General features: G+C 31.8%; 5 protein-coding genes across 6 annotated transcripts; 2 read left to right on the top strand and 3 right to left on the bottom strand.

Moving 5' to 3' along the window:
• Positions 1–6,899: 6,899 nt before the first annotated feature.
• LOC109814136 (protein DETOXIFICATION 53) lies at positions 6,900–16,831 on the top strand. 2 transcript variants are annotated; one of them, XM_083070318.1, is made up of 2 exons: positions 6,900–7,918; positions 15,407–16,831. In XM_083070318.1, exons 1-2 carry the CDS (start codon positions 7,706–7,708, stop codon positions 16,814–16,816), a joined length of 1,623 nt encoding a protein of 540 aa, XP_082926444.1. In that variant the 5' UTR covers positions 6,900–7,705; the 3' UTR covers positions 16,817–16,831. The 2 variants fall into 2 exon arrangements, 1 of the variants encoding a protein (XP_082926444.1); XR_014432118.1 differs by lacking the exon at positions 15,407–16,831 and adding an exon at positions 10,640–11,066 and having other exon boundaries at positions 7,780–7,918.
• A 20,201-nt stretch (positions 16,832–37,032) lies between these two features.
• Positions 37,033–37,434, bottom strand: LOC145956009 (uncharacterized). The gene has a single exon (XM_083071564.1). It carries the CDS (start codon positions 37,432–37,434, stop codon positions 37,033–37,035), a length of 402 nt encoding a protein of 133 aa, XP_082927690.1.
• A 3,570-nt stretch (positions 37,435–41,004) lies between these two features.
• On the top strand, positions 41,005–47,100 carry LOC109814128 (MACPF domain-containing protein CAD1). The gene is made up of 7 exons (XM_020378479.3): positions 41,005–41,757; positions 42,511–42,749; positions 42,832–43,027; positions 43,127–43,204; positions 44,942–45,125; positions 45,242–45,405; positions 46,037–47,100. The coding sequence occupies exons 1-7, from the start codon at positions 41,500–41,502 to the stop codon at positions 46,673–46,675; spliced, it is 1,758 nt and encodes a 585-aa protein (XP_020234068.1). The 5' UTR covers positions 41,005–41,499; the 3' UTR covers positions 46,676–47,100.
• Positions 47,101–50,514: 3,414 nt separating this feature from the next.
• LOC109814129 (expansin-A10) lies at positions 50,515–53,311 on the bottom strand. Its single transcript, XM_020378480.3, has 3 exons — positions 52,634–53,311; positions 51,371–51,686; positions 50,515–50,936 (listed from the first exon to the last, which is right to left on the bottom strand). The coding sequence occupies exons 1-3, from the start codon at positions 52,761–52,763 to the stop codon at positions 50,633–50,635; spliced, it is 750 nt and encodes a 249-aa protein (XP_020234069.2). The 5' UTR covers positions 52,764–53,311; the 3' UTR covers positions 50,515–50,632.
• Positions 53,312–62,163: 8,852 nt separating this feature from the next.
• Positions 62,164–62,882, bottom strand: LOC145956008 (uncharacterized). The gene is made up of 2 exons (XM_083071563.1): positions 62,658–62,882; positions 62,164–62,484 (listed from the first exon to the last, which is right to left on the bottom strand). Exons 1-2 carry the CDS (start codon positions 62,880–62,882, stop codon positions 62,164–62,166), a joined length of 546 nt encoding a protein of 181 aa, XP_082927689.1.
• Between the last annotated feature and the right edge of the window lie 9,207 nt (positions 62,883–72,089).

The raw sequence follows: 72,089 nt of genomic DNA, 5'->3' as shown, positions 1-72,089 counted from the left end.
TGGGTGCTATGCATGCTGGCAGGAGCCACCTATCAGGGTGGGCTACACTCAGTCACTCATACTTTTTATGCTTCTTTTAAGGGTTTCGATACTTTTATTACCTGGTGCTTCTTTTTCTAGCAAAATCCACAATTTTATGAACAAAGATACGTAAATTGAGTTTATATATATTTGGAATTCAGAACAGTTTTTTTCCCGAGGTCAACTTCACATGTAGTTTAATGGCCACGAGGTTTATATAAGAGGAATAAAATGAAATTTTCATGTATTTAAGTAACAAATTGAGTCGTATAAACTAAAAAGTATAAATATTGAACTACTTTTTATTTATTTTCTATAATTACATGGAATACAATGGTTGAAACAGCAAGAAATTATTTGCTAGTTGATGGCCATCGTCGAGTGAATTTATTCCTCGCAAGTCGCTCTTCCAAACGTGGTGCATTGTTTTCATTCAATTATTCATGAAATTGTTTAGTATTTATAGCAAGTGTGTTTTTTATTTATAAAAATCTAAAACATTAACAAAACTACGTACCTTTTTATGGTTTTTGATGAAATTTCTTATTGTTTTTTTTTATATTTAATTTCCTAAATTGGTGTAATGAATCTTCATGAGTTAAAGATTGATCACAACTCCAAACTTAGATATTTGTTTGTTATCTAACAAAAGAAAAAGAAAAAGAAAAAACAATTTTGAGAATTAAATGTTAGTAAGCTCAAAATACAAGAGACTATACATACATTATAGCATGCGGTTGATAAAAATCTAATGGTGATAAATTAGATGTATGACAAGGAATTGGGGACAGAGATGGACTAGGTGAAGATATTTCTTTTAGTAGGAGAAATGTGGGTGTGGAGGGAAGATCCATCTGGTCAACAATATTCAATTTAATTTGCATGTAAGGCTCTCTAATGCATATAAAACATGGCTGATTACAATTTTTTTCTCAAAAATATATATGGATGAAATTCATAATGTAGATATATTTAAAAATAAAAAATAAAAACCTCACTTGATAAGTTACAAATTGTGATTTGAGCAAAAATTCATATCTTATACCTTTTTCTCCAAATCACGATCAATTTGAAAATTCTACCTACAAGCTAAACACTCTGTTAACCTATATTTTACAAAGATATGTCACCAAACTTTTGGGTCTATACTATCAAGTCCATATTCAAATAACGTCTTAGCAGGCATGCTTTTAATTCTGTAACATGGTGGTAGTTTGTTAAGCGAATTCGGTAAGTATACCAACTACGTAGTTAATGATGAATAATTATCATCTTATAAAGGATTTGTATAATATACAACACTAATACATTTAATAGTTAATTTAAACTAAAGAATATTTTATTAAATGATTCTGTTGATAAAAGAAATAAAATTCATGTATAGAAACTTCTTTTCAGCATTTTCACGAACACTTGTATATAATGCGGTTGAGATTAGAAATCAAATAGTATGTTATGTTGAGCTTAAATTTCATTGAATCTGACTCTCATGCCTTTAAATAATCAAATCTTTTTTTGTATTTAATGTTAATGTCAACTCACTAATTTACTAAAACCCTTATTCCTTAGAAGAGGAAGCCTAAGTTTATTAAGCATCAATCCCTTTAATATTTAATTAACAAACTTACATTAATAAAAAGAGTTTAAAATAACTAATAAGTCAAGTTTTATTCCAAGATACAAGTTCCATTAGGTATTTTGTTTCATTTCAAGATTTCAAATGATACTTCCCAACACTTAATAAATCAAGTATCAAGTTATTTTTGTGAGAAAAGGATATTCTCAAGAACCAAAAGTCGTGAAGGAATACAATGTCGGATCCATAAGCAAGTAACTAGAATTAAATATAATCTGGGGGGAAACTCAAAAGTCCTGTAATGTTCCATGGTAAGACTAAGTTTAGCTAAAGAAGCAGTAGATTGATTAACTTCTCTTAAAACATAAATCCAACAAATATGACTAACAGTAGAATGAATAAAATGTATATTAAACACCAGAGAGACATAACTATGAAGAGTGAGACAACCATGATTGAGAAATCTAATTGTAGTAAGAGAGTCAAATTCAACCATTAGGTTATGAAAGCCTCTATTCCCAGCTATGGTAAGATCATGCCAAATGAATAATAACTCAACCTGCAAAATGGAGCATTGCTCAAGTTTGGTGGAAAAGGCCATCACAAAAGCTCCATAACAGTTAGGAAGGAAGCCACTAACACCAACTTAACCTATCAAGGCATTAATAGAGGCATCACAATTCAACTTCATAAGGCCATTTAGGAACGGGGTGCTCCCATCTGATCCCTACATGATGATGCAACAAAGAAGAGCCCATGTAGTCTCAACTATCTAAAAAAGCTTCTAGACAACATAAGACATTTAAAAGCTCTAGCCATTCTCGCTACAACAATGGTAGAGTAGTATTATCTTTAATTATGGAATCATTTTTTAAATGCCATATGGCATCCATGGTGATCCCAAAGATCAACTCCAAATCAGCAGAATGATTATTGGGTCCCAAATTATTAGAGATGAATGATCTTAAGTTATTATCATAGGCAAGGACTTGGCTAAAGTTTTTCTTAATTCTAAATCATACTTGATAGGCATACCTACAATGTATAAAACTATGGGGAATGGACTCAAACTGATTTAAACATCAGGTGCAAATGTTAGAATTGGCCATATGTTTGCTAAACCAAAACTCATTGGTGGATAAGTCATTCCTCATCAATTCCCGAAAAAATAGTATCACGTGGTTAGGCCTAAGCCAGTTCCAAATGATCCTATAAATAGAATTAGCAATGTTATGGTGAGTACTTGAAACAGGTTGTTGGTAGGTTGATTTTGAAGAGAAATTTCCATTTATTGATAGAGACCAAGCTAATTAATCAGAGTTGTTCATATAGAAAGGAGCAAGAATGGTAAGAATCTTCTTTGCTATGTGGCTTGGAAGCATAAAAGAAATTTTAGGCAAATTCCAAAACCCACTACCATTTGTAAAGTCCTTCACGACCTCATTAACATTAATCTAGTATTGGTTGACATTCAAAATTTGGTTGATTTACCATCCCTCACTCTCCAAATGAAACTATGAGTTGTGTGATTCAACCATTGTAGACCCCATGCCAAAAGTTGGAATTATTTTTCCTTTTAGCAACCACAAGAATAGAAAGGTTACCACACATGTATTTTTTACAAACCATCTGAACCCAAAGCTTGGAATTCTTAGTGCAAATTTCCCAAGTGACTTTCATCATAAAATCAATATTGAAATATTTGTTGTTCTTGATCCCCATGCCACCCTCTTTCTTGGATTTGCTTAACTTAAACCAAGTTATGGTGTGCAATTTTTTACGAGTAATAGCATCACCCTAAATGAAGGATCTACATCTTTGGCCAAAGTTATCAACAATAGATTTAGGTACCCAATTAGATTGCATGACATAAGTTGGAAGGCATTTAATACAACTTTAGAGGGGGTCATCCTACCTACCATAGAAAAATTTTGTCCCTACCACGAATAAACTTTTTGCTCAAATTTAATCAAAATATCCTTGAAAGTTGACCTGGAGACTCTATTGTGTAAAAGAGGAACCCCAAGTTATTTCCCAAGAGTAGTTGACAGGTCAAAATTAAGATGTTGAGCAATTTGGTTATGGTTGGTCCAATTGATATTGTTGGATAAAGGAGCTATTTTTTGGTCCACACTATTATAAAACAACTTAAGGCAAGTTTGAATAATTTTAGTGTCCTACATGTTTGCTTCTACAAAAAGAAACAAATCGTTAACAAAAAAAATGAGAAATGGTAGGGCCATCCCTAGAAAGAGTGATAGGCTTCCAAGCTCCATTGTTAATTGCCAGTTAAATAATGTGAGCAAGTCTCTCGATGCAAATCACAAACATGTAGGGAAACAAAGGATCTTCTTGTTGGATATATACCTCTAGAGGAGGTAAATTTCTCCAAAGCTTCACCATTCCATAGGACTTGAAAGGAAGGAGGGGAGATGTAACACCAAATGAGGAATACTATTTTATGAGGGAGTATAACGTCTAAAAGAGTCTTCAATGAAATTTCAATTAAGTCTATCATAGGCCTTCTCAAGGTCGATTTTGATGGTCATCCAACCTTTTTTATCTCTCTTTCCTCTTCATAAAATGCATGATTTCCTAGGCAATTATGATATTGTCCTTACTCTGTCTGCCAAGAACGAAACTACACTAGCAAGGGCCTATAATCTCAGGCATGATTTGTCTAATATGCTAGGAGATAAGTCTAGTAATGGCTTTATAAGTCACAATACATAAGCTTATCGGACAAAAATGAGTTTTGGCTTGATCAAGCTATGATTGATATTACTCCACAAAAAGCAATAAGCATAGAAAAAAATTACTAACATTAAAATGAAAATATACACTCATACACATATATAAGTTACATGAGAGTTTGGTTGGTCACATCTAACCAACAAGGATGAAATTAGCTCCTCATTTCCATGAAGAGTACCAAAAAAGAAAAAGAAATAGAGTCATGGAAGTTGAAGAGCCAATGAGAGCATTTAATTTGGTGTTGAATAAACACCAATAGACGCTTATTCAATTCCAAATGGTCCTAAATGTTAAATGGTTCCCAATCCCTTGAAGAAAGAGGAATAGAATATCTAAAAAAGTGTTACAACATTAAAATGACGCTCAGTGCAAGCTAACTTGGCCACGTTGAACACAAGGATGCAAGAAGGGAGAAAAATCACTTTGCTAAGATATTACACTAATGGAAATGGCTTGTAGGAGTGATTGTTGTTCTCCTCCAAGCTTCATCTCCTTTGTCCAATCTTCTCTTGAGGTTGAACTTTGAATGCAGAAGTAAGGAACCAAGCTTAGAAAGCTTGAGAAGCAACTCCAATGGCGCGAACTTCTTCTTGAAGGAGAAGAAGATGAGAGGAACCAAGGCATAAAGGAAGGATTGAAGGTTCTTAAGGAGAGAACTTTCTCCACGATTTTGGGACATTTGAGAGAGATAGAAATTCTGAAAATTCAATCTCATATATGTCAAAAGTGATTACAATGCTTAAGGAAAAAAAATATACAGAAGAAGGTAGCTTGTGGAGAAAGATAAGCTTGACCATGGTTCAAGAGAACCATGGTTGTCTTAACTTGACCATCCACAATGGTTTGGGAGGCTTGTGGAGCAAGCTTCTAACTTAGAAGCTTGGGAAGTAAGTTAAGTTAGAAGCTTATAGCACAAGCTTCCCAAGGGTGCAAGGTTTGCTAGCAAATTCGGCCAAGGCAAGCTTATAGAGCAAGCTAGGCTAACCATGGTTCAAGAGAATCAAGGTTAGCTTAGCTTGACCGTCCATCTTGGTTTGGAAGGCTTGTGGAGGAAGTTTCTAATTTAGAAGCTTGGGAAATAAGCTAAGTTAGAAGCTTGTAGCACAAGTTTCCCAAAGAAGCCAAATGAACAAGCCAATCCAGCCAAGGTTGAAGGTGGGCGGCCAATGGACTTTGTTCCATATTAATCCAATCTAGATAAATTGGAATTGGTTTAGTTAGGTTCACCAAATGATGGTGAGGCCTAACTAAATCAATTCCTTGGAAAATATGGAGCAAAACAAGTCTAATATGTAAAATTTGGCTCAGGCCCAACTCTGACCCATTTACTAATTACACTTACACCTTGCTAATTGTCACCCCACTTCTACTACTGAAAAAGTAAAAATGAATAACCTTTAATACAAGGTCAAATGGAGTAAAAGTCTCCAAAAAACTTACTATAAATTCACAATAAAATAGTCTATAAAAAGGAAATAAAGTGTCTCACAAGTACAAAGACAAAATAAACATATACAAGTAACTACTATATTTACAAATATATGAAAGGTCTTCAAAATCATCCAATTTCTCTTAGTTCTTTTAATATATCACTTCTTGGTCTCCTTAGCCTTAGCATGTTTCCATCATACACCGAACGTGAGACTTTCCGAGTTATGTGCAAGGTTGGCTCCAAACATGGATAGGATGATGTCCAACCTTACTTGGACTTTTAAAAGGATTTTTTTTGGTGCTACCTCTTCATTTCCACGAGATCTTCATTGTTTGGTTTGCTCCAAATCTATTTCTTGATTAAATATTAGAGAAAAAATAGAGATTAATGATATAATTAGATAATGATAACCAATTCTAATTAATTACAAAAATTACTAAAAAGATAATTAAACTAGTTAAAAGTTGAAAAAAAATGATATTATTGGAATAAAATAAATATTAATTATAAGTGCAAACGAATATCATCACAGTTCTCGTATTATCCCATGCTAATAACCTCGTATAGTTAATTATTCCACGTGTTTAATTGAAAACATTTTAACCGTTATAAGTATCAGGGTGGGAATCTACAATATGTTCAAGTTAACATGTGATTAGAGTCTGACCAAACATAACCCCTTTTATCTGGCACCAGAACAAGTATGGACATGTTGTATAGTACCATACTTTTTGCCTAGTTGACGTAAAATATAGAAAACAACTCAATTATACACACAGTAATGCCACTCCAAGTACATCTTTTCCATATAAACTTCACATATTGTGTTCATTTGCAACCTTTTTTTTTTGTCACTTTTCATTTGAGGCACGAATTTTAAGGCGCCTTTTGTTTTAAAAAAATAGTGTGTTGAGATTAAAGTTCACAAAGTTTTTGTTATACTCTTTCACTGTACCTATAATGTACAGTTTACATAAAAAAAAAATGTTTATGAAGTAATAAATTTATGTAAAATAAAGAAGTCATGATATTTTATTTAATTTGGTCAGTCTCATCGTTTTACAATCTCTAGTAGTTAGTGAATTTCACGAGTCTCATAAAATCACTTAAACTGATCTAAGTGGATCGAGTCAGACTCATATAAAACTATAAATAAATAAATAAAAAAGTGCTATTGATTTTTTTGGGACCAAACTAACGTTAAAAATGTTGTATTAATCAACCTTAATTTTCATTGTTTAGAAGTGAAAATTGAACAACTAACGTGGTTCATTTAAAATCTCTTGGGGACCAACATGGTGTTTTAAGAGAGAAAAATGTTGGATATGAAGCATGCAATAAAAGTGGAGTTCTGAGTTCTGGTAGTAGCAATGCCCTATTATTTTAATCAAGTACAACATTATGCGCAAGTATAAAGTAAACACAAAGGTTATGTCTGAGATTAATTAAGTTGTAAAGTGTTTCATCTCTACTACTGTTTTCAAGTCCCGAAACACCTCTGTGCAGTACCCATGTTCTTTCACAGTTAAGGAGAGTCGCAAAACTTAAACGACATTCTTCAGTGCCCGTACACATCTTTCTTGAGATACCACGGTCTGCTCATTTTTTTAATTAAGCTCAATTAACTGCATCATGTCTTCCTTATTTTTATGCATTCAATCATTTAAAATCCAACTTGATTATTCTTTTTTATTTTCTCACCACTTTTAAGACCATTATTTCTTTTTTCATTCCTTTGCTCTCTCGGGGGATGGGAAGCATATATATATATATATATATATATATATATATATATATATATATCAATGTCTTTGCCTAGCTTTGAAGTGTTAATTTATATTTATACACATTGGTTTTCTTTTGTACTTTTTTTTTTCTTCTTCTAAGGATCTTTGTATTCCGTTTTGCAAAAGTAGATAAACATGTGCACCGGTGCTGAATCTCGAGGAAATATAAATGGTGAGGTTGTGATTTCGAAGGCGGGGGGAGACTATGAAGATAGAATGAGAACCAGTACTACAGAAGGTGGTGGAGAAAGTGGTTGCAATAACTGTGGCACATTCGTTCAAGGTCTTCTTCAACGCCTGCATCCTCATCTCACTGCTCTTAATCTCCCTAGCTTTTCTGCTTCTGAGGTTGGTGACCCTTTCTCTCTCTCTCTCTCACTGTGTTTAATTTGCTTCTGCAAACTTTTTCTTTCTTGCTGTTTTTCTAGCTTCTTTTTTGTATAAAAGTTGAATGTGTTTCAAATAATAATCAGAAAATAAAGAGTTGTTATTGTGTGAGTTAATATGCATTATAAGATATTGAGCATATATTTAAAGAGTTACTGTTATTAATTACATCAATTTAGTGTGTTAATAAAAGATAATGTAATAATTAAAGTTTAATCTACTTTAATTGTAATTATAAGTTGACTAGAGTATTAATTCATGTAGCTGAACTGAGAAACCCAATATAATCTCTTCGGTTTCTTTTCATATATAGTCTCTCTAATTTTTCCAATAGTAAGGTGGTATAACTATATGAAAACCTCAGTAGGATTTAAGAATGAAAATGATGCATGCATAAATACTTCATGCAGTGCATATTAAAAAAGGGGGGGGGGGGGAATATAAATATGCTACGTGATATAATGTAATATATATATATATATATATATATATATATGTGTGTGAAAAAGAAATTATACAATGTTGTCAGTCATGCATTTATTACACGTTGAAGAGCTTATATCATAATGAATTTAACTCACCATCGATTCAAATACATACAGTATAGATATTTTACATTGTATCGTGAAGTAAACTTAATTCTTTATGCTGCAAAATGTTAAGATTATATTCACGTGTAGAGGAGGAAAATGCAGAGACTTCTATGGAGACAATTTTCTTGGACCAAGTATTTGTTTTATTGGTTTAAGCTTTTTGGCTTTTAATAGTGACAGGGCGCAGTTTCAATGAGGTAATCGAAACTGTGCATGTTGTAAAATTAATAATGTGTGTAGGTTTACTTTTTATTTTGGAAAGAACAGTTTTTTTAGAAGAAATCAGAAAGTTTGTAGCACAACCTTTTGAACAGCTGAAAATAAGTTAACTAATCACAAACTTTTTTAATTTAATTTTAATCATTTTTATCCTTTTAGTTTACAAATCAAAATGATTATTAGGTTGCTTTGGGATTTTTTTGAAAAAGCTGATTATGGATTATACCTAAAAGATATTTAAATATAGACTTATAATAAGATATTTAAATTTCTTATGTAAAAAAATTATACTGTATTAAAATAAAATTTGGCAACTTAACAAAAGGAAATTTTAGACCATATTTTAAGTGAACTTTCTTCTGTAAGGTAATTTAAGCTTTACTATTCCATTATGAACGGATTTTTTCTATTATTCTATATACTGATATATCTTTTATCAATAATAATAGATAGATTTGATTAATTTATTGATCAACTCGTCTATATCCTTTATCTACCGACATAATTGAGGATTGTTGAAATAATTGAGGCATGTACACGTGGAACAACTCTCCTGTCTTTTTCTTTACTTAATCAATGATTTTTCTTCAAGTCAAAGTCGAATTTGGATCTATATTGCTAAAATACGTATTTATTTAATATTTTATAAAATAAATACATAAGTTAAATTATGAAATTATTAAAAGTAAATTTAAACTCGACGAATATAGATGAATGAGGTTCATAAATCCTTGTAAAAATATTATAAATTTAAATAAACTATTTCAAACATCATCTAGATCAAAATCAAAGACTTAAGAAAAACATTGCCATTAAAAAATTATATTGCTAATATATATATTTTTAGTCTAAAACTGGAATGAAATAAAAATGTAGGATTCCTCTCTATTGGAAGTAATAAAATTATATTACTTAGTAACTTATACCCTAAAAAATAAATAGTTCATTTAAACCCTAAATTTCAATTCGTAAATGCTTATATTGTCATTCACTCACCATTGTCACATGTGATAACTTTTTCAACTTTTATCATAATCTCCTTACGTCACACTTATCATAATTTAATTTTTACTAGTTGGTAATGTAAAACTTTACATTCATAATCCATAGATATTAAATTCTAGTATAAATTGCGCAATCTCTCTATCCATAACCTTTATACCGACTATGAGAAAATTATAAAAATACAAATATATATATATATATATATATATATAAAAGACAAATAATTTTCATTAAATATTTTTAAAATTTCAAATTAAATAGTGACGCACTTAATATCTTTTAAATTTCTAAACATACTTTTAATACAATTTGTTTATTTTAAAAAAATAACATGTCATTATTTAATTCAAGAATTTGATGGTAAAAAGACAATCAGTATAATATATATGAATTTCATCTAGTAAAGAAATACGAGCACTTATCTATTTGCGGCTTTGTCCCTTCTATTCAACATGATAGTGTTCAAGTAGAACTTCGGTCTCTTCGTGTTTCTCACACCGAAAAAAGCTAGTAACACATTTTATATCATACTCTTCTAAACTAACACTTTTTTCTTAAGTTAAAATTTATTGAAAAGTAAAAATATATATATATAATTCAAAGGAAGAACTGTTAGCGATACAACATCTTATTTTAAGCATATTTTTTTATTATAGATTAAAATTTATTAAAAATCGTAATTTTTTTAATTAAAAAGTGTGTTAGAAGAAGTAGGTTAATAAGTGTAATATTAAGAGTGGTGTTTGATGGTAGCTAGTGACATTAACATATGTGTTGGGTTATGACCTCGACCACTTCCTCTCTTTGCTCGTCAGTGTTGGGTCTGTCCTCGTTAATTGAAACTGTATTCTTCTGCTTCATTCAGATGGATCGGGACAGAAAAATATGGAGGCTCTCTCTGTTACAAATCAATGGTGTCTGTTTCACACCATAAATCCTTTTTGCCATATTGCCACTTTTCAGTGTCGTGTCACAATTATTCACTTAATATTATTACTATTATTAATAACCTCCCTCTTAAGTCTTAACCAAATACAACATTTGATAGAACATGCAGTTACTTAAGTTTTGTTGTTCTTAATAATTAGGAATCGAATTCGTCTTCTCTAATGTGTTATACTTTTTTTTGTGAGGGTTTGCATTAGAAATGAGATAAACAATATGTTATTTTAATAGAAAAATTTTAGAAAAATTTTTAAAAAAAATAGTAATTCACCCTGACTTTGTACAAGCGTAACTTACTCTAATCTAATTATTTAAAAAAAAAAAAAAAAAAAAAAAAAAAAAACACACAACAATAACAACAACATTTTGTATTGAGTGATGATTGAAAAAGCATACGTTGTGCTTCTAATCCCTGATACAAAATTCATGGTTATCTTGATTTTGGTGTTAAAAGTAAATTATGAATATGACCTTGATCATGATCAACAATTACGTCTATAATGGTTTGATTGTAACACGTGAAATACCAAGCATGAAATAAGGAGACGACGAAAATACCTAGTTATATGTTTGTTTTAATAATTATGATCGTCGGAATTTGAAAGGAAAGATAAAGAATATGATTAATTAGTTTAAATAATAAGATAATATATATTTTTTTGCATACTTTATTCATTAAAATTACATATGTCCTTTTACATTTATATTTTTTCTTCCTCTTACTTTCTATACACGGTTAAATAAGAAAAAATAAATAAAATTATTCCATTTTCTACTCATTTTCTTCACTTTCTTCCTTAAAGTATATATAAAGCTGATTATTTAAAAAATATTATCTTATTTCAATTTTCAAAACATTAATAAAAATAATTATATTTTTGATAAAAACATAAACTCTATTATGCGCACGTCTGCAAGACATGCTGACAATCTGAATATTATCGCATTTTCTGCTGGCGGCTTGTCCTAAACTGGAGTCTTGAGAGGCTACCGATAGATCTGGGAACATTTTTTTACATTTCTGTCTTAATTTTATTATTTTCTTTTTTCTTTTGCCTTCCTTTTTCCTGCTACATCATTAATATATAAAAACTGCATATTTTATACACCAACATAATTATTACCACCCAACAACTTCACTATGTTTTACTAGTTTTCTTTCTCAGAACCTGGCTAAATTAAACGATTCACAAGCTTCCAACCCTTTTCTTTCTGTACCCTTTATTTTTTTTATTAATTATTTTATACTTGTCTTTACACTTTCTGGAAAAGAAAAATCATTTTTGTCAGGGGATTTGACGTTTTACAGAGAGGTGTCAAACAAAATATATAAAACAAACACTTTCTTTATCGAATAAAAATCAGGGAGAGAGAAGGATCATGTGAACCTTGCTTTGATGAGTGTGTTGATATTTTACAAGTTTTGAAGTGTTTAAGTATATGTATCTATATTAATTTACACTTTTATTTTAGGTTTTATTGGTATTATATAGTGTTCACATTTCAGTGTTCTTTTTGGTAGCTTCTTTTTTTGGTACAGCATTTCAGTTTGAATCCATTCGAGAAAAAATCATTGTATCTGAATCAATTTAATTCAATCTTAGGGTATGGGCATTTTTTATTATTCCAGCTTGTCTTTTCTTTCTTTTTTTCTTTAAAGGGATTTAATTAATAATTAAATAAAAAAGTTATAACTAGAGGAAGAGTAAAGTCTAAAATCAATACTAGGGATGATAACTGGACTCATCAGAGTAAGTAATAGTCTATGTTACTTGCCCTATGTAGTGTAATTATCCATTTAATGAGTGAGTATCAATAAATTTTTTTTATATATTTATGAATATTACAAATATATGTGGATATTAAAAAATAAAAATAAAAAATTAAAACAAAAGATAAGAAACAAAATAAAACTAAAAATAAATCATTCAAATATATATATATATATATTTAAAATAATTTATAACATATTTTTGCACTAAAATAAATAATTATAACACATATTTAATGTAAAAATAAATTAACTAAATTATTTTATGTATACAAATATTAAAAAAAATTAAATACAGGTACGTGTAGGTATAAATAACTTGTTATCAATCGCCACCCATTATTAAGCGAATATTAATTTAATTAAATATTTACAGTTCATTAAAAATTTTACTCGCATTTCCATTTTTCTTTTTTATTATCCCTAATCAATACATGAGTTCTTTCAAAATAACTAGTTTTTCAATTAAAAGATATAACAATTTTAAATTATATTCAAGTCTAATACATATACAAAGAATCTTATTCAAAATATTAAACCTTTATCATTAATCATAACATAACAAATTACGAATCGCTATTCAAAAGAATCTCAAGTTCTTACATGATAGTTAATATGAGTTTAATAGTTTGATTTTAGCATGGAAATCAAGTCTATTAACTTACTAATTATAAGGTCTACTCTAAAATATATGGTCAAATTAGTGGTCTTAAATTCAATTTTTATACATGTTAAAATATGGTTAGTCAAAATTACATTCTACAAGTGTAGATTAGTTTTTAGTTATTAATTTTAGGACACTATGTCTATTAAAAAAAGATTAAAATATATTTTTAATTCTTATATTTTTCACTTAGTTTATCTTTTAGTTTCTATAATTTAAAATAAATATTTTTAGTTTCTATACTTACCTTTTTTTAATCATTTTTAGTCTTTATAATATAAGATTGACCCTTTTAGTTCTTATAATTATTTTTGTAAACTTTTTTCAGTTTATGCCATTAATTTCTTTATAACGACATATCTTTTATGCTAAGGTGACAGAGGTATTCAATTTTGTATTTTTTATGCTGAATTTATTTTTACTAGAATTATCTTAAAATAGTTTCATCAATGCTTCATGTATCTTTTACCTTCACTTGAGATGCTCATTGTTGAAACACACATTATCTAGGTTTTTTTACTAGCAACATTGCCATAATTTAGTGACTCGTACTCATGTTAATTAACTTCGACAATATTCCTTATGAAAAAATTGGACAATGTGTATCTCAGCAATAAGTGTTGTAAGAGTGTAGACATATAAAACATCAAGAGATTAAATTTAGAATAATTTTGACAAAATAAATTTGGCATGAAAAAATAAAGTTAAAGACCCATACTATGTTAACACAAAAGAGATGACGATACAAAATAATTAAATATATAGACTAAAAGTATTTAAAAGGGAAAATATAGGGACTACGAAAGTCTAAAACTATAAGGAATAAAAGTAATTAAAAATAATAAATTTAAAAAATTAAAAAATTATTTTAAACTATAAAAACTAAAGTAAAATTATATGAACAAAAATTGTTTTTTATTTGAAAAATAAAAAATAAATAAAAACATTGTTATTGTCTTCGTGTTATTTCACTCATGCATGGAAATTATACAATCCGAAATTACTCTTGTATTAAAATTTTGTGCACAAAGCCACACAAATAAATGTGAGTCGTTAATGCCAGCTAGGAAAAACTAAAAATTGGAGAGAAGAAAAATAAAATGATTATAAGATTTGTGACACTTCTATTTATTTGAAATATAATCGAATCTCACTATTTAATGTTGTAATCTTTAAAATATTTTTTTATTTAATTAAGATTATATTTTCAATATTTCTTTTTATTTTTTATATCAAGTTTCAAGGAATATAGTTTAAGAAAATAAGTTACTAATATTTTTTAATTTGACAAAATTGAATGATGTAAACAATCTTTCTGGATTAGTGTAAATTGAATTTTTTTTTTACTTAAATTCAAAACAAGGAGTATAATGTATCATTAGTGTAATCTAATTATTCTTCACGAAACTTGGTGTTTGTGTGTGTGTTAAGCTATCACAATGCAAGTTTAATTCATTAAAGAAACTGCTTTGATTTAACGTGCGTCAATTATGTCTAACATGGAATCAAACACACATTTAAACATACATTTGTGAGGCATATAGAAGCTAGTAAAGAGGCAAAAGGAAAAGTATGTTAGAAGAAAAAAAGTTGTTAAAGAATTTTTTTCTTTTTAAACTCAAAAACAAGGTCACTCATGAACCTTGATTTATAATTGTAATATATGCAAACATCATTTTATGCATACGTCCTTGAAAAATTGAAATTGGAGTTCTAAAGTTAGAAGATCTTATACATTCTTGTATGACAATAAAAAAAAATATATATATATATATATAGGAGGGTTCAAACGACATCGGTGTAACTTTTACTAAGTGTTACACTGCTCAATAACTTTATATTAAATGTGAATTTTGTAAATACAACCGTTAGATAAAAAGTTCATATCTCTTAGATCATATATGTCAAATTTTGTTAAAATTGAACAACTTGAAGGTAATCAAAGTGTTCATATTTTAGTATATTTTGAAATGTATATATTACGTCAATTTTGTTTTATGAGAATGAAGTATCAAATCATCTTAGATTAATATAAAATTTGATATATATGATCTAAGAGATATGAACTTTCAATCTAACAGTTGGATTTACAAAATTCACATTTAATATAAATTTATTGAGCGGTGTAACACTTAGTTAAAGTTACACCGGTGTCGTTTGAACCCTCCTCGTATATATATATGTGCATGTTAACTAGTACAAAACAATACACTGTGATTACTAACAAATATGAGAAATGCAATTGTATGCAGTTGAAAGAAGAGTTGGAATCACTTGCAAAGGTTTCATGCCCCATAATAATGACAAGCCTAATGATGTATTCTCGATCTGCTGTGTCCATGTTGTTCTTGGGTCGGCAAGGGAAAGTAGAGTTAGCAGGAGGGTCACTAGCACTTGGATTTGCTAACATCACTGCAAATTCAGTCCTCAAAGGCCTCTCAATGGGAATGGATCCAATTTGTTGCCAAGCTTATGGAGCCAAGAGATGGTCAATTCTTAACCAAACCTTTTTTAGAACTCTATGTCTCCTCCTACTTGTTGCCATCCCCATTTCCGTTTTGTGGCTAAACATGGAACCCATCCTTCAAATGCTCGGTCAAGACCCTCAAGTCACAAAAGTTGCCCAAGTTTACATGGTCTTCTCTATCCCAGAGTTGCTAGCTCAGGCTCATCTTAATCCTCTCAGATCCTTCTTGAGAACCCAAGGCTTAACCACCCCAGTCACCATAGCTGCATCTTGTGCAGCACTCTTGCATCTTCCCATCAACTATTTCTTGGCCACATATTTAAACTTAGGAGTAAAGGGTATTGCACTAGCCACTGGCTTGAACTCAATCAACATGACTCTAGGCTTGTTGCTTTATGTTTTCTTCTCAAAGAAACCACTCAAGCCATGGCAAGGAGCTACAACCACAATTCTCTCAGCCTTTCATGGGTGGAAGCCTTTGCTAAGTTTGGCTTTGCCTAGTTGCCTTTCAGTGTGCTTGGAGTGGTGGTGGTATGAGATCATGCTCTTTCTATGTGGCCTTTTAAGTAATCCACAAACCACAGTTGCCACCATGGGGATCCTTATTCAAACACTAGGGTTCTTGTATGTGTTCCCCTTTTCTCTAAGCATAGCCTTGACAACAAGAATTGGTCACTCATTAGGTGCAGGGCAAGCATCCAAGGCACAACGTACAGCCATAATTGGTTTCATCACTGCATTCACCTTGGGAATCTCTGCCTTCATTTTGCTTTTCTTTGTGAGAAAATCATGGGGGAAACTTTTCACTGATGAGATGCAAATTATTGAGATGGTCACAACTATACTTCCTATTCTTGGGTTGTGTGAGGTTAGCAACTGGCCTCAAACAGTTTCATGTGGGATTTTGTCAGGGACTGCAAGACCTTATTTGGGTGCTAGAATAAACTTATGTGCATTTTACCTTGTTGGGTTGCCAGTTTCTGTTTTTGCTTCCTTCATATACAAATATGAGTTGGTGGGTTTGTGGTCAGGAATGGTGGCTGCACAAGCTTCTTGTCTTTGCATGATGGTTTACACATTGATTCAAACAGATTGGGGGCAACAATGTAAGAGAGCAGTGGAACTGGCTCAGAAAACAACAGAACAGGACAATAAAAATGATGAGGAAAATGGGTTGCTTAACTCTGATCAATGAGATTTTACAATTCAATTTTGTGCAGTGTTAGATAATAATAACCATATATCTATTGTTCATTCAATTACAACCATCTATTGTTAATTCATTAGGATGTACAAAAGAAAAGTTTGCATTGTGAATAACTCATTCCCAATCAAGCTTTAGTAGTATGCCATAGGTGATATGAAAAAAATGATTAATGTTATGACTCAATCAATTTTTTGAGCTACTATCAAATATGCATATATTTAATCTACATAACCCATGACATCATCACTTTATACTATGACTAGCTTCTATCCATACCTGTCTCCTATTTTTTGTAATCTATGAAACATGAATTCCATCACAAAGACATGGATCCAAAACTCTTAAAGCCAATCTAATAATATGCACAAAGTTATAGACCAAATCCTTCTTACTGATAGTAATTTCTATTGATAAAAAAGCAAAGACATAACTTTGATATTATTCTAGATGCACCTAGTATACCACCCACCCTCCGACTCGAGCAGTACACCTTGTACCCTTAGGAATCGTACTCCCTAATGGTCACCCCTCTATCTAAAAAAAGAGGTTGGAGATAAGTCCGATGCTCCTAAGGCCAAAAACATATATATTGAACACTCTTATGATTGAAGACTGGTCTATTACCTTTGCCAACTTATGATAATAACAAGTCAAAATACCATCTCATAAGAACACAATATCAATCCCCTCTCGACCAAAGAAGAGGTCGAACACCCCTTGGATACCCACAAAGTTCATGTTAATGCAGTAAAACTTTTCATTTAGTTTTTACTGCTATAATTAATTATGGTTGCTTGTATTAGTGGGTAAAGTTCTGCAGTAATTATGTTTACTTAGTGCAGTAGATAATATCTTGTTAAGTTTCTGATTTTAGGCAAATCTACACACTTAATGATGATGGGAACATGTGTTTTACTGACAGCATTTATGGGCTCTATGTATGGCTGTCATTTTTCATGTATTTGCCTTATATATGAATGAAAAACAAACAGAATAGTATGGTTGTTCAGCAAATACGAAATTGCTCTGTTCCCTAACCTTTCCTCTTCTCTGTTTCATGGTTTGTATGGTTTTTTATGTTTTATGCTTCCGCTGCCCATTGCTTGTCTTAACAGTGGTATCCAGAGCATTGTTCTTATAGGCTGTGGGTCTGAAAAAAATTGAGAGGAGAGATTAAACACTTGTGAGTGAGTGATAAAATGGCTTCGGGGAATAATGGTGTATTTGCTGTTCCTCAATTTTCTGGGGAAAACTATCACATATGGATTGTCAAAATGAGATCATGTTTGAAGTCTTTTGGCTTATGGGAGTATGTAGATCAAGATAAGGAAGTTCCACCATTGAGGGCTAATCCTACAATAGCTCAAATGAAGCAACATGAGGAGGAGACTTTGAAGAAGGAAAAAGCTGTCTCATGTTTACATTCAGCTTTGACAGATGATGTTTTTACAAGCATTATGCATTTGGAAACAGCAAAACAAATATGGGACGAGTTGAACGAAAGGTATGCCGGTGATGAACGGGTGAGATCCATCAAACTATTGACTCTTAAAAGAGAGTTTGAAATGCTGAAAATGAAGGAAAGTGAATCAGTCAAGGAGTACACTTCAAAGCTGTCTCACTTGGTGAACCAAATGAGATTGTATGGAGAGGTGGTCCATGACCACAAGGTAGTCGAAAAAATGTTGATCAGTCTACCCGTAAAATTTGAAGCCAAAGTTGCTGCCATTGAAGAGTCATGTGATCTTAAGAAACTAACCATTTCCGAAATGGTCAGTAAATTGCAAGCTCATGAGCAAAGATTCTCCATGAGAATGGATGATGTAACTGAAGGTGCATTTCAAGCAAGACACAAGGGAAAGCAAGCTGGTCAGAAAAATCAAAAGAAGCAAAATTATAAAGCAGTTGGTGACCAAAAGGGGAAAACGAAGATGGATGGGAGTAGTGAATCTGCAGCAAACAATCATTTTCCTCCTTGTTCTACATGCAAAAGAACAAATCACTTGTCAAAAGATTGTTGGTATAAGGGGAAGTCTCAAATCCAATGTAACATTTGCAAGAAGTGGGGACATAGAGAAAGGTACTGCAGATCCAGGCAGAACCAATCTCAACCACAACATGCACATCAAGTTAACTTCACCGATCAGCAACTCCAAGATGAAGAACACTTGTTTATGGCTGCTCAAACAAGTAGTTCAGGTTCAAATGATGTATGGTATGTTGATAGTGGGTGCACAAACCACATGGCGAGGGACTCAAGTCTTTTTACTACTTTGGATAGGGCTGTCCAAACCAAAGTTAAGCTTGGAAATGGAGATATTGTACAAGCTGAAGGAAGAGGTACAGTTTCTGTTCACACTAGCAAAGGTCCTAAATTTATTCATGATGTTTTATTTATTCCTGATTTGGATCAGAATTTGCTAAGTGTTGCTCAACTAATGAAGAGAGGATATTCTCTTTCATTTAAAAACAATGGTTGTATCATATTGGATTCAAATGATTCTGAAGTTATTAAGGTTGAAATGTGTGATAATAGCTTTCCAATCAGTTTGAATCAAGTGAATGAATCAGCTCTTGTTTCCAAACATGATGATTCTGTTTTATGGCACAAAAGATATGGTCACTTTAATATGGGTGCTTTGAAATTTTTGCAAACTCATGATATGGTGAGAGACATGCCTATGATGGGTATTATTGATGATTTATGTGATGCTTGTCAATTGGGAAAAATGCATAGAAAGTCTTTTTCATCAACAAATGTCACACGAGCAAAGGAAAAATTGGAGCTTATTCACACTGATTTGTGTGGTCCAATGAGTGTTCCTTCTCTTAGCCAAAACAAATATTTTCTTCTGTTTATTGATGATTTGACAAGAATGACATGGGTGTATTTTTTATCAAGCAAAGCTCAAACTTTTGATGTCTTTAAAAAGTTTAGAGCCATGGTGGAGTCTCAAAGTGGCTGCAAAATTAAAATGTTGAGATCCGACAATGGGAAGGAGTATACATCTAATGAGTTTAATGCATTTTGTGAAGATATGGACATTGTTCATCAATTGACAGTAAGTTATACTCCTGAACAAAATGGAGTTTCTGAGAGAAAAAATAGAACAGTTATGGAGATGGCAAGATGTTTAATTGCTGAAAAGAAATTGCCAAAATGTTTTTGGGCTGAAGCTGTTTATACAGCCGTGTATCTTTTGAATAGGCTGCCAACAAGAGCTGTTCAAGAGAAAACACCAATTGAAGCTTGGAATGGAGTGAAGCCCACTGCCAAACACCTGAAGATTTTTGGATCTATTTGTTATACTCATGTTGCAGCAGCAAAAAGATCCAAATTAGATGACAAAGCTGAAATGGGGATTTTCTTAGGCTATGCTGCAAACTCCAAAGGTTACCGGGTGTACAATATGAGGTCAAAACAGATTGTGATCAGCAGGGATATTCAAATTGATGAGAATGCATACTGGAATTGGGAAAATAATGAAGTTCAAAGGAGCACAAAAACAGAACAGTTGACAACCAATTTCGACCAGGAGCAAACTGCAAATGAGAATAAAAGTCAGATTGCTGAATCTGATTCTCCTGTGCTAAAATCCAAGTCTTTGGCTGAAATTTATGAAAAATGCAATTTTGTTGTAAGTGAGCCTTCTTGTTTTGAAGAGGCTTCAATGCATGAAGAATGGAAAGATGCAATGAAGGAGGAGCTGGCCATGATTAACAAAAATGGCACTTGGGAACTTACTTCAAAGCCCAAGGACAAACATGTGATTGGCGTCAAATGGGTTTATAGAACAAAATTAAATCCGGATGGTTCCATCCACAAGCACAAAGCAAGGCTTGTTGTGAAGGGGTATTCTCAAATGGCTGGAGTCGATTATGGTGATACATTTGCGCCGGTTGCTAGGCATGAAACAATTAGATTAATTGTTGCATTAGCGGCTCAATATGGATGGAAAATCTTTCACTTGGATGTTAAATCTGCTTTTTTAAATGGAGTATTGCAAGAAGAAATATATGTTGAACAGCCTGATGGTTTTATTGTTGCAGGTCATGAAGAAAAAGTTTATAGGCTTCATAAAGCCTTGTATGGGCTGAAACAGGCTCCAAGAGCTTGGTACAGCAGAATTGATTCTCATTTTCTGCAAAATAATTTCAGGAGGAGCCAAAATGAGCCTACTCTTTATGTGAAAGATTGTGGCAATGGAAAGAAAATTGTGGTTTCTCTGTATGTTGATGATTTGTTGATTACAGGTGATGATGTTGATGAAATTGAAAAGTTTAAAATCAGCATGTTGCAGGTTTTTGAAATGACAGATCTTGGAATGATGAGGTATTTTTTGGGGATGGAAGTGCATCAGATTGATGATGGAATTTTTCTCTCACAGAAAAAGTATGCAAATGACTTGCTGAAAAAATTCAAATTGGAAAATTGTAATCCTGTTTCAACTCCACTTGCTGTCAACGAAAAGCTCTCCAAGGCTGATGGTGATGCAAAGGCAGATGTGACTCAATATAGAAGTTTGGTTGGTAGTCTTCTTTATTTGACTGCAACTAGACCAGATTTGATGTTCTGCAGTAGTTTACTTTCAAGGTTCATGCATTCACCAAGTTTAACACACTTTGGTGTAGGCAAAAGAGTGTTGAGATACTTGAAAGGTACTGCTGACTTTGGCATTTGGTATAGCAAAAGTGATGGAAAGGTTGAAGGTTTTGTTGATAGTGATGACTCTAAGAGCACAACAGGATATGTTTTTTCACTTGGTAGTGGAGTATTTTCATGGAACTCTAAGAAGCAAGATGTGGTTGCTCAATCCTCTGCCGAGGCTGAATATGTAGCTGCAGCAGCAGCCTCAAATCAAGCTATATGGGTCAGGAAAGTCTTGACAGATTTGAGTCATATGCAAATGGAACCTACTGTGCTATGGTGTGATAACAAGTCAGCCATTTCAATTGCTAAAAATCCAATTCAACATGGAAGAACCAAGCATATCAATGTCAAATTTCATGCTATAAGGGAAGCTGAGAAGAATGGAGATGTTCAGTTGATGTATTGCAGGTCCGAGGAGCAATTGGCAGACATACTCACTAAGGCCCTTCCAAGTGCTAAGTTTAATGAGCTAAGAAGCAAGTTGGGAGTCCTTAAGAAAAGTTTTAAGGAGGAGTGTTAATGCAGTAAAACTTTTCATTTAGTTTTTACTGCTATAATTAATTATGGTTGCTTGTATTAGTGGGTAAAGTTCTACAGTAATTATGTTGACTTAGTGCAGTAGATAATATCTTGTTAAGTTTCTGATTTTAGGCAAATCTACACACTTAATGATGATGGGAACGTGTGTTTTACTGACAGCATTTATGGGCTCTATGTATGGCTGTCATTTTTCATGTATTTGCCTTATATATGAATGAAAAACAAACAGAATAGTATGGTTGTTCAGCAAATACGAAATTGCTCTGTTCCCTAACCTTTCCTCTTCTCTGTTTCATGGTTTGTATGGTTTTTTATGTTTTATGCTTCCGCTGCCCATTGCTTGTCTTAACAGTTGAAGACTAGTCGACCATGAGAGACAAATTATCACTTCATACTAGTAATTAATAAGAAACAATAAGTAAGATCAACGAGATATTTACACTAAGATAACCCACCCTTAATCAACCTTAACGAATTGGTAATCACATATAACATCCAAAAAGGCCCATAGGCCCAAAAGGTTAATATAAATAGAGAGTAAGTCAAGCTGTAGGTACTATTCATTATTGCACTATTCATATATTAATGCACAATTATTGCTCTATTTCAAACCCTCACTTAAACCTCCATGTGCCTTTGCAAGTAACTTTCTCGAGCGAGAAAAAAAGGTAATAGAAGACCAAGTAAGACTATCAACTCATAAATGTAACCATACAGGTACAAATATGATTAATATCCAAAATATAGAACAACTAATAAGACACAACATGCATACATATAACAACATAACAAGTAAAGTTAAATTGATAATTTTCTATGATAAATATCTTCATAAAAAGATACTGAGAAATATTTTTATTTTTAATGTTTTAAATTTTTCAAGTTGATTATTATGAATATTTACCAAAAAGAAATTATAATAAAATTAGTGTCTTTGAGGTATCTATTTAGATGTAAGAGTTGGTCTAGGAGTTTAAGTTACGAGGAAGTGTTAATTTAGTGTTTGATTTGATAAGAAATTCTATAGTTTTTTAATTAGAAATCTAATGAGAAATAATTAACATGTGTTATAAGTGTCAAAGACATAACAAAATTATAAACATGTATTTGGAATGGTGTTTCAATTAAATTTTATTTGCATTAGAAATCTTTTATTTATGGATTAAAGTATATCTATTATACCATATTACTTAATAAAAAAATTGCTCATATAAAAATAATATTAGAAACCTGTCTAATACATAGAATTAAGATAATGACACACTAAATGTTGACGAATAACAAAACATTAGACTAAATGAATCTAAATAAAACATGAAATGTTCATTAATGTCTTCAAATTGTCTTTGTTTGGTAGCGTCAAATATATCAAACTAAAAAGTTTGATGCCTAAAACATCTTACCAAAGCATAGTATGATGGATCAAGCTAGAGTCCAATAGCTTAGGAGACATTTCAGACCTTTTTTGGTCTTCATTGATATGCCAAAAGAAAAATCAACTTTTATTAAAGAGTGTCTTTTTTTTTTCTTCCAAATAATAGATGTGACGTGAAAAACCTTCAATATACACTAGTACAAAAGAGGTGTACTACGTCGGATATTTTGAGCTTTTTACGCCAGAAAACATACTGACGTAAAAGCGGGAGACGTAAATTTTACGTCGGACCTGCAAAATTGACGTAAATTTACGTCGGACATTACAAAATCCGACGTAAAAAAGTAGTAAAATAACTAAAAAAAACATAAGAATGCAAGCAGAACGGCCCGTTCTCCAAACAGAACAGGCCGTTCTGCTTGGAGAACGGGCCGTTCTGCTTGGAGAACAGGTCGTTCTGCAAATAGAACAAGCCATTCTGTTTCGTAGAACAACCCAAAAGAAAACACCCACTACCTATACAAATAGAACAACAAAAAAATTGAATAAAACAGATAGCCACAGTAGCAATGCGAAGTAGAAAAGTGCTAACGAAACCTTGATTCATACCTGAGGAGCAGCAACAATGTGCGAATGAGTAACAAAGAGTTCATCCCTCTACAAAAGACAAAAAAACGATTCAGTAACAAAGGAGAGGGAGAGGGTTTACAGAGAAAAAAATGAAAAGTGATAAAGAGTGAATGCGCGCGATGTGCCTCGCGCTCTCTTATTCAAATTTGCGTCATTTTTTACGTCGGACCTAGTAGGGTCCAACGTAAAAGTTCAAATCTACGTCGGACACAACATACCTCCGACATAGATTTGACTTTTTATGTCAGACCCTACCAGGTCCGACGTAAAAAAATTCACAAAAATTACAAAAATGCCACTGCATTTTTTTTACGTCAGATTTTCGTATTTCCGACGTAAAAGGGGTGACATAAGATGTTGATTTTCCACTAGTGATATATGAATGTCATCAAAATATATTAATCTCAAAATAGAAAATTTCAACTAAAAAAACTACAAAATAAAGGATTTGGCTATCACACCAAGGTATATAATAGCTTTTATATGTGGAGATTAGATTAAACATACATTTGTATTAATGTATAATTCAAATATTCATGTTTTTTAACCACCTCCATCTCCTACAAAAGAATGTTCTTGTTATTCAATACTTGAAAATGAATAAGTTAATAAGTTTAATTAACGTGTGAATAATACATCCATTTACTCAAACTTATTTTTTTCATTCTTTATACTTTAGGTCATTCCTTCATTTATTAGTTGTTATTAAGCTCACCTTGTAAACCTTAAAGTTAACATTAAAATTATTCTAAGTTATTAGAGAAGAACGACCAAATACATGCAGATGGAAAAGTTATTCAAATTTTGCAACCAAGTGTGAGTGAGGCAAATTCAAGAAGAAAATAACTAGGAAAGGAGCATTTTTCCAAAGGTCAAGAAGGCTAGTCTCAATATCAATTATTTCATGGTCTGACTCTAAGGTACCCAAAATATACTCTCCTCAGCATTAGCAATGTGAGAATACTAGAGCAAACTATGGCAATTGAGATCTTGGTACTATGAAGTGCGGCAACACACCACTTAGGGCAAACTTTTCTAAAACATGCCATTAAATATCACTAAAATAGAGGTCGCTCTACTAAGGTGTGCACAACTCTAAATAATAAGATCGAAGACTTAATAAAGGGCATTTGAAAGACCTTATGGGGCACCACAATCATCTAGACATCAATAGTTTGGCCATAAAGAGGCAGAGAGATCCTATCCAAGAGAGTTATAATCACAACTAAGCACTTGATAAAAGGGTCAAGCATGAAAAAAATTGATCCTAAGAAAGAAGAAATATAAACACTATTGACATTCATGGTTAGTCGAGAAAGGTCATAAACAATATTGTTGAAGGCACATTAATTAGTGGACAAAGAGTTTTTAGTGACAAAAATTTTATGTTATGTGAAATCCACACGACATCGAAAGTGATATTATGACAAAGATATAAATGTAGAAAAACCTTTTATAATAAGTGTAAACTCACTCATCATAGAAAGTTCTTTCTATGTTAGGTGAGTCACCACTTGTCATAATGTGTTGGAGAGAATAGTCACCCAAAAGAAAAGAAAGATGGGGAAGCGAGATGATGATAAGTGCTATGATTTCATTAAGTTTATGGCCTAGTTTGAAACACTTATATCAATTTTCCTTGCTTTAGAATTTGTTTTTAACTCAAAACATATCTAAATTGTTAGGTGATCACATTTTGTTTTTGAATCATGTTTTTAGGTAACTTACAAGTATTTGGTTGTTGTTTTGTAGTTTAGGAGAAAACTAGGAAAGAAGGAAGGAAGTCAAGCACAAAGTGGTGAATTTGAAGTTGAAGGAATTTTTGGTTAAGTTCCCAGGCTAAGCCCCAGATCCACGCTTAGCCTCAGCATGGCAGAGAATCCCTGGAACAGAATTTTGATTCCCACGCTGAGCGTGGAACTGAGGCTTAGCGTGGATTGTGCTGACATGTCATTATTCATATAAGACAAAAGCTTTTATGACCTAAAAGTGGGATTTTCGAAGAGAGAAGGAAGGAGGATCATTCTTGGACTTTGTGTGGCGGCTGGAGAGCTCTGGAACCTTCAAGATCAAGCTTCTTCCTTTCTTCATCATTTGTAGAGTTCTACATGTCTATGTGTAGCTAAACTCACCCTTGTTGGGGTTTGATGTAACTAAACACATTCTCATGTGTAAACTCTAAGCTATCAATCTAAGTTGTTATTCAGTTTTATTGCTCTTTTTCTGTGCATAATGCTTGTTATGGCTTGATCACCCTTAACTTGAACTTAAGGTTTTTAAGAGATTGAGAAATGATTTTAAACCTTTGACTTGAAATAGAGCAACTAATGGTGCTTATTGCTAGAGATAGAGTAAATGTCATTGGTCTTTCTTAAGCTCTTGTTTTTAAAGCTGGTTTCTAGGTTAAACTATGCAAGAGATTGATAGTTTAAGCTAGCAACTTAGATGCCAACTTGTAAGAGATTAGGGTTGGTTACTTTTGAGAGTGATTGATAAATTCTGAATAATAACTATTGTGAACTTAGTGATAAGCATGAGAGGAAGGTTTAGTGAAGTCAAACCCCAACAATTTATTAATATTGCATTAGAATCAAGTTTTGCACTCTAAGTGTTTACCAAAATTCCAAAAAGAATTGTTATTTCTTGTTTACATTATTTACTGTAGCAAATCAAACTCTTATTGCTTTTCGGTAGCTTAGTTAGTATAACAAGTGAAATTGCAAAGTGTTGCGCAAGTCCCTTGGGAGACAATACTCATACTTTCATTGAACTACTTATACGATTTGGTACACTTGCCAAACGACATAACAGATGACAAGCATTAAAAAAGGAAGTAGTAAAATTCATGCAACTCGATTCATTCAAGGGGTACATTATACCACGTGGTTGACTACTGTGGTTATGGTAAAAAAGATTAATGAAAAATGATGAATGTGTACTAATTACAAAGACCTAAAAAAGGCTTATTCAAAAGATGTTTGCCCTTTCCTAAGCATTGACCATAGGTGGATATTTTAGTCAATCACAAAATCTTGAGTTTTCTTGATACATACTCCAAGTATAATTAAATCAAGATGCACCCCCTATATAAAGAGAATACAATGTTCATTGTCAAATTTGCTAATTGTTGGGTACCAATTTATGCCATTTTGCTTAAAGAATGATAGAGCTACATACTAGCATTTGATGGGCCAAATCTTTTGGAAACATAATAATATAAACATGAAGGTTTATATTGATGACATGTGGTTAAGTCCAATGGATTTACCAAACACATCCATGACCTCATAAATATTTACTGAACTCCAAAAACATAATACCGCTACAAAAAAAAAGTACTTATTACCGATAGACTTTTTCCTACGGATAAATATCCGTCTAAAAAATGACATTACTGACGGATATGTGTCTATCTGAAACATAAATAATTCTAACGGATATTACCCACATATTTTTTCTGTCTGAAATTTTAGATGGATATTACCCACGGATTTTTTCCGTGGTAAAATTATGATGTTTCATACAGATATTTCTCACGAATTATCTTTCTAAAATGTTGTTCGTAGAAAATACAAAAAAAATTGTCGGTAACTTTAAAAAATTTAATGATAAAAGATTAACAAATTAACTTCTTAAATACTTAACTAATTTTTTCATGCTAATTAATTTACCATACCAACTATTACATATATATATATATATATATAATTTATAATTAAATAATAGTATAAAATAATAATTTACTATCAATATATTTTAATATTATATAGTTAATTTTATTTAAATTGAGAAATATATAATTAGTGAAATGATATTGATGCATGATAGTCTAAAATTAAAAGATAATTTCTTAACATTTATAATAATTTTACCAATTTTGAACTATATTGTTTTTAATAAAACAAGATTATTATTTAATACAATTTTAAAATGATTTTTTAAAAATATTATCAACAATACCCACGAAATTATCGACGTTATTACCAATCGATGTATTTGTGAATAATTATTTTTTATTAATAATTTATTTTAAAAATAATAAAATTAATTCATAAGTAATTATGATAAATAAAAATTAAATTAGATAATTACTCACGGATAAATCTGTCTGTAATTTTTTTATTAATAATTTATGTTAAAAATAATAAAATTAATTTATAAGTAATTATGATAAATAAAAATTAAGTTAGATAATTACTTAGATAATTACCCATGAAATTACCCACGGATACATCCATGGGTAATTATTTTTTATTAATAATTTATGTTAAAAATAATAAAATTAATTTATAAGTAATAATGATAAATAAAAACTAAATTAGATAAATTTTTTAAAAATATATATATAATTCTTCTAGTTAAAGAAAAGTCTCTAAAAACACTATGGCACAAGAAAGACATTAATTTGTGTTTTATGTATAGAAGTTAATTATTCTTTGATTAATTAGTTATTAATTTTCATTTAATATATATTTATACAAATTTTAAATATGATTTATTGATTTAACTATAATATTTATTTTTTATATATAATGTATTATAATTTTAATTATATATAATAAAAATGTAACTTGTGAAATACAAAGACTAAAATATTAGTATTTTTTAATTTAGATTAAAATTATAGTATTATATTATATTGTAATTTGTGAAATATACTAGAATGAGAGAGATCCAAAGATTGTACAAGTATGAGATTGTATAGTTGAACATGACTTAAAGGAGTTAATTTGTACTATTTATACCAATGAGATGCATCTACTATTTGGTAGCTTATTCTTTAAGAACTTCACAGTTAAACGTGCTTAACATGAAGTAATTTAGGTATGTGTAACCTTCCGAGAATTTTTCTAGAAAAATGTGCAAGTGACGACAAGGCACGCTAAAAAGTCTTGTGTTGATTTGTGAGGTTTGTGAGGTCAATATTTGATCCTAGAAGCGGACGAATATCTTAAAAAGGGTTACCCATGGAGGGTTCTAACTAACGAGGAGTTGCATGAAGTATCGTGGAGTAGAACTGCTAAAAGGTCAGATATGAGGGATATTGCACTAAATAAGGATGTTATTTAATATAATTTTGAAATGATTTTTTAAAAATATTATCAACAATATTCACGGATTTTATCCGTGGGTACACGGATTATAATTTGTGGGTAACTTTCTGACGAAAATACCCACGGATTATAATCCGTCAGTAAATGTTTCAGACGAGCAATTTACTGACAAATTATTGTCCGTCTGTAATTCGTCAGAAATAAAGTGTTACCCACAAATTATTTGGATTATCCACGAATTTTAGTCGTCTATAATTTCAAAATTTCTTGTAGTGTACAAGACATAACCCTAAAAAATGTATATTCGAAGTCGAAGGGAAAAAGTTCGTCGACCTCATTTTATCTGTTAGCTAGATACAAGACGATTGAGACAAATGCTAGGTCGCCTTGGAAATGAGAAGCCCAAAAAAACTTAAAAGAAGTTCAAAGGTTGGCAACACGAATGGCATCCCTATCTCATTATCTCCCATGAATGGCCAAGAGAGCAAGCTCATAATGGATATTTTGAAAAATCTCCAAAAGCTTTTAGTAGACTAAGGTGTATAAACAATGACAAATCTACATGTAACATTGTAGGGATAATTGCCTCCACTAAATTCTAAACATTTGTAATATATAATATACTTATACTTATTTAATAATAAATAACTCGTATTATGTGCAATAAAAAATTTGTTAAAAAAATGGGTATTTGTTCTCAAATTTGTTCCTATTGTTATACTCTTAATGAGACATTTTTAAAAATCCTTTTTATTGTGATTATGAATTCTAGTTTTAGATATTGTTTCCACAATTAAAAAATAAAAATCTTTCTTAACTATTTTAAATTATCTTTATTTATATACTTGGATTTTTTTAACTATTTAATGTTTTTGATCTAGTCTTTTTTATATATATTTTAAATTACATTTTAGTATTTTTTTTAAATAAATTATTGATAGTTAATTAAATTCATCTTATACTAAAATTAAATTATTTATTATATATTCAAAATCTAAACTATACATTTTGATATGTTTATTTTTTTTTTTTGTAGAGACCACAAATGTCTTTCACAAGAAATAATGTTGTTTAAATTGGATAAAATCATTATGAGTAACAAAGTTCTTCCCATAAATATTTAATGTAGTTATATATCAAGAGTTTAAACTTGAAATCAGTAACTAAGGAAAGATTATAAAATAATAATTTATCAATGTACATATTAAAATACTATTTTACACATCAAATAATGCCTCTACACCTTAAAATTTGTAGATCTATCATTGTGTACGAAGAAGTGTTCTAAATGTTAAAACAAATGTTGGCTACACCACCCATTATACCGAAGACTTGATTATCTACCTGTCAGTCTCGAACGAAGTTATTAGTTGCATTATGGTACAAGAAGAGAATGAGGGGTAAGTGCCCATCTTAATTGTAAGTTGAATGATAATGACACTAAAAGTCATTTCCAACTCATAAAGAAGGAAACACTTAGACCGGTAAATGCAACAAGAGTTAAGAAAAATAGATATGTGGAGACTCAAGTGGGTTAACTAGTAAAATACAATCACAATTATGGAGTTCATGAAGAAATACCTAAATTGTCCTCTCAATTCAAATGCAATTAAATTCGAATAAAACGAAGCATTTTGGCACAAGTTCTAGAGTAAACAAACTTAAAGCATAGGAAAGTAAGAGGTATAAATGATGTTACTTTAATTAGGTACAAATATCACAATTTATGGAATTTGTTTAGCGAGCAAAATTTTACCTAAGGTTGTAATAGAATCCATTAATACTCATGCATAGATAGGTATGATTGTTAGCTAATACATAAATATGGGATGCGAAACACTTTTCCCCACACTTATACATGATCATAATCCTTAATGCGATCAAATAAATTAAAAAGAAAACATAAAATGGATAAAGAGAAATAAATAAAAGGTAATAAATAAAATGAAAAGAAAAAAATCTCCAAATCAAACATTGAGATGGATGGGGTAAGTCGCGGAACTAATGAAGCCACTAAATCATGGCCATGATATCTTCATATTGTGCAATTGTTTGCACAGTATAGACATCAAAGTATGAAGATATCTAGTTTAATTAGGCATTCATCCCAACTTTAGTTGGTCCATCCTTTATGCAAGCTAGACATAATTTAGTGGTGTGGTGCCTCTTTAGCTGGATTCTCCACAAAAACATTTACACATTTATCCTTGATAATTATTATATATGATTTATAATTAATTAATAAATATATATAAGAAATTATTCTTTTTTTTTCTTTTTAACTTTGTTTGAAGTTAAATTTCATTAATTTTACATATAAATAGTTTTTACTAAATTTGATAGCTTTATTTAATATTTCTCTACTTTTTTACTTTGTGCAACCTAGACAATATATGGTGGTATCTCCTTAGATGGCTTATCCACTAAAACATTTACATGATTATCCTTGATAATTATTATACATAATCTACAAGTAATTTATAAATATATATTAAAAATTATTCTAATTTTTTCTTTTTAACTTTGTTTGAAGTTAAATTTCATAAATATAGGAACTAAAAAAGATTGAAAGAGATAAGTATAAAAATTTAAAATGTCTATTTCAAATTATAAGAACTAAATAAAATAATTAAAAAAATATTTTAACCTAATTTTAATTTTTCAATTAACTCCTAAAAGGCCAACTAGGAGAGAGAGGTTTCTATAGGCATTTAACTTACCATTGTGCATTAAACGATGTTAACAACAAATGCTAATGTTTGGACTAATTTAATGAACGAAATACAATTTTAATGATGATTTTACAATTATATATATTTTTACCTGCTAACAAAGACTTAATATTTGACACACACACATACATACATATATATATGTTGAGATTTTCAGGCAAGCACACCAAGTCTATGCAATATATGGAAATAAAGATTGTCAAATCTCAAAGACTTGTGAGATAAATATGATTTCCTTTATACTAGTTGATACTTGTTCAAATAAAATTTGTAGTAATTTGAATTATCAAATTTTTTAAATAAAACCAAAGTAATTCAAACGCAGAATAAAATGCAAGTTGGTGAAATAGTAGATTGTCAATATATGAAATCGTTGGGATTAAGTTTCATTGATCTCACTCGTATACATTCCTAATGATTCTTGTGACTAAATTCTATGATTCAATACCATTGAGTTCTATAGGTTCATTCTAAATCAATTCCTTGATATTTAGAAATTCTAAGACGTCTAACTTAAAAGAATGATCCCTCTCTTCATTTAGTTAGATACCTTGCATTATGAATACAAACTATTTCAACTAACAGCTTCAAATCTATTCCTAGCCTTCGAAACTACTAGGTGATTTGATTCATAGTGAGGTTTAGAAAATATTTTCTGACCAAAATCCAAACCCAAAATCAAAGATAAATGATTAGTTTATCCAAGCATTAAGAGCAGAATCAGAATCACTGGTACTGAATAACAGATCATGAAATATATGAATTAAAAGAAATACATAAGAGTTTGATGATTACATTTAATCCTAACTAAAAGAGTTTAACTCCTCGTGGTAGAGGAAAATACTAGAAAACAATAAGAAGAAGTGTAGAAGAAGAAGAAGAAACCCCTAGAACCCAGTTCCCAAGTGTTTTTTGGACTTCCTGCTTTATTTCTTCGCTTCTTTTTGTCTTTGATCCCCTTCTTTTTATTTTTCAACCTTATATATGTGTTGGAATTAAAACAGGGCATGGAGGATAGAGAAGAAATCGCTCAACGCCTGGGAAACGGTTGAGCAGTTTGGAGAATTCTTCACCTTGAAGAAATCCATAGGGTTAAGCCCTTTTGAAGAGTTGAGCGCCTAAGAGGCCGAGACTAATTCTTCTCCATTGGACCAAACCGCTCAACCCTTTGCTCCTAGAGACCTCTACTTTTTCTAATTTCCTGAACCTGCAAAATAAGGGATCAATTAGTTACAAAAAATCATCAACTCTACATACATTGCCTCATTTTAAGATCCTTTTGATTCTATTTATATTTACAATAACTTAACTATTCTTTTTCTAAAAATTTGCTAGATAAGTGTCACAAATTGATGTTTCTTTTAGTTACAATATATATATATATATATATATATATATATATATATATATATATATGAGAACAACCCTTAGATTATAACAAACGACTTTGATTAAAAGATATTACCACAGACTTAGGAGTGTACCACCTCGTTAATAGCACCTACATGTACTTGAAATCGCCACACACGTACTTGGCCAAACCCTTCCACCCATTTCCATACTACCCTTAGTGCCTCCCCCTCTACCTCACCCTCCTCTCCCTCACCCTAGCCATCACCCACCATCTCCTCCTCTCTACCGACATCGACCCCCTCATTAAGGGTGCCACCCATGTCCATCACCTCTCCTTCATCCAAGCCATCGCCTCTCTCTTCCTCATCCTTGCCCTCTCTTTCCTCCTCCCTTTCCCCCAGATCTCTCCTTGTCCTAATCTCCGTTACCATCTGTTGAGATTTCCGTTGACATTAGTTTCTGTCTTGGTTATAAATCATTTTTGTTCTATTAATGAACTCAAACACGACAAGTATACCGACCATTCAAGTAGTAAATTTAAATCGTCTCCATAGGGACTAGTTAGGTAAAACAAGCATGTAATGACTATTTGTGACTAAAGAATAATTCCAATTTTTCATATTGTCATGCAATTCAAATAAAGGTTATGACTATTGGAATTTCAAACCTATGATATAATTAGTGTGTGTTTGGAAGGGATAGAAATGGTATTGTGATTTTGTAAGATTGTGGGGTCAGATATCACCAAACTTCACACTGATGAATCTTTGTTCTCTTGTTACATTCATTTCTTAGTCAACCCATAAGTTTACTCAAACCTAATCCCTTAGAGCAAGAGCCTAGGTGTAGATAGTGGATATCAATTCCTTGAGTACCCAATACCTACACCCGCATTACTGGTCAGGGTTTAAGACTACTAATGAGCCAAGCTCCATTCCTAGATACATTTCCCACTAGGTATTTGTTTCAGAGCTAGTTCAAAAGGTTATTTTCCAATACCCAATGGACTCTATATCAAGCAAAGGAGGATCAATCCAAAGCAAGCATTAATAATAGAAACATAACACAATAATGAATGAAACAACATATATATATATAACATTAATAACATGAAGATTACATAAAAGTTTTGCTGCTTACATCTAACCCCACAAAACAATGGGTAAAATCGCTCAAAACAATGAAGGTGAAACAAAAATAGAGATGAAAGATAAATGAAAGAACCAAAGGAAAGACCCACACACACGATCCCAAACACCAGAAATCCCTTTCTTAGCTCCTATAAGTCGCCCAATGTGTGAATGAGGGAATGAGCCTCGAAGATTTGATCAAATACGAGTTGGGGGAGACAAGATAGGGTTTACACGTCCAGCGCGTTATACTTAGCGCCCGACGCAGGGTATTCTAGAGAGGTAATTACTTTTTGTCTCGAATCACGCCTGGCGCGGATGCACTTACGCCCGACAGAATGTCTTCCAGAGAGTTTTGAATGCTCTCTACTTTGAATTGCGCCCAGCGCGGATGCTCTTGTGCCCGGCGCAATGCTGAAGTGCAGAAGTGATGCTCTTTGTGTTTCTCAGGCCCAGCGTGGGTAGTCTGCGCCAGGCGCAGGTACTCTTCTCCTACTCCTTAGCTCCTTAAATTTCCAATCCTATGGGTCTTCAACCTCAACTCTCTAACTCAATACCTGCTCAAAAAATGAGGTGTATCAAGGTATTGTTAGATAAATTTTGGGTTAGCTATATCTGCACAAAAATTGAATCAAAAAGAGAACAATTATATTGCAAGAGTGCATGGGGTGAGTGGAATTGTTCAATAATTCCTATCTAAACATATGTATAAATGAGACTTAACACCATCATAATTCTCTTTATCATTATTGTTTTCTTCATAATTGCAACCATCACCACCACCTCCACCTTCACTGCATTGCAGCCACATCACCATCATCATTTCCACCACCACCTACATTGCACCGTCACCACATCACGACCATCGTCGTTGCCACCATTTTCATTGTCACCATCATTACCATTTTCTTGTCATTTCCACCACTGACGTCATCACCACATATTAGTTTTTTTTATCAACAAAAAGAGATGTATTAATAAAGGTACAAGGGGGTACCAAAACCCATTTACAAATGATGGAAACAGAAAAATTTTTACCACCCACTTTAGGTTAGATGTAATTTTCCTATGAATAAGTATGAATTACATGTTAACCTAAACTCATATTCACATTTAGACATAAAACAAAAACCTCACATTTCCACCACTCTCATTCCTTTTAAATTCGACAACTATAAGGCATTTGATGTAAGTGTTGATAAACATATGCTAGTAAAAAAATTTGAATAGCAACCCATGAGTAACATTCCCACCACACTAAATCAATATCCTTAAGTGTGGTTGAACTCCCATTTTTTGAAATACCTATACCATGTTGAATTATACCCACATATTAAATGATATCATATCACCTAATTCTGGTTCCTATCTTGAGACTTATAAATGTTGTTGGATTTAATATCCATTGTGAAAATGAACATGTAAATCCTTTTGAATGGTTTTTCAACCAAGTCCAAATTGTGAACTTTAAATCCTGCATAATAACTTGTTGCTCAAAAATTGTATTAGAAAACACGCACTTATTTCTATAGTTCCACACTACCCAAAACACTACACACCACACAATAAACCATCTTTGTTTATCTTTTTTACTACCATCAAGTAGATCATGTTGCAAGAAATGCATATCCGGTGTAAATTTCAAAACAATCTCCAAGTTCAACCAAGAGTAACATAGTTGCCAAATCCAATAAATCTTGTTGCAAGCAAACAAAACATGAGACAAGGATTCTTGATACAATTGACAAAAGGAACAAAGCCTTCCATTTTCACTTAGTTGAATATTTCTACGGTAAGAATTGTCCATTGTTGGCAACCTATTTTGTAATATTCTCCATACAAGAAAGTTGACTTTTGGTGGCACCGTTAATTTCTACACTAAGGATAGTAGCTCGTTGTATGAAGATCCATCTTTTACTAAAAGTAAAGTTAAATATGTAGTTTTAACAGAGAATGCCCCTGACCCACCTTGCAACCAACACGAACTATCATTTGTTCCTTTTTTGAAATTGACACTGTCCAATAGCTCTACCAACTTTTTCACCAAACTACCTTTCCACTCAAACCACTCTCTACGCCACTTAATATCCAAACACCATTTACCCTCCTCCCAATTTCCCATATCAATTATGGCACTTTCTTGTTGACATGAATTTAGAAACACTTTAGGGAATTTATAAGCAAGACTCACCTCACACACCCAACACTCATGCCAAAATCTAGCATTTTTCCCATTCCTAATGCTCCATTGTATAGACTTATCAAACCACTTTAACTCCTCTACGCCCCCACAAGTCTTACATAGATCCCTCCACCAAATCAACATTTTTTTCCCAAATCCTCCTTCATGATCCCTTTCCACCCATCATACTTAGAATCCAAAAGGTTACACCATAATGACCCTCTATGGTTGAATAGAGCCCACCTCCATTTTTCTAAGAGAGCAATATTAAAAAGATTAATATCCTTAATCCCTAGTTCCCTATGACTTCTTAGTTGACACATCCTCTTCCAACTCACCCAACATGTTTTACTTCTCCCTCCCTTGCTTCTCCATAAAAAAAATCTTTGAGTAAACACAATTTTATTTATAACCCCTTTTGGCATTCTATAAAATGATAAAAAGAAAAGAGGAAGTGTTGTTAAGATTGAGTTTATGAGGCATACTCAACCAAAAAAAGACAACACTTTGTCTTTCCATAAAGCTAGCTTTTTAGAGAATTTGTTAATCACTAACTTTCAAGTTTCTACTCTTCTAGGATTTGCTCCAATAGGAATCCCAAGATAGGTGAAAGGTAGAGATAACACTTTGTAGTTCATCAAGGTCACATACTTTTCCTTCAATGAGTCCTCAACACCTATGGCCCTAAGGTAGCTTTTATGGAAGTTTACTTTAAGTCTTGAAACAAGTTCAAAACATCTCAACATGTTTTTCACCAAAATCATGTTACTTAAACAAGCCTCACCAATGAAGATAGTATCATCAACATATTCTAGAAGATTAACTCCCACCTTATCTTTGCCAAAACAAAATCTTGAGAGCATGTTTTTGTCAATTGTTTCTCTCATCTTCCCACTAAGACCTTCAACTATAATAGTGAAAAGAAATGATGCGAAAAGATCTCTTGACGTAGCCCTCATTGTACTTTAAACTCTATAGATGGATTACCATTAACCAATACTGAGATTGTGCTCGAATTTAATCACCTTATCATCCATTTGATCCTCTTGTCACCAAGCCCTAACCTTTGCACCATGTAACACAAAGAGTTCCAGTCTATCGAGTCATATGCTTTTTCATAATCCACTTTGTAAACAAGACATTTTTTCTTTTTCCTCCTTGCTTCATCAATAGCTTCATTGACCACAAGGACAATATGAAAAAGAAACCTTCCTTCTAAGAATGCATTTGCCTTTGGTCAATCACTATATGCAACAATCTCTCAAGTCTAGTAGCTAAAACCTTAGCTAGAATCTTGTACATATAGCCCAACAATGAGATTGGTCTAAAGTCCCCAAGTTCTTGTGGATGATCAACTTTAATAATCAATGTAATGAATAAAGTGTTGCTTCCTCTCGCGAACACACCATGCTCATGAAACTCTTCTAAGAACATATATATCTTCCTTCATATCTTCCCAAAGATGTTTTATAAACTTGAAGTTTATTCCATCTGGTCCTGGACTTTTATAACTCTCACATTCCCACACTGCTTCCTTGATCTCCAATTCCCCAAATCTAGCCATTAGCAATTTGTTGTCCTTTTGAGATATCTGGCCAAACCTCACACCCCCAAAGTTGGTCTTTCCTCACCAATCTCACTAAATCTCTTTGCAAAGAAATTCTTTGCTTCAACCTTAACCTTGTTTGGATCCTCGACCCATGCACCTCCAATGTTGAGTCCTCTAAGCATGCATCTCCTCCTCTTCCAATTCACCATCGCGTGAAAATATTTTGAATTTTGGTCCCCCTTTAACAACCATTTTGATCTTGCTTTTTGTCTTAAAAGAGACTCATTACTCATCAAGATTTTCCAAAATTCCTCTTGAAGCTTCATTCTTCTCATAATCTTTACCTCACTCGGCTCTTGTTCCCCGTATTTCTTCTCAAAAAGATTCATTGCATTCGCCACTTTTTATATTTTTTTTCCAAACTTCCAAATATATTTTTATTCCACCACTTTAAATTCTCTTTCAAAGTATTGATCTTTTCTTTTAGAATAAATGCACTATAACCAACTATCTTTGTACCATCCCACACCTCTTTTATGAACTTCTCAAAATTATTGTCTAGAAACCAACAATCCAACACCTTAAATGATTTATGACCCCAATCAACAATTGTATTCTTTATAACAATCAGGAAATGATTAGATATATTCATATCAAGAACATATTGTGTACAACCCAAGCATAATTCCAACCACTCACTTGATACAACACTATTAATTCTACTTTTCGCTTTTCCATTCGGCCTATACCAAGAGAATTTCCTTCCCGCCAAAGGTATGTCTTTTAATTCTATCTCCTCAATGAATTTATTAAACTCCCTTCTTTCTCTTCTCCTGTGTCTATTCCTTCCTTAACCTACTCTTTCACATGACCATCACAGAATTAAAATCTCCCAACACACACCAACCCTCACAATTGTTGCTTTCTTTTATATGCTTTATCTCGTCCCAAATCCTTATCTTTTTCTCCATGTCACATGGTATATAAACATTAATAATTGTCAGTGTGCAATTTTTCTCCTTCCATATACCTTTAAGGTAATGTAACCCGACCCACAAGAAGCATTTGTGAGCTTAAAACACTCCCTACTTCATAAGCATAATAACCATTTGGCAGCCTTACTAGCAAGAACCTCCAACCAACTAACCTCATGTCCACCCCACAAAGCAAAACACAATGCCTCACTAATTTCTTCTTTTTTGGTTTCTTGTATATAAAGAAGTTGAATTTCTTCTTGAACTACTAGTTGTTTAATAAACTTTCATTTAACCTTCCCATCTAACCTTCACACATTATATGACATGAGCCTCATTGTCTAACTCTTATTTGCCCCACCTCTTGTATGTTATGGGTCATCTCAATTCCTTTTTGATCCCTCCTTTCTAATTCCACTAGCCTTTCCACGATATCTCGCTTTTGACCTTCAAACATCACTCCTATACATTTTCCAAGCTCCAATAGTTTCTTAGCTTCCACAACTTTATCCTTTAACCAAAACAATTTGTTGCAATTTCTTATACAAGTGTCAGACATCATATTATTGAACTCATAATGTAAAGCTCTTTTATCCTTCCTTTTTCAAAAAACTATTATTTTCTTTACTTGATGTCACACTCAAAATCCTAATTAGTCCTATGGTGACTCCACATAGTTGATTTTCATTTAATGCCCCATTGTAGGAAGACCCATTTTCCATCTTAATGGACTTGCACTACATTGGACAAAATGTATCATTCACTATACAATCTGTAGATAAATCTTTACACCATTTGTCATTATTTTGTTCTCCATTGTTGACCTCTGTCTCCCCCAAAACAATCCCAATTTCCAAAATGAGCTCTTTAGTGGGGTTACATGTGTTTCACATGCAAACTGGATCTTGTTATTTACCATAGTCCTTTGTCTAGCTCCACGAGAGATTAGTGATTCCTATTGGGTATTAAAACTTGGCCCCACTAAGGTTTGTGTCCTAGCATAGTCTTTAGTTATAACGTGATCTTCACCCACTCTCTCCTTCGCAAAAACAACCACATATTAGTGAAGGTAGTAGTGGTGATGATGATGGTAACGACAACAATGATAGTAATGGTAATAGTACAAGTAGTTGTGGTGGTAGTAATGGAAATAGTGGTAATGTGGTGGAGGTGTGGTGGTGGTGGAGGTGATAAAGTTAGCAATATAGAAATAATTACGATGACAATAGAATGTGATAACTTTTTATATAAAATTTTAATTTAAATAATTAATTTTAATATAAGAGTTGTTATTAGTTGTTCTTATGTTAGCAAGTGTTCTCACTTAAGTCTTATATATATATAAAAATGTTAGTAACACACTTTTTTCCAATCGGATGAAATTTATTAGAAGACACAAAATGTAGTGAGTCATACACCCTATTTAATAAGCTCTTGATTTTGTAATTTTGAATAATTTCTGACCAATAAGAATGAGTGTATTAAAAAGAATATATATACTCTCTTTATTTTTTATCATAAACAAAAATAATTAATTTTACACATTTTAAGAAAGTTAGTTATTTTATTTTCATAAGATTTTTTTAAATTATCCTTGTTATAAATATAAAAAAATAATATATTTGAATGGTCATATATTATAGAACACATATTTTTGAAATAATATCATTTGTTTACATTTAAGAAAAAAGTATATTTTATTATAATAAAGTTATACTAAACAAGTGATGGAGTATATATTAAGGGTTTAATTAAAGTGAAGTAAGTTCGTATGAACCGATATACCAAGCGGTGGTAACTTAACCCAAGTCTTAATTATTTAAAAAGTTGAAGAAAAATAAAAACAAAAAATGAGAGTCTGAAAACAAGTGCATGACTTGATACTTGGACGCACATGCTACGACCAGGAATGGACGGTCAAGATGTTAGGCAAAATAACACGCAAACGTTTCGATGGAAAGTAAATTATGATTGAAACTGAAGTCAATGCTTCTTTGGACAGACAAAACCACAGAGTCTCCCAAGGTAGAAACTATAAAGAAAACAACTACTACACTGTGCGATAATGTCAATATAGAGAGAGAGGTTTTCGTTTTACAGAGAGAGAGAGAGAGAGAGTCAGTGACAAGCACCAGAAGAAGTAGCTAGCACCCAAACCACGCCAGATTTTGGATAATATATAATCTAATCTCCATCGCTCTTAGATCCATTGAGTTTGTTCTTTCACATCATGATTTTCACCGCGTCAACCGGTTGAGCACACAGAATAACAAAGAGTTATCAAGAAATGGGTTTGATCACGACCCTTCCATGAGTCACATGCCCTCATAGCTCAAGAGTTAAAATCGCCTTCTTTTTTTGTGTGTTTGTGGAATTTGTTCATGTGGGTCATTCTGATTCCCTTCGATTGCGGAGATAATTTACCTTCTAGTTCCTTCAAGAATTGGGTTTTCTTTGAAAGAAAAGTCTTTTTGAGGTGGCTCAGCTAATTTTAATGAGCCATGGGGGAGCATGTAGCAGCGTTGCACACTGCTACCAATGCTTTGCAAGCATTAGGGAGGGGCTTTGATGTGAACTTTGATACGAGGTTGCTTTATTGTAAAGGAGTTTCAGGGTCTAGGGTAGTTGAGATTGATGAAGAACACCGTAGGGAGCTGTGGTTGTACGAGGATTTGGCTGTTCCTGACGTTTCCAGGGACATTGGAAGCTCTCAGGAGCCTATGGTGCGTCAGAGTTCTGGAGTACGGAGTTTCCGAGAGGTGAATTTTATGACTGAAAATTTTCTGTTTAGGATTGATTTTATCTTGTTTCGTGGAAATTGTTTCCTGAATTTATTTCAGCATGTTTGTTGTTCAGTTATGTTTAATTATTTGTGCTGGTAGAGGACATATCTATATTTTGTTTGGTGAATTTGACAATGGTTTTGAGTGCCCTTTGTGATTGTGGAGAAGAGATGGTCCTGGTGTAGTGAAATTTGTGGTGTGGAATGGCTGCTAGCAATGGATCTTTAAAATGCCTCAAAGTGATATTCTTGAGGATGGTTTTGCTTGTCATGTGTAATATGGGATTTAAGGGAGGTGAGGGTTAAGAAATGGTGCTTGAGCATTTTTCAATTATATACGCATGTAGCTTAATCTAAACTAAAATAATCAAGGGAGGTACTATCTTATGATAGGTAGCTTAGCTTTAGCATGGACACTGAGACATTAGCAATGGCAGAGAGTGGTTCCTTTCCACTTTAGAAGATTTTCTTGTTGGGCAGAAATTTCCAAATTATATGTACTACTGAGTACTGACACTTATCTTATATGCATCCATTGTTTTTGTTAATTGTTTTCGTAATACTCTGGTTGATTCCTTGGTATTTTGCATGCATCAAATTTTTGAGACAAACAAACTATTATAACCATTATAATTTCAGATTGCGATGTACTAAAGAACAAGAGTCATACTAGACTGTTGTGCCCCAGCAATGTATTCTCAAATTTATGATAGTTCTGCTGTTACTGCAGATGGTGGAATACTTTAATGATAGGGCAAATATATCAGGGAGCTTTCCTCTTGGGAGCTTTAACTCTGCATTTAGCTTCACTGGTTCTAAACATGTTGATGATGCAGCCACAAAAACTTTGTCTTCAGATGGGTTTTACATTCCTCTGGCAAAGGTTCAGCTTAAAAAATCCCACTTAACGTTGCAAGAAAATGTCAAAAGGGCTGTTCCTGCCAATTGGGACCCACCGTCCTTGGCAAGGTATGCATATATAAGTTATATACATAATTCTGTAACAAAGATATTTTGAGATTGTTCCTGACTTTTAATTACATTTTGACAGTTTTATTGAAAATTTTGGAACTCATGTTATTACGTCAATAACTATTGGTGGTAAAGATGTTATTTATGTTAAACAACACCATACTTCTCCTTTGTCAAAGCTGGAGATGAAAAATTATATTCAGGATATTGGAAATCAGAGGTTTTCTGACATCAATAGCCATACAAGTTCAGGGCAAACAAAATCCAAGGATAAGGCTAGTTCATCTCAATACCCTTTTCTTGCATAAATTTATTTGATTCAGGCTCATGATAACTATAAATAAAATGCTTGATTATTTTTACATTTTTTGCAGGGTGTTGATCCATTTTCATTCAATAGTCAAGGGGTTTACCCTCAACCCACAACTGCAACATATCCTACTGGGAAAGAAGTATGTAATATATGTTTTACTATTATGTTTTTTTTCCAAGCCAACTGGTGTCATGTGATCCATGTAGTCGACCTCACTTAGTGGGATAAGGGCTTTGTTGTTGCTATTATTATGAACTATTTTATTTATAGCATAGTTTATACAATTATATCCAAAATCATGGTAATTTAAATGTTGATGAACCATTTTTCTGAAGTAAACTGTGGTATATTGTCTTATGATAATCTATAATGTCTTTAGGCATAGAAGTATACAAGGTCTTAGGTTCATCCCCATTGTGGGCTTCACCAAGAACCACTAACATGATTATTTCCCCTCCTAACATGTAAAGCCGATTTCAATTTCCTCGTCCATTTCTGAATTCCTTGACCATGTTGATGTGCAAAACCAAAAGCTAAGCTAGTCAATATCTGCATTGCATATACAGGTATTGGTACAATGTTGGAGATGATGCTGGAATTGCACAGGGATATGACATTTCCTAAAAATTTAGGATGTGCTTTTGACGTAATTCAACATGATTTATATATACCATCTCACAAAACATTTTACAAACACACAAGACATCTTAATTTTTTTATAAAAAAAAAAATAGTTGGCCATTCCATTTCCACAGTTGAGGGGAAATTGAAGAAGAGAGCTTATTTTCAACATTTAGACATTAGTGACCCAATAGAATACTATAATTTATCAATGGGATGTTGATTTTGTAAAGTATCATGTGTCACCGGTACAAAGAGATTATAAGTATATTAGTGCTTCCTAGGTAATAGATATTTTGTGTATTTCCTTCCTTCACCCTTTTTTTGAACTACCTTCCCTTTTGTGTCATTAAGGTTTGAGAATGTGTGAGCAAATTTATTGGGATTTGTTGTATCTGAGATGGATTGAAATCAGGTCTGTTGGTCTTGGTCTTCTCTCCAAGGTCTCAAGTAAGGAGGGACTTTATTTGTGGTAGAGACTTTTGTCAATTAGTAGTCCTATTGAGCATAAAGAGAAATGATAGGAAGAAGAGTGAGAACATACCTTTGTAACAGAGTTTTGGTATTTGTAGGTGCCGTATGGGTAACTGAGAGGAATGGTAATCTCTATTTGTGATTGGTATTAGTTGTTTTGAGACTTTATCCTCATTTAGCTTTATGGGCTTTCTTATTAGGCTGCTTGTCTTTACATACTTATCCAATGGGAACATCTTCCTTCATTTAACTTCATCTGATGGATTTAAAATTTAAATCTGACAATCCTTGTTTGCTTTGGTGCACATGGCAATGCTAAAATTAATACAATGGTGATAAAATGTCACTATTTTAGAACCAACCCCACTGGCAATATGGAGCAACTCTTCCTCAGGATCTCCATTCATGACCAATCTTTTTCAGCTATGAATGGGAAATCTGAATGTGTCATCTGTTTTATTTCTTTTGATGTAATTTCTTCAAATCTGGTTCTAGTGTTCTACAGATGCCTGCTAGTTTTTTTTTTCTTCTCCTTGATATTTTGGAATATGACCTGCATCACATAGTGCGTTGAACTCTGGATAGGGAACTATGTGTCAGCATGCAGCTGAATTGGGAAATATTCATACTTGTTAACAAGAAAGATACTTGCTTGTCTATTATGGTTATTGATTGTTAGTAGCTGGCTGGTTTGTTGAATATCTTTGTCAATTCTGTCTAGAAAAAAGTCTTCGTCAAGTCTTCTTTTTTCTCTTAACTTCCTTGAATACTTATTGCTCAGGATGTTACAGTCATTTTTAGAAGAAGAGGAGGAGATGATTTGGAGCAAAACCACAATAAATGGTTAAAAACTGTCAAGTCCTCCCCAGATATCATTGAGATGACTTTCTGTCCTATAATTGATCTCCTTGATGAAATACCTACCAAGGAGCATTTGATTCGTGCCATTGGTCTTTATCTTGAATGTAAGTCAATTTATCCTTTATTTTTTATTGTTTACAATTTTTCATATTGACTTTTAGAGTATAGTCTAATATCAGTTGTGCACTTCTTCTCCCTTTTTCAAAAATTTTGCGTGCAGATAAACCTCCAATTGAAGAACTTAGATATTTCCTAGAGTTTCAGCTTCCTTGTGTATGGGCTCCTTTACAAGACAGGATACCTGGTCAACAAAGGAAGGAACCTGTGTGCCCATCTTTGCAATTCAGCATAATGGGCCAGAAACTTTACGTCAGTCAAGAACAGGTAAAAGGTCATTTTGGCATTTTGCTTCACTCAGAAACTTATTCCATGACAACGATTCTTTTAAAGAAATGTAAAGTAATTACTGTTTGTGGGTACATACGGCAGTTCCCTTCTTTTGTTTTCAAGCTTTTCTTCCTTGAGAATGGGGGCATTAGGTTTATTATTGTGTGTTTCTAAGCAACTTAACCAAGATATGATTCTAAGAATTGATCTGCTAGTGCCTCTAGCTAGTAAATTGTCTTCAAGTCTGGGGAATTTAATAAATTGAACCTTTCATTACGTATTTGTTTATCTGAAAAGAATTTATTTATTTCTTCGGTTAATATCCTTTTCTTTAACATCACATGAAAAGAATGTTTCCTTAAAAGTTGAAACATGATTGCCACCACTATACTTCTGCACAACATTATAAATTTATTATACCTCACGAAATGTATTATTTAAGAAACACAATCAGTGTAACTGGTACACAGATTCAAGAAATTTCCTGTGGCATTGGTATTTGGTGACTAAGTTTCTATACTCATTGGCTACTTGCGTTAGTAAGAAGTCTTCAAACTTTAGTGAAACTGTGAAAAATGGCACACAGCATATCAATTTTACTTTACATTGTGGTTCTCTTTGAATGTAGATTACCGTGGGACGTAGGCCGGTAACCGGCTTACGTCTTTATATAGAAGGAAGCAAGCAGAATCGGCTGAGCGTTCATGTTCAACACTTGGTATCCCTTCCGAAAATCCTTCATCCATATTGGGACAGCCACGTAGCCATTGGCGCGCCCAAGTGGCAGGGACCCGAGGAGCAAGACAGCCGGTGGTTTGAGCCAGTCAAGTGGAAGAATTTTTCTCATGTAAGCACTGCACCAATCGAGAACCCTGAAACCTTCATTGGAGACTTCTCCGGCGTCTTCATAGTCACTGGAGCACAACTTGGAGTGTGGGATTTCGGTTCACGCAATGTGTTGTACATGAAGCTCTTGTATTCAAGGTTACCCGGCTGCACAGTCCGGCGATCACTGTGGGATCATGTCCTGAACAAGTCGCCAAAAACACTGAATAATGCTGGAAACACCTCCAACCCAGATAGTAACTCAGCCCTTAGTTCTAGAGAAAATGCCACAGGGAACAAGTTGGTGAAGTATGTTGACTTGTCTGAGATGATCAAAGGACCCCAAGACCCTCCTGGCCATTGGTTAGTCACTGGTGGAAAGCTTGGTGTTGAGAAAGGGAAAATTGTTTTGAGAGTGAAATATTCATTGCTTAATTACTGATTCCACCTTCCAAGTTTCTGCATGCAGTGGTGGCCTGTGTTAGAAGAAGCAGTGTTTTAGGTGCCTATAATTTGACCTTGTAAAACCATTTTGTGGTTTGATGATCTGAGTTGAATAGGAAGCTTTTACTCTTAGTTGATTATGATCCGTAGATGCATGCTGTGATGTGATGTCCATATCTCATAGGAGTTAGAACCTGTTTCCACCATGCCCCATTTTAAAGTAATGTTTATATCCATATAGCATTGAGAATACAAACTGACAAAATCCTTTGCTTCACCTTTCTCTCTACAACAAAACAAGAGGGTTTCAGAAAGGGGAAAAGAAGGTTAGTGAAGTCTTGAACTCTCTTATCATCTGTCGTTTTCTTTTGTGAGATATTCCTTAACGAGTTATGCATATGCTTGTGCATTAGCAACTAACAATACTATTCTGAAACCTTGTGTGTTGCAAAGTATAACTTGTTTAAATTCAAGAATCCATATACTTTAAAATATTACTTTTTACAAAATGCGTCTTTGTTTACTAACGTAATTAAGTAGTATATTCATATTAATATTCAACATTCTAATTTTATATCAAAGCAAATGAAAGAAATAAAGTAAAAACGCAACTCGATACTTGGACTCATCCTTAAATGTTTGTATTTCGCACTTACATTATTTTATATTATTTTTTTTTTTTGTGTAAATGAGGGCCAAAAGCCCAACACAAAACTAAACATGAATTCTACATGGTATGGATAATGACGATAATGAGCTATACCTTAAATAGCTAGACACGATTATAGACAAGGTTATCTTTTCTTTTTTTTACCAATATTTTTAAGGCTAAAAATAGAATCTAATAAATAAATTTACTATTTTCCTTTCATAAGTTTTTTTTTATTCTTTATCGTAGATCTTAACAAGTTTGTAGTTATATATATATATATATATATATATATATATATATATATATATATATATATATAAAATGATAAAGTTCTAGTATTGTAGAATTTTCTTTTCAATGATAATGAATATAAAGATCTTAACAAGTTGATTTAACCGTTAAATTAAAATACATATAATAAGTATGCAAATCTTTTTTTTAGAAAAAATTAAAATTATTTGATATTTCATTATAAGAATTCAAATTAACGAATAATCATAAAAATAATTTATATATTAATTTAAATATATATAATAAAGTATCATATAATTTTAAAAGTTTTTAAAAATTTGTAGATTGTACATTAAAATTTTTTAGTTTAACAATTAGATTATTAAAATATGATGTACAATATCAGTTATTAAGTAGAGTAAGTTTACTAAGATTTACTCTTAGAGTAAGGGAATTTCTCTCTCACACACACTCAAGCCCACCGATTAAAGTTCATATTAGGTTGTGTGACACGTATGAATTACTCTAATACGTATATAAAATACAACATCGACATGGACAGTTTGACACGATTAAAGTCCAAAAATATAGAACACGGGGACACAACCTCTCTGTACATAAGGGTTTATCAACTTACACCCACTTGCCTTTTTAGAAGAATTAAGTTGACAAGTTGCACCTTTGTACATTTTAAAAAATATTATAGTTATATCTTGTTAATATACTCATTCTAAAAAAGAAATGGGTGTATATTGACAAACTCCATAAATATTTGCTAACTTACATCCACTTGTTTTTTTTAGAAGGAGTAAGTTAGCAAATTATAACTATGATTTTTTTTTAAATGCACAAAGATGTAACTTACTAACTTACTCCTTCTAAAAAAATAAGTGGGTATAAGTTAACAAATGTTTATGAAATTTACTAACACACACCCACTTCTTTTTTAGGAGGGTTTAGGGTTTATTTTAAAAAATATTGTGGTTATATCTTGTTAATATACTTCTAAAAAAAGAAGTGAGTGCATGTTAGCAAATTTCATAAATATTTGTTAACTTACACCCACTTGTTTTTCTAGAAAGAGTAAATTAGCAAGTTATAATTACAATTTTTTTAAATGCACACATGTATAATTTATTAACTTACACTTTCTAAAAAATAAATGGGTGTAAGTTAGCAAATGTTTATGAAATTTGCTAACAAACACTCACTTCTTTTTAAGAATATATTAACAAAGTATAACTACCATATTCTTTCAAATGTATTTAGGTATAACTTGTTATCTTACTTATTCTATAAAAAAAAAAAAACAAGTAGGTATAAATTGACAAACTCCTATATATAAAAAGGTTGTGTCCTTAGACTTTAATTGTGTCAAACTATCTATATTAGTATTATGTTCCATATCAATTTCAAAGTGTTCCATACGGATCATGCAACTTGGTATGAATTTTAATGTGATAAAAATATAACAAAAATAAAGCTATTTGATTGAATGAAACTTGAAGAGATTGGAAGTTAATTTTGAGAGATTTAGTCAAAAAATAATAAATGAAGATATTATTATTATATTATTTATCATTACTATTTTAATATTTAATTAAAAATTATAAATATATAAGAGAGAGATCAAATAACATCGATATAACTTTTATTAACTATTAAATCATTTAATAACTTTTAATAAAATGATTATTTTTGAAAATTTACGGTTAAATTAAGAGTTCTTTACTCCTATATGACACACACACACATATACATATATAAAATTTGATATATATAATCTAAGAGATATGAACTTTCAATCTAATGGTTGGATTTTCAAATTTCACATTTAATATAAAGTTATTGAGCGATGTAACACTTAGTAAAAGTTACACCGGTATCGTTTGAACCATCCTCATATATATATATATATATATATATATATATATATATATATATATTAAAATATAAATACTTTGATTATTTTTAAATTGTTGTTCAATTTTAATAAATTTTGACATAATCATGTAATATGATATGAAGTTATAATTCAACAGTTTGATTAAAAAAATTCACATCTAATTTTAAGTTATTGCGCGGTGTAATAATTAATTAAAGTTACACTATTTTCATTTGACCCCTTTACATATATGAAGAAAGATCAAATAACATCGGTACAACTTTTATTAACCATTACATTGTTCAATAACTTAAAATGATTGTTTTTCAACACTTTATATTGAAAGTATCCTTACCTCTGAATTATGTATACAAAATTTTATATTAATAGAAGATGATTTGATATATCATTCATGTAGATCAAAATTAACATAATATATATATTTTAAAATAATATACTAAAATAAAAATACTTTGATTACTTTTATATTATTGTTCAATTTAATAAAATTTGACATAATAATATAAGTTAATATAAAATTATAATTTAATGATTGAATAATTATCTTATATATGTGTATGTACTACATTCTTGGCATGACTTCATATGTTTGTAAAAACAAAACAAATTCTTAAAATCTTCTTCCTCCTCTTTATAATTCTCTTTTGGTTACATATCAAACTACACTAAAGAGTGACTTTCTCTCACTTTCCTCCTATGTTGCTTTCTTTCTTTTAAATTAAACACAGTGTTAAGTAAGGTTTAGGTAGTAGGTTCAAATATTGTAGATGAAAAAAATTAGTTAAAAAAGAAGACATAAAGAGTAATCAGTCAAATTTGTTATTAATAAATACTTCATTCTAAATAACATGGTTATTAAATAGACAAACAAAATGTTTTTGTCTGTTTGTCAATTGTTAATGCTAAAGAGATTTGTCTTTACTTGTTTATGTCTGTTTGTCATAATATATATATACCAGTATTTATGTGCATTAACTGGAAAGTAAAAACCGCAACAACAAAAAATGTAAAACAAATGCTAGCTAGCTTCGAACTTCACACAATGAGATACTATCAAATATGCATGCACTTCATTTATTATCTATAATCAATCTTACAATCGTGCTCAAAGCACCCACGTCAACTTTTGTCAATGGTTACATACAGACAGAGACAAAGAAGTCAACTCAAAACTGACGACCAACAAAACTCTGTCCAAATTTCCAATTCGCAGGTACAACATTGAAATTGGTCAATGATCGACCATCACTAGTTGTGACTACAAAGGAGAGGCTCTGGCCAACGAAATATGTGTTGCTTTGCCAATTCTGACCCCAGTTTCTTGACATTGGTTGCCACCCAGTTGATGAACCTTTTATTGACACTGCTTTCACATCTCCTGCACCTCCCACATTCGCTACCAACACCATGTTGAAGTATGGATTGCCATTCATGGTGAACCTTATCCCTCCCCTCCTCACACACGTCACCCTCCAACAAACAACTAACCATGTTAGAACAAAAATATTTTGTTCATATTCATTAACTACATGTCTCGAAACTAAACTCCAAGAATAGTTGCATCAATTTTGCCAAAAAATGTGGAAGCTGTAAATGCTAGTTTCCAGTAATAATTAAATGTAGAAAATGCCACGCCAAGGTCGACTTGTGATGAGATTGAGATAGTATCCACCAAATTATAAGTTATAACATCATGGTCGCCATTGCACACAAAAAACATAGACTTTCATTGTATAAAACAATTTTATACTGATGTACATTAAATAAAACATACATATTTGTTAACTTTTATGATAATTAACTTAAAAATGACACTAACATGACCATTAAATAAAAAGTATATATAATATATTAAATCAAACAATTAATTCCTTGAAGCCTTCGTGAAAATGATGATTGATTACCTTCTGTAGAGCACAGGAACAACTCCAGATCTGTATAGAGCAATTTTGGTGAAAGCTGGCTGTGATAGATCAAAATGTTGAAGTGGGGGGTTGCACCAGCCAGGGCCGTTGGATAAGGAGTCATTTGGGGGACAAAAGTTTGTTGCAGTGACGGTGATAGGGGCTGCTCCAGGGATGCACCACTTAGGGTCATTGTGGCAAACTATTTGGAAACATGCACCACAAGTGAAACCATTGTTGAAAAGTGCAGTGCTTAATGCTGTTGTGAGCACTCCATAGTCTTGGAAAACCGAGTTTCCGTATCCGCATGCTCCTCCTAATATTTTCACGTGCATGGAAAAATGTTAGAAGCAAACACACAAAAGGATTAATTTCAAACATTTTCACGAATGCTCGTCACATAGTCAATGGAATATTGGTTTAATTAACAAAAATAGAATTTAAGGCAGTGTTATTTGACTTATTTTTTTAAAAACAATTATCTTTCTTTAAAAAGAATTTAAGTCAAACAAACATTGTAATAAAAACAACACTTATTTTGAAAATCTTTAAAAAAATTCAACAACTTGTTTTTCATAAAAGAAAAGCAAAACAAGTATTTATATATATATATATGAGAAATAATGTTAAATTGCACCTTTTTTCCTTCTATTTTCATTAATTTATAATTTTAGTCTTTTTTATTTTAAAATAGAAATATTTAGTCTCTCTAATCTTAACAATATGAAATTTTGACCTTCTAATCAAATTGTCATATATTAATTGTTAAGTTTTAACGTTTACTCATATTTAAGTGATCTGATATTTAGTAATGTAATATTTATAAATAAAAATTATAAAAATATGTAAATAATATTTTTATTAATTAATAAAATAAATATCAATCACTTGTAAAAAAATATATACAAAAAAATTTTCATGATATTTTTTAATTTTTATTCTTATATGTCCATCACTCAAAAATTCACGATGAACAAACATCAAATTAATGATACAACCAAAATTTCATATTTTTAAAATAAAATGATTAAATATCTTTATTTTAAATAAAAAGACCGAATTCATAAACAAATAAAAATAAAGTAATTATACCAAAAATACAATTTAGCCTTAAAAAAAAAAGTTAGGTGAAGTATAATTTTTTTTTAGAGAAAAAAAGGTTGAAAATCGAATATGTACATATGTTTGTTAAAACTTGTGCTTTGAGTGGTAATATGTTAGGAAATTAGGTTTTGAAGTCATGGAAAGTGAGAATTGAATTACCTAATGTCCCAGAAGCGTCTTGGCCACCATAGAATGTGGCACGTGCAGCCCCCCAGCCACCAACACCAGCTTCTTGGCCATAGCTGCCACTAGGAAGCCAAACAAGTAGCAAGACCAAAAATATCACCATTTTTGATAGTGTTCACAAAAACTTGCAAAAGTTAGGAACAAGGATCACTACTATTTGAGTAAGTTGAAGTAGGAAGGAATAGGGGAAGAAAAAGGCTTTATATAGAAGAATATTAATTATGAGTGTGTTTTTGTATCAAAATAAGTTTACTATGAAATTGTTTTAAGAGTTTATAACTTATTTTTTAAGTTAATCAAAATAGTTTATAATTTATAATTTGTTAATTTTCTTCTATTTTTTTTATCTTTATTAATTTATTTGAAAATTATTTTTACTTTTTAATTTTAGAAGTTTTTGTTTATCATACTATTTTTCCATTATTATTATCAAATAAATAAATATGTATTTTACATTAATCAACTAGTTTATTAATTAACAATTTTTTATCAAATATTTTTTTTTAATTAATTAATTTATAAACTTCAATATCTTTAAATCCTAACCTATAACTTATAAGTTTTTAGTTAGTTTATAAATAGTTAAAATATTTTTTAGTTCATATAATTTGACTTATTTTACCTTTTAATCCTTATAATTTAAAATAGACATTTTAGTTTCTATATTTATTTCTTTCAATCTTTTTTGGTTCATATAGTTTAAGATATATTTTTTACCTTATATTTATAGTACTTTAATTTTTTTAGTCCTTGTCATTTTTTTTCTTTTCTTATAACATTGTCTATTTTATGTTGACGTAATGATATGATAGAAATATTAATTCAACATCATACATCAACTTTGTGTATCTTATGTTGAATTTATTTTATTAGAATTAACTTAAATTATTAGATTCATCAATGTTTCATTCATCTTTTCTACCCTCATTTAAAACACTCATTGTTAAAACATTTTTGTTTTTTATACCTTCACAAAATTAAACACATGTACCAAATAAGTACAAAAAAGATAGTATTACAAAAAATTTATGATAATAACTTAAAAATTAAAAAATAAATAAATATAAGAATTAAAGAGGTATATCTTAAATTATATAGAGACTAAAAAATGAATAATGATAAATATAAAAATTATAAATAAATAAAAAGAAGTGAAATTATATAAATAAATAAAATAACTTTCATAAATTAATCTTACAAAAACATACATTACATAGCAGGATGTACAATATAATAGAAAATGAGGGAAAGAGTTGCACTTTCTTCTCCACGTATTGGCAAATTCCCATAATTTGGGGTTTTCACGTCGAAGGTTGAGTGGCCCAAAGTGCTGAACTATTTAAAAGAACGGTTGTTTTCATGTATATAATTAGTACTTTGCAGTCAACAACCCATGTGAACATCAAATAATAATTTATTTGCTTACATGATTTTGTACTAGTTCTTTAATATATATATATATAAAGTCGTTTTATTTTATTTTTAATTTTAAAATTTGTCCTTATATATATATATATAACTAATGTTTTATTAACATCTCTTTCGTTAGATTCGGTTTGTTTTGCGAGGTTAAAATAAAAAGTTATGGAGATTAAAGAGAAAAGGAGAAAATTATATAGTAACTAAAAAAAAGTAAGAGAATTAAAATGAAAATAATCAAAAATTAAAAGAATCAAAATAAAAAATTATATTATAGGACTAAGTATTTATTTAAATCAAGTTTATAAAAATTAAACTTGCAAACACTATAAATGTATAGGTTGGAAGTAGAAAAATTGAACCAACAACTAAGGGTGAAAATATTTATTATTATTTTTACCCTAACAGTAGATTTTATTATATATATTTTCTTTTCTTCTAGTCATAAGATAGATTTTTATTATTTTAACTCTATTTTACATAAGATAGGGTTCTTTTATTTTTACCTTATTATTATTATTATATAAAAGACATTGAAAGATAAGTATTTTATTTTTATTTTAAGAAAATTATATTGTACTTTTTATTTTAACTATTATGCTATTTACAATATTTATTTTATTATTAATTCAAAATTATGCTTCAAGATATTGATATTGATTAATGATAAGTTTAATTTTATTACTTTTAAATATTTTTATATTACATTGTTTATTTTAGAAATTATATTATTTATTATTTTAATTTTAAAATTATACTCAACATGTTTTAACCTTTATATTAATTAATATGATGAAAGAATAATGTCTATTTATCATTTTGACTTTATTTTAAACATCATTAAAATATTTTAAAAAATGTATAATATAAGATAAATAGTATAATATACAATATGAAAAATATATAATTGAAATTAAAAATATAATTAAAATATTTTATCTATAAATAAAAGTTAGAACAGTTTAAAATTAATTAAAAAATAAAATCATAAATACCAATAAATATACTTTATCAATAGAATTAATTAAATTAAAATTTATATAAATTATGATATAAATACTCCATTTATTAAGAACTTATGTTAATGACCTTTGATTTAAACAATACATACAAATTTTGATCCTCACACTCTCTTTCAACATTCTCTATTGTTTTATAAAATTTATTAGAAATCATAAAATTTGATAGATTATCAATAAATCTGAAAAGAAACTCATTAAATATGATGTGACTCGTTAAGATTTGTGTCTTCAATAAATTTTAGTTAATAATAAAAAAAAAATATTAGAATTAAAGTATTAAGATAATATTACTAATATTTCTTATTTTACCATATACTTATAATTCAATAATGATCAAGCTTAATATAACTTTCGACTACTAACTTTCAACCATTAGTTAGTTTTTAAACTTTCAATAATGTTTTAATTTTTAACTAATTTCTTAACTACTTATACCAAACATAATCTTAGTTAATTGAGTGATTAACTCTTAAACCAAAGGTGGTACTTACATCTCTCTTTAGTTTCATGACTTCTAAATTAACTAGATGTATCATCCATAAAAAAAATACAAAAATCTTTTTCGGATACGAAATAAGTCACAAAACTCTCTCCAAATTTAAAACTCTAATAATTAGTACTACTACATATAATAATAAATACATTGTCCTTTAGTTATTTATTAAATCACAATAACTAATGTTCTAAGTGCAATATTATGTAATATCTTTTAAATGCACATTTCTTGGGACCAAATAAATGTACATTAATGTGAGGATTAAATGGGGACTTACGTCATACACATACAATAAATGGGCATTAAGTTTGAATTTGTTTCATATACACTAGTGGCCTTCGTATATAAATATACTTTTTACTTTATATACACTAAAAAACTTATCATATATAATGACGTATATCATATATGACACTATATTTATTATTAAAAATTATTTTTACTTATATTATAAATATAGAGGAGGGATTTTTTTACTTCAAGAGTAAGTATATATAAACTTATTCCGTTCAATAACTCATGTTCTACATCAAATTTCAACGATCCAACCGTTCAATTTAAAGTTCTTAATGCATAGATTAAATCTGCAAATTTCTAGAAAATTTGAAATTATTTGATACTTCGTTTCATTAATTCGAATCAATGTATAAAATGATTTTATGATTATCCGTCAATTTGAATTAATAAAATAAAGTATCAAATAATTTTCAATTTTTCTAAAAATTTACAGATTTGATCTATGCATTAAGAACTTTAAATTGAATGGTTGAATTGTTGAAATTTAATGTAGAATATGGGTTATTGAACGGAATAAGTCTAGGTAGACTTGCTCCTGGAATAAAAGGATCTCTCTTCATAAATATAAGTTAATATATTGTTAAAAAGTGTATGTATAATAATAATACATAATATATATTATTAAATTTTATTAAAATTAATACTAAAATTATATATAATTACATATTAAATTAATCTAATATATATTATATTTATAATAACACTTTTTATATATCAAACATTTGTAGGGTTGCATTTAAATATATATATACTTACACGTCATATAATACATTGTCCATTATATGTGTGTCGTGTGACTGTATGTGTTTCATATCAAACATAATATTGTTAAATGTAATTATAAACTTCGAAAGTTTATCATAAAAATTATTTTACAATGATAGCCAGCCACCTATTGCTGACAAGCCCAACAATGACCCGACAAAGAAAGTCAAACCAGAACTCAGAATGAGAGGCCCAAACAAGCCATCAGACAAACAAACTGGATGAATGATCTTGAAATGTGGAAAGCTTACTGGTAAGCATAGTTTTAAAAACCGGACCGGTCATCGAACCGGTTAAGGTACTGGGTCAATAGGTCAAAGGTTGAACCGGTGGGTCACTAGTTGAACCGCATGACTCGATTTTTATTAAAAAATATTTATATTAAATATATTTTATACTTATAAATTTTAATAAATCCATATCTTATTTTAAATTTCAATTTTTCTATCTTATTTAAAATTATTTTTATTTTTATTTTGTAAAAAAATACATTAAAAAAATTACATGTTAAACGGTATATTAATACAAATTAAAAATATAAATAATATGTACATATATAATATGCTTGCAATTAATATCACAAAATAATATATGTAATATTTACATAGATATTGCATTATTAAATATATAATTTAAAATTAATAATATACTATAAAAGTTATTTAAGTTGTATATATTGCAAATAAATATATTAGAACAAGTAGTCATTGTTATATTTAATAAGACTCCTTGCTTTTTCATTAAGAGATTCAATTTTCATTATTATTTTTGTGATTTATAGTCCCTTAAAATTTTTTTAAAAAAATAAGAAAAAAAAGTGGTTGAACCGGTTTGACCCACCGGTTCACCGGTTGAACCGGAAAATTGACCGGTTCAATCCGGTTTGAAACGGATCGACTGCATAACCGATCCAACTTCAGATTCGAACCGGCTGGACCACCGGTTCCCGGTCCAACCGGTCCGACCGGCCGGGTCGGTCCGAGTTTTAAAACACTGCTGGTATGGCACTGAATTTTGTGGATTTAAAGTGTTGTGTTTGGTTAAGTGGTATATATATGAATGAACCATAATTTAGAATCGTTGGATGTAATAATTAAAAATTTAATGGCTAGAAATATATTAGGCAGAGGTGATCTACGACGGGATCAACAACTACAAGAGTGGCCTGAGACCGCTGGCAGTAGCTAGCGAGATGGAGTAACAAAGGTTTTTTTTCTGTAATTGTAAATATTTATATATACATAAAATATAATTTAAAATTATTAAATATTTGTCAAAATTATTGTAAAATAAATTATGCAATAAAATATTATTATTTTGGAAAAAAAAGTTTCAGCCTCACTCGTGAGGCATTTGTGAAGTGCTTCATGTTAGAATTTTTTGAAATGTCAACGTTAATTTTTAGTTGAGTTGTTTTACCTGTCCGGATGGTACACTAGTAATTTTCTGGTAGTCTCTAGGCTGAACGAGAGCTCCAAGCGAATATTTCAGCGAGAGGGAGGGTACCTACAAAAAGCACTCTGACGCTCAAGTCAGGACAAACACGAATATCTATAGTAATTAATGAACAGTGACGTTACCTCGAGATGTGAACTATTTATATTGACACTAATGGACCCTGTCCTTCTTGGGCTTTGTACTAGGATTACCAAATTAGGTAACGCCGTTAATTAGTACGTATACAAAATTATCCCTTAGTCAATTAGCTGGAGATGGTTATGTGGTCCCTAAACTGCTCTTTAAGTCCTTTTGGTTGTTATCAATGTCGAACGGATGTCAGGAACCAGAAACACTTTGTTGAGCCGAGGCGTCTCATCTCGTGTCTACTGGATCTGGATTGTCTTTCGGCCACTCCGTCATGATATTGTCATGCTGGCCGTCGACCGAGCTGATGTGGATGAAAAGGACGAGTGGGTGGTGCGAGCCATTCGGCCGTATTTGCCGAATGATGTGCCGAAGGGTATGGCCGAGTGGCCTAACCCGTACACTTGCCCGCCAGCCTTGGAGAGAGAAATGAATCCAAAGGCAATAATGGTAAGATTCCGCAACGTCATTCCCTAACGGTTGCGTCGGTTGACATTCTGAATGGTTGAGTTGAAGAGTCACTTGATCTGTACCGTCGGATCTCACTGATCTAACGGCTAAGATTGTCTAAGTTTGAATTTCCCGCCCATTCTTATGTCTATAAATAAGCGAAGATGGTAGAGCCCCCCACGCGAACCTTTTGAGACCGAGTGAGTGATTTTAGCAATTGGGTGATTCCGAGACTGATCGAGCTCAAGCGACCAGTAAACTTTTTGCGGTACGTGTCATGGCTTTAGGGTCCGACCACTCTTCGACCAGTACTCCTCGACTCGAGTCATCCGTGCAGGGTTCGTCTTCCAGTAGCTCGAGAAGCTCTTCTATTGTGGAGATATTATCCGACCAGGCCGATCGACTTGCAAACAATGGGAGAAGTTCGGACGAGACATCCACTAGCGGGAACCTAGTGGTTCAGAAGTCAAGATGGGTTTCCAGTCGGCAAAAGTACGGGCCTTCCACAGTTCCTGATTTCGAGTGGGTGAATGGAGAGGTGACATCGTACTACTCTCGTTACCGAGACGTGTCGATGATCACATCTCGGGTATACTAACTGTCTAACCTTTAATTTCGAGGAGGATCCTTACCCAATAGGCGTTCAGGCATTGCAGGAATAATGCTTTTCCAAACCCCGACTTGGTATGTCTAGGGAAGCATGCTTCGAACATGGATTCCTTCTATGTCTATGACTGTTTATTCTAAGACTTGAAGGTGAAGCTACCATTCAATGAGTTTATTATGGGAGTGCTAAGGGTGTTGAACGTGGCCCCGACTCAGCTACACCCAAACAGCTGGGCTCAAATATATGCTTTCGACCACCTGTGTCGATGTCTCAACATCAAGCCCTCACCTCTTTTATTTCTGTCTTTCTACTCGTCGAGGCCGACCGACTTGGCTAAATGGGTGTCTTTGAGTCGAATAGGTGATCGAAGTTGTTAGATAGTTTCACTTCTTCATACAAGAACTTCAAGGTAGGGTTTTTTCGGGTGACAAGCCTAAAAAATTGAAGCAACCCGTAGTGCCTTCACCGACAGGAAACACCATTGTGGTGCCCCCCACATTGATGTCTCGGGCATTTTTGAGTAAAGATGTTTCTGCCGACAGCTTGATTTGGCCGGATGCTGTGTTGAATCTTGGTCGGGAGTACTTGGATCGGTTGGACACTGTATCCAAGTGAAAGTATTTTTGTGAGGTGCAAGCGTGGTTATTGGTGCTCGCCCATCATCTTGCTAGGGAACCGGTCGGCGAGCTAGTTCACTTGAAGCAAAGGGTTGAAAAGGCCGACAAGGCCACTGCTGAAGCCCTCTCGACCTTAGAGGATTTAATGTCAAAGAACTAAGACCTCGTTGCCGAATTGAATCGGATAAAGTGCGAGAATGACACGCTTCGGTTGGATCTTCAAAATGTGTTTACCGAGGAACAGTGCCGACTAGAGGAGGCCAAAGCCGAGCTTGACCAATTGAGGGAACAAGCAAAGGAGCGCATTGTTGCACAACATGAAGCCGGATTCCATCATGCCGTTCGACAAGCAAGGTATTTCGGTCGATTCCAGGAGAACTTTGAATTTGACATGGGCCAAGATTTTTATCAAGTGTCCTTCATGCCATTCGGGGACATGTCGGAGGGGGCCAATCTTGACGTTGGCGTGCCGAGCACTGCTCCCAAGCTGACGACCGAGGGGGAGACTCGTGCCAACACCAAGGATGATGTAGACGCCGAGGACAATCAAGAGGAGGAAGATGCTGGGAACCAGGAAGAGTAGGTCTTGCTATATGTATGCTTAGGCTGGTAGAGCCTATTTTTTTGCTTTTAGTTTAGTTCCTTTTTTAGCCGTTAGAGGCCGTTTTGATTATTACCTGTACTGCTAGGCCGATAGAGCCTTTTGAAATGAAGCATGACTTTGTTAATCGAGCAATGTTGCTTTTCTTATTGAACGACGAGAGTTGATTGAATTTATTTTCATATTTATAAATGCTTCATACATGAATTTGAACTTGATGTAACTTGATTAAATGATGTAACCCTAACTGTTGCCGAAGGCACGTCCTTGATCGAGCAGGTGACTCAGGAAGAAAGCCTTTTGAGAGAATCTGAAGGCACGTCCTTGGCCGAGCGGGTGACTCGGGAAGGAAGCTTTTTTGGCAAAATCCAAAGGTACGTCCTTAGCCGAGTGGGTAGCTCGGGAGGGAAGCCTTTTGAGAAAATCCGAAGGCACGTCATTGGCCGAGCATGTGACTCGGGAGGGAAGCCTTTTTGACAACATCAGAAGGCACGTTATTGGCTGAGCGGGTGACCCGGGAGGGATGCCTTTTGAGAGAATTTGAAGGCACGTCCTTAGCCGAGCAGGTGACTCGGGAGGGAAGCTTTTTTGGCAAAATCCGAAGGCACGTCCTTAACCAAGTGGATAGCTCGAGAGGGAAGCCTTTTAAGAGAATCCGAAGGCACGTCCTCGGCTGAGCGGGTGACTTAGGAGGGAAGCCTTTTTATCAAAATCTGAAGGCACGTCCTTGGCCAAGTGGGTAGCTTGGGAGGGAAGCCTTTTAAGAGAATCTGAAGGCACGTCCTTGGCCGAGTGGGTATCTCGGGAGGGAAGCCTTTTGAGGGAATCCGAAGGCACATCCTTGGCCGAGTGGGTGACTCGAGAGGGAAGCCTTTTGAGAGAATCCGAAGGCACGTCCTTGGTCGAGCAGGTGACTCGGGAGGGAAGTCTTTTTAACAACATCCGTAAGCACGTCCTTGGCCGAGTGGGTAGCTCGGGAGGGAAGCCTTTTAGGAGAATCCGAAGGCACGTCCTTGGCCGAGCAGGTGACTCAAGAGGGAAGCCTTTTTGGCAAAATCCGAAGGCACGTCCTTGGTCGAGTGGGTAGCTCGGGAGGGAAGCTTTTTAAGAGAATCCGAAGGCACGTCCTTGGCCGAGCAGGTGACTCGAGAGGGAAGCCTTTTTTGCAAAATTCGAAGGCACGTCCTTGGCCGAGTGGGTAGCTCGGGAGGGAAGCCTTTTAAGTTGACATTCAAGCAATCAATTAAGAGCACTAGTGCTGAACGAGAGCGAATTTGAACTTTATTAATTGGTGCCTCATTAAAAACCTTGTCGGCCAAAACCCTTTTTCACATTTTTATAAGGGGAGAAAAGACCGATCAAGGAAAAGAGTGCACCCATGTATATACATCTTTTTTCATTACAATGAAAATTTCTAACTAAAATACATCTTCAAGTGGGTCGAATTCCAGGTTCTGGGGTTGATTTTTCCCGAAAGCTCTTCGAGCTTGTATGCTCCATTGTGAAGGTTATGACGAATTCTAAATGGGCCATCCCAGTTGGCTACCAATTTTCCTACGCACAAATTTTGCCTGGCCGTTCCTTGGACTCTCCATACCAAATCTCCTTCCTTAAACTCCCTTTTGGTGAGGGTGGAGTTGAACCTTCAGGTCATTCGCTGTTTGCAAGCCTCTGCCATGATTTGAGCCTTGTTGCATAGCTCCTCAACCATATCGATTTTAGCCCGAAGGGATGTGTCATTAGAATTTTGATCAAAGTGTATCCGACGGAAGGAAGGTTCTCCCAACTCGACCGGGATCATGGCATCGGTTTCGTACGTCAACCGGAAGGGAGTTTCCTTCGTGGTGGATCGAGAGGTGCATTGATAAGCCCATAGTACTTCCAATAATTCTTCAGCCCAAGCTCCTTTGGCGTCACCCAAGCGCTTATTTAGCTTCGTGAGGATCACCTTGTTTGCCACCTTCGCCTGTCTATTTGATTAAGGATGATCTACCGAAGTAAATTGGTGCCGAATACCCAAATTGTGAATGAACTTGTTCAACTTTTGATCTACAAATTGGAGACCATTATCTGTTATGATGGCGTGTGGGATGCCGAATCATGTGATGATGTTTCTCCATAGGAACTTCTGAACCATACTTGTCGTGATTGTAGCAAGTGGTTCGGCTTCAATCCACTTCGTGAAGTAGTTAATGGCAACCAAGAGAAACTTGCATTGCCCTTTGGCAAGGGAAATGGTCCAAGAATGTCCATCCCCCAAAATGCAAATGGCCAAGGCAAGCTGATGCTACGTAATTCTTCAGTCGAGGCGTGAATAAGGTTGCCATGCTTTTGACATTGGATACATCGTTTGACGAACTCCATGCAATCAGATTTGAGAGTCGGCCAATAATAGCCTGCTCTTAGCACCTTGGCTGCTAATGTTCTTCCACCCGAATGAGAACCACAAATTCCTTCATGGACTTCCCTTAAAACATAGTCAGCCTGCTTTGAATAGATGAACTTGAGAAGTGGAGATGAGAAGTCTACAAAGGTCGCCGCCAACCACTAAGTATCTTACGGCTTGGATTCGCAGCTTTTTGGCAGCCAAAGGACATGCTGGTTCCCTGCCTTCGTTGATGAAATTCAGGAATTCCCTTATCCATGTTGTTGTTGGTTTGGCAATTGCTAGGCATTCAGAGATATCAGTGCTCAGAGCGGAAAGTTCTAAATGAGAGTGGTTCTAAGTTGTCTTGATTTTCGGCTACTGCTAGCCAATCGGGCCAACTGGTGGGCGCCAAAATGTACCTGTCCGGAGGGTACACTAGTAATTTTTTGGTAGTCTGTAGGATGAATGAGAGCTCCAAGAAAATATTCCGGTGAGAGGGAGGGTACCTGCAAAAGTCACTCCCAAGTCAGGACAAGCACGAATATTTATAATTAATGAATAGTAACGTTACCTCGAGATGTGAACTATTTATACTGACACTAATGGGCCCTGCCCTTCTTGGGCTTTGTACTAGGATTACTAAATTAGGTAATACACCGTTAATTAGTACGTATACACAATTATCCCTTAATCAATTAGCTGGAGATGGTTATGTGGTCCATAAAATGCTCCTTAAGTCCTTTCGGTTGTTATCAATGCCGAACGAATGTCGAAAACCAGAAACACTCTATTGAGCTAAGGCAACTCATCACGTGTCCACTGGATCTGGATCGTCTTTCGGCCATGCCGTCATGATATTGTCATGAGGCTGTCGGCCGAGCCGATGTGGATGAAAAGGACGAGTGTGCGGTGCGAGCCATTCGGTCGTATTTGCCGAATGATGTGCCGAAGGGTATGGCCAAGTGGCCTAACCCGTACAGTTGTCTTTAGAAGGTTCCACAGTAGTTGTTCATTTGTGTGCTTCCTTTTGTATTTAATTAAGTTGTTTATCTAAGAAATGCATAGAATGGAATATTTTTATTAATTTTCTTAGTTTATTATTCTTCTTATTGTTGAAATTTGGATCGATAGAGATAAAAGTGCTTATTATTGATGCTTTCATTTATCAAAAATGACATTGTATGAATTTGTTGCAACATTTTTTACTTTTATTTGAGAATCGTCAATAGTTGGTTTAGTGCCGGTTTAAATAAATAGTATAGTTGAAAAAAATCCATTCACACTCCAATGATTGGGACTAGGATGCAAATGTACCATCCTGATATTTTACAAAATATAATGTATGTTTCTTGGGGATTAAGACCTAGAAGGTTCAATGATCGTCCAAGGTCGTAGAAAATGGTATTTAAGATCTTGGATTAATAATTATATCATATCAGGATAAGAGTTAATTCTTGGATTTGAGTCCCATAATTGATTATGTCTCACATTGTGTTGCCTTCTCAAATTGTAGTGGAGTTATTTATTCTAAATCAAATGATCTTGAGCAAAAATCAAGATACATCATCTTTAAGATAAGACTATAAACAAATTCTCAAGATTTGTGTGATGGTTATGATAGTAATTATAATGGTTGTGGAGGAAAGATACACATTACAATGAGGGTTGAATAATATATATAAAAATTTACAAGTTTTTATAGTGAAAAGAAAATAACTTATCAGACAAAGCACTTGAGAATAGTCAAATGAAGTACTAGAGATTTTTATATTGTTTCGTCTCAACCATGAAGACTACATCCAATTCTCAATCCAACTAGATTGAGTTTCGCTAATTTAATTACAAGTATTCTTTTACCAAGTCACTTCTAACTCAATCCTAAGTAGTCGTTGACTTGTCTTTTCAAGCAATTACCCAAATATTCTTTTTGAACAACAAGCCTCTATAGATTTAACACCAAGTATTCTTTCAACCAAGTCTCTTCAGGCTCAATATTAAGTATTCTTTCAAATAAGCATTTCTAAGCTCAATATTAAGTATTCTTTCAAACAAGCCTCTTCAGGCTCAATCCGTACAACAAAGGTAATAAATGATTACATGATTGTTTCGTCTTTTCTAGACATGGTATAATCAACAATGAAAGCACAAGTAATCTACAAAGAAATATATACAAAATTTACAATAAGTGTTTCTTTGTAGTTTTCTACTCTATATATTTCAGTATGCTTCTCTATACAATTTTCTCGATGTGTATCACTTCTCTATGTTTCTTCATTGTTCTATGTATGTATCTTTGTCATTGTTGTTTGAAGACTTGATCCTTTTATAGTAGTTTCAAAGAAGATGACCATTACAACAATTATGAGTTGAACTCATAATTTGCTTCATAAGTTATTTCTTCTGTCTTCTTTGCTTATCCTAGAGATTATCGTTATTGCATTTAATGTCTTTCAATAAGGCATGTATCTCTTATCTGATTTAACAGACTACTTATCATCATTTTCTTCTAAAATGGCATGACAGAAGTAATATCAGTGTAGAGTAGTTGATGTCAGCATAGAGTAGTCTTTTGTAAAGCCTTTTTTTTCTTTATCCATGATATCCGAGATTTTATCTTTTTGCTTCTAACGAATAATTTGTCTTTTTCTTCTTTAACAGATTTTGAGAGTTCCAACATTTCTTTCTAGTTTGATCTGTTAAGGAATAAAACATTAAATGAAATTTAATGTTAGTATCAGTTAAAAGTATACGTTTAATGCAATGAGACAAACTATATGTTTAGTCTGATTTTCTCCATCTTACAGAAAATATATATTTTTCATATTTCGTCTGATATAGAATATCTTTGTAGATATTTAACTTTGCTTAAAAGAAATTTTTTCGTTTGTTATCATTAAAACTTGAGGGATCCAATATTGTCTTTTGACTTAACAATGACTAATATTCATGAGCCATTAAGGATTTTAATGAAATGACACCATTTACGGGATCGGGGCAAGAAATAAAGGATCCTTATTGAGAGTTGACCCTAATATACAAATGATTTCTCAACACTTGGGAGGTAGGATATACTCACAAGTGTTTTGGGTCATAATAATTAGATTTCCTGATGACCATCCTTCGTACCGGAATACCACCTAAACTTCCACACCCCCAACACATCTTCCAACTTCTACATATGGATTCCATTGCTTTTTTGCAACTCCTATCATTCAACTATACCAATCTCATACTAACTTTGGAATCTATCAACTAGCTAAACCCAAAATATTCACCAAACATTACACTAGTTTTTCCTAATTTTTGACAAACCTAAAGGGCTCTCACTCAAAATGCCCAATGACCACAACATACCACTCTTACTCTTAGAATTTTGGCAAGCAAACCAAATATGTTGTAATATATTTATGAACTAAGAGTTGTTGATTCCTTAAGGACTTGATAAATACTTTTTAATTTTTATTATCCTAGTTAAAACTTGGCAAAGAAAGATATATAACTGAATATAAACATATTGTTTTACATTTCAACCTTAAAATAGTAAGCAACAAGTAGTCAAAGACAATTGAAAATTTGGAAAGATAATAATCAGAGTAATTGTTGGGATTAAATTTTATCTGTCTCACTCCTCTACTTTCATTAGATTCTCTATATATGATTCATATTACTTAGTGTTATTAAATTCTTAAATTTGTCCCAAATTAATTCCTTGCATTTATAAACTTTAAGGATACTAATTTAATAACTAATACCTCAATTTATCAAATTAGAGTCCTTACATTAAGCTTAAGAATTTAATCAACTAACAACTCTAAATTTATTCCTAACATTCAAAATCAATAGGTGATTTGATTCAAGTCGGATTCATAAAATATTTTTTGATCAAAATATAAATTGCAAATCAAAAGACAAGTGATCAATTCATCTCAAGCATTAAGAACATAATCAAACCACTAACACTGAATAACATAATATCATATAAAGGAAAGAAAAAGTGAACTTCAAAATCCTCTGCCCTAAGTGGTCTTGATGCTTTCTCTCTCTTTTTATTTTTTGGTGCTCTATTCTCTTTGTTTTTTTTGTTTAGATCCCCCATTTTCTCTCTCTAATCCCTTATATATGTCCAAAAAAATAAAATAGGGTGTCTAGTAAGTCAGCAACCCGCTCAACCTTTTTTAAAATGACTTAGAGAATTTTGAATCCTTCAAGGTGAATAAAGCTCAATCTGCTAAGATTTTTCTAGTCTATTGAGCCCATTCTAGAATGTGGATTTCTTGCTCCTTTGGGTTCAATTTGTTCAGCCCTTTCACGAAAATTGATTTGCATCCATTTAAGGTCACGAAAATTGATGAATCCATTCAAAGTGAGTTTTCAATCATCCAATTGCATTAAGTTTGTTCTATTTTCATCTATTCATACTCATAATAAGTCATTTTCTTACGAAAATCAAAACCTAGGTCACGAAACCCGCATGCGACAACTTCAACTCATAGCGTTCTTATATTCACTCAACATTCATTCATAAATCCATTCAAGGTGAGTTATCAATTATCTAATCACATTAAGTTTGTTCTCTTTTTATCGATTCCATTTTTTGCTTATTTTAAATCGTTTTGAGTGTTCAGATGCTCCATTGTTGTTGACCTCGTTGATAATAGAAAGAAAAACATTAGATTTTCAAATGCATAATCTATTTATAATTTTGTGATTTGGTTTTTATAATTTTGCTTTTGCTTTGTTTTAATCAAATTGTTTTAAGTTTTGGGTTTCTAAGCGCTTGACTAGGGCTAGTGCCATGTTGAAATTTATGGACTAATAGTTTTTTTTTTCTATACAGTGAAATGGTGGTGAAGCTTTTATGGGCTTCAAAATGTCGGATGACTTTGGTTATTTTGAAATTGGCGATTTTATTTTTTTTGAAGGTGGAACTAGAAAAATATGAACAATACTTTTTTTAGTGGTGAGAATGTTAGCAACGTGTCATTTGACTTGAAGAAGAAAAGATTCCTTTAGACAAGTGCTTTGAGGCATACTAAGACCATGGTTGTGACCATGTGGGCGTTGTAGTTGGGATTTGTGGAGGAAACATAGTTTCTAGTTATAGGGGCATCTAAGATAGGACTAAGTGGTTATTTATCTCGCCGACACCTTGGTTCATTGCTTATCTCTATTTTGAGAAAAGCCACATGCAAGTGCTCTCTATTAACAATGATGTAAACTTTTCTGTTTATTTGACTTGGGAGATTTGTGATCATGAAGCATTAAAGCTTGATTTAGAGTTAAGAATGGAGAGCTCTGTGTTGAAAACGAAAGAGCAATAATGTATATTTGATTGTAAAATCACATTAATTGGTCATTTAAAATATATTAATTTGCTTCCGGATATGGTGCCTACAAAATGGTAGCCTGCCATATATAGTTAAATGATAAGTGGAGCACCATGACATTGGATTTGGATCTGGGCTATGAGTAAAGAGTTGAGTAAAAATGTTAAATATGAGTAAGTTCTGCATGTGAGAAAATAGAGGATAGATCAAATAATAAAAATGGAAACTACTTGTGTTGACAATTGAAATGTAACAAGGAAGAGAGTGACCAATATTTATTTTGTGAAAAATACAATAACATACACTACATTTTCTTCATTCATATGCACATTATCAAACTCGTTTTGTGAACCAATGTATATTTTGAGGAAAAATAGTTAACATTCCTTTGTTTTCTCTTCCATTCCACTTTGACACCATTTTTTTTCTTCTCTTTTTTATCTCTCTTTTATCATATTAATTACTACATAAATTTGCCATTGCAGAACTTTGTGCCATTATATCTGATAAGATTCAGAGGCCCAAGAAGGTGAAGTTGGCTGAGCATGACAAGCTATTGAATAAGTTTAGGCAGGGGAGGCTCTGGTGTCTATGCTGGAAAGTAAGAATCCTGGGAATGTGTTGGCTGTGATGGAGGAATTGGTGGCTAGGAGGAAATTGCTCAAATGTGTGTCCAACTTAGATTTGGAGAAGCTAGAACTACTCTTAATGTTCTTGCATAGGTATTATACTGCTCCTAGATATTCGAGTTTGTTGATGGGATTGACCAAGAAGGTTCTTGAAATGAGGGTTGATGATATTAAAGGTTCTGAAGCCCTCAAGACTCAAGAGTCATGTTAGAAATCTCAAAAGATCTGTTGAGGAGGAGACTTGGGTTCAAATGTCGTTGCAAGAGATACAGGGTATAATTTCTCCTATGTTGAAGATTGATGGAAGATGAAATTTTGGGCTTCTCATCTATGAGCTGCTGTGCTTTTGTTATACCATCCTCTTTTTCTTTTTACATTTTTGTTTAAGAATGTGTTATTTATTTTGGTAATTTGGTTCGAGCAATGTTAATTTCTCCAAAAAGTTAACAACTGTAATACTTGGAAAGCATTGACAATGTTCAAGGGGCTCTACTCACATTTCATTCATGGTCTCATTTAGCGCCTACATTTATATTTATTTTAAATTATTTATCTAATTTTTATTTTTATATATGCCATTTTTTAATTAATTTACTTCTCTAATTTTTATATATTTTTGTGCTAAATTAAATTATATTAATACTTAACTGAAGTTTAATATTTTATGCATATTTTATTAATAAGGTTAACATTAAACAATTTGTATTTTATAGGATGAAGGGAGTGGACATGATGTACCAACACTACAAGGATCGAGGATCTTTATTAGATGGTAATCTTCATGGAGTTAACATTTTTTTTGTTAGACATGATGAACTCATTAATTTGAACCTATGTTTTTACATTTGAAACAAGAGTAATTTTAAGATAATTTACATATTTTTCTTTTGAACATTGATCATGAGTTTGATTTTTTGAGTTACTTAATATGTTGGATATGTTTTAGACTTGATGAATGTTAATATCTTAATAATAAGAAATATAAGTCATGCTAGACCTATGGCTAGATGTTGTGTTAACTTTTTTATGATATTGAAAGTTGTTAATTCAATGTATCTTTATGTAATTATATATATTTGAACAAGAAGCTTAGAAAACACATAAATATTATCAAAATTATAGGTAGAAAATACAAAAATAATCTTTATGTGATAGTTTTTAATTGTTAGAAAAAAAAAATAACCACCACAAATCACACATTATTTGCTAGTGAATATATATTTTATATAAATTTTTAGTAGTATAATAGATATATGTATAATTTTGGTTTCTATTAAAAGTATATATATATATATATATATATATATAAAGGAGGGATTCGTTTATTCTAGGAGTAAGTCTATCTAGACTTACTCCGTTCAATAACTCATATTCTCACTACTAGAAAAATGTCATTTTTCTGCAAATTTTTCTACAAAAAAAATATTCATAGAAATTTTTTGCAAATTTTCTTGCAATAATAATTTCACAAAAAAATTTATGAATTTATTTGCAAAAAATAATTTATAGATATTTTTTACAAATTTTTTTATAAAAAATAATTTACAGGAAATTTTTGCAAATTTTGCTACAATTTTAATGATCATAAAAAAAATTTCCATGATAAAAATTTGCAAAAAATATTGTAAAAATTTTATTTTATTTCTTGTAAATTTTTTTACAAAAATAAATTTTCAAGTAATATTTACTAAATCGTAAAAAAAAATTGCATGTATACCTAAATAAAGGTGAGGTTGGAGGTTCTAATCCTAAATAAGCTTCTATTTTCACATGTTATTTTGTTAGGCTAACAAGGCTGTGCCTTAGACCACCTTTCCCATTTTCTTTTTTAATGTTTTAATATATTTGTAAAAAAACAAATAGTAATTATTTAATGATAAATTTTTTAAGTTATTTATATTTAAATTTAGTAAAGTTATATAATTTTAAAATATGTACACACAAAAATATTGTATAGATTATGTGAGAAATTAATTTATTACTCATTAAAAATATTAGAAGGAAATTTATTTTACATTTGCTTTAAATTTGAACAAAAAAGTGATATTAAATTTTTTAATTATAAGAAAAATCACAAAGACGTAACAAGGATCAAATTTAGATTTTTTCGCTTCTATCTTAGTCCTTCCTCTCCTTTCTTTCTCAATCACTATATATACTAATTCTAATGGGTAAAAAAGTGATAATAAATTAAATAAAAATATTAAATTTTATAAAAAAAATTAACATGATTAGAAAATGTTTAATGTACATAATAGTAATGAGAGCGAGATCACATAATTTTTTAATTAGTTTCAAATGTTTTATATATGTAAAGTGAATTTGTTTTCTTTTATTAACAACTTATTTTAAAAAAATATATAAAATCACTTTAATTTTTTTTTAATTTAAATATCAATATTTGTGCTTTTTAAAAGACCTAATGTCTTTTAAAAAAATTGTATTAATTCGACATTAGTAGTCTTCATTTATTTTTTTTCCTTCTAAATTGATGTTACTAAACAAATATTAACAAAAGGAATAATATCTTATCAGAAGTATTAAACCATATTAAAAGTCCTTTTAAATACATTTAATGTTTATAAAACATTATTAATAATATATACTTGTGATTGTTGTCATTGTCAAAAGAAGTTTTTTAGAATTAAAATTTTTAGATTTTATTTGATATCAAATGCACTACAAGATAATGATTGAATGAATGACTATAGAATAAGATGTTAAAGTTATATAATTATTAAATTTTAATAACAATTTTAGTGTTCAAAAGGTTAGAAAAATAAAATATAAATTTGTAAATTATATTAGAGTGGTAGTCAAAATATAAAGTTTACTTAATGCTTCAAAAATTGTAAACACGACTTTGTGATCATATCAGTAAAAAAAAATTAAAATTGTATATTGTGATATTTAACGGGGGAAATGCATTTAAACCTTAAATAAAATAAAATAAATAAATATATAATTAAAGTCAAAATGCTTAAATAAAATATATTTAAAAAAAGCCTTTAACTAAAAAATAAACATACAATTCAAGTCAAGTAAATGATACTGAGATAAAATTTCTAAAGAACAAAACTAACTGACTTAAAGAACTATTTTCAAACCTAAAATTTTCCATCTTTACATGAGTTAAAGCTTGAGTTTTAATTTGTTGTAGCTAGTGGCATCATGAAGAAGCTTCTAAAAGGTTCGATGAAATAGGTTGAATTGAAGAAAGCTAAATCACTTGAAAGAAACTTTTATC

The sequence above is a fragment of the Cajanus cajan genome, chromosome 3 (assembly GCF_000230855.2).
Source record: "Cajanus cajan strain Asha chromosome 3, NIPB_CcT2T_4, whole genome shotgun sequence".
NCBI lineage: Eukaryota > Viridiplantae > Streptophyta > Magnoliopsida > Fabales > Fabaceae > Cajanus > Cajanus cajan.
Note: the sequence above shows the minus strand (reverse complement) of the source record. Positions and strands in the feature narration are given on the sequence as shown.

Bases quoted from the DNA above. Each gene is read 5' to 3' on its own strand.
- LOC109814136 (XM_083070318.1), top strand. From the start codon at position 7,706: ATGTGCACCGGTGCTGAATCTCGAGGAAATATAAATGGTGAGGTTGTG. The intron at 7,919-15,406 runs GTTGGTGACCCT...AATTGTATGCAG, and splicing joins CTAGCTTTTCTGCTTCTGAG to TTGAAAGAAGAGTTGGAATC.
- LOC145956009 (XM_083071564.1), bottom strand. From the start codon at position 37,434: ATGAGGGCTACGTCAAGAGATCTTTTCGCATCATTTCTTTTCACTATT.
- LOC109814128 (XM_020378479.3), top strand. From the start codon at position 41,500: ATGGGGGAGCATGTAGCAGCGTTGCACACTGCTACCAATGCTTTGCAA. The intron at 42,750-42,831 runs GTATGCATATAT...ACATTTTGACAG, and splicing joins GACCCACCGTCCTTGGCAAG to TTTTATTGAAAATTTTGGAA. The intron at 45,126-45,241 runs GTAAGTCAATTT...TTTTGCGTGCAG, and splicing joins CATTGGTCTTTATCTTGAAT to ATAAACCTCCAATTGAAGAA.
- LOC109814129 (XM_020378480.3), bottom strand. From the start codon at position 52,763: ATGGTGATATTTTTGGTCTTGCTACTTGTTTGGCTTCCTAGTGGCAGC. The intron at 51,687-52,633 runs GTAATTCAATTC...TGAAAATATTAG, and splicing joins AGACGCTTCTGGGACATTAG to GAGGAGCATGCGGATACGGA. The intron at 50,937-51,370 runs GTAATCAATCAT...TGTTTGTTGGAG, and splicing joins GTTCCTGTGCTCTACAGAAG to GGTGACGTGTGTGAGGAGGG.
- LOC145956008 (XM_083071563.1), bottom strand. From the start codon at position 62,882: ATGGAGTTCGTCAAACGATGTATCCAATGTCAAAAGCATGGCAACCTT. The intron at 62,485-62,657 runs GTATGGTTCAGA...TCAAATAGACAG, and splicing joins ACTTGCTACAATCACGACAA to GCGAAGGTGGCAAACAAGGT.